This window comes from Eschscholzia californica, unplaced genomic scaffold (assembly GCF_041429995.1).
Source record: "Eschscholzia californica isolate CP2 unplaced genomic scaffold, dmEscCali1.0.p SCAF_5, whole genome shotgun sequence".
In the NCBI taxonomy this organism is placed as follows: domain Eukaryota; kingdom Viridiplantae; phylum Streptophyta; class Magnoliopsida; order Ranunculales; family Papaveraceae; genus Eschscholzia; species Eschscholzia californica.
The window spans coordinates 36,452,219-36,524,307 of record NW_028238472.1 but is presented as its reverse complement, the minus strand read 5'-3'; the positions used below and the strand labels follow the sequence as shown (position 1 = coordinate 36,524,307).

General features: G+C 37.1%; 3 protein-coding genes, 1 long non-coding RNA gene and 1 pseudogene across 5 annotated transcripts; 3 read left to right on the top strand and 2 right to left on the bottom strand.

The window, feature by feature from the left end:
* Positions 1-1,327: 1,327 nt before the first annotated feature.
* HBT (CDC27 family protein) lies at positions 1,328-15,598 on the top strand. The gene is made up of 16 exons (XM_086638911.1): positions 1,328-1,703; positions 3,428-3,500; positions 3,598-3,707; positions 3,996-4,042; positions 5,104-5,201; positions 5,980-6,272; positions 7,968-8,114; positions 9,386-9,617; positions 10,267-10,490; positions 10,568-10,633; positions 12,446-12,565; positions 13,055-13,131; positions 13,736-13,855; positions 13,959-14,178; positions 14,484-14,765; positions 15,217-15,598. Exons 1-16 carry the CDS (start codon positions 1,599-1,601, stop codon positions 15,265-15,267), a joined length of 2,265 nt encoding a protein of 754 aa, XP_086495037.1. The 5' UTR covers positions 1,328-1,598; the 3' UTR covers positions 15,268-15,598.
* Positions 15,599-27,320: 11,722 nt separating this feature from the next.
* LOC147538906 (ABC transporter B family member 21-like) lies at positions 27,321-45,578 on the bottom strand. Of its 2 annotated transcripts, XM_086643580.1 has the most exons (14): positions 44,428-45,486; positions 43,259-43,352; positions 39,341-39,635; positions 37,758-37,812; positions 37,468-37,643; positions 36,874-37,095; positions 36,550-36,788; positions 35,650-36,178; positions 35,282-35,555; positions 34,356-35,200; positions 34,002-34,268; positions 33,227-33,493; positions 32,551-32,847; positions 27,321-27,820 (listed from the first exon to the last, which is right to left on the bottom strand). In XM_086643580.1, exons 3-14 carry the CDS (start codon positions 39,605-39,607, stop codon positions 27,464-27,466), a joined length of 3,795 nt encoding a protein of 1,264 aa, XP_086499706.1. In that variant the 5' UTR covers positions 39,608-39,635; positions 43,259-43,352; positions 44,428-45,486; the 3' UTR covers positions 27,321-27,463. The 2 variants fall into 2 exon arrangements, with proteins under 2 accessions (XP_086499706.1, XP_086499705.1); XM_086643579.1 differs by lacking the exon at positions 43,259-43,352 and having other exon boundaries at positions 45,376-45,578.
* A 3,859-nt stretch (positions 45,579-49,437) lies between these two features.
* Positions 49,438-50,805, top strand: LOC147538905 (exocyst complex component EXO70B1-like; annotated as a pseudogene).
* A 1,692-nt stretch (positions 50,806-52,497) lies between these two features.
* On the top strand, positions 52,498-54,755 carry LOC147538904 (uncharacterized). Its single transcript, XR_015226146.1, has 3 exons — positions 52,498-52,775; positions 53,264-53,315; positions 54,532-54,755. It is a non-coding gene; the product is annotated as an uncharacterized LOC147538904 (long non-coding RNA).
* Positions 54,756-60,101: 5,346 nt separating this feature from the next.
* On the bottom strand, positions 60,102-69,373 carry LOC147538903 (beta-amyrin 16-alpha-hydroxylase CYP87D16-like). The gene is made up of 11 exons (XM_086643039.1): positions 69,248-69,373; positions 68,826-68,992; positions 63,407-63,541; positions 62,989-63,313; positions 62,725-62,874; positions 62,301-62,438; positions 61,273-61,365; positions 61,102-61,180; positions 60,908-61,014; positions 60,613-60,737; positions 60,102-60,225 (listed from the first exon to the last, which is right to left on the bottom strand). The coding sequence occupies exons 1-11, from the start codon at positions 69,371-69,373 to the stop codon at positions 60,102-60,104; spliced, it is 1,569 nt and encodes a 522-aa protein (XP_086499165.1).
* Positions 69,374-72,089: the final 2,716 nt, after the last annotated feature.

The window sequence follows — 72,089 nt, the reverse complement described above, 5'->3', positions numbered from 1 at the left end:
TATCCCTCTTATACATATGAAGTTACAAATTCCATACTGGGCAGCTGCCCTGTCGGGTCTTTTAATAGGTTCGCCGGTGTTATACTAAGGTAATATAAAATCAACGAACCAAATAATGAGTTTCTTCTTTTAATTTGGGGGACATAACTTTCCAAAAACTCATAAAACTTTCGGACGCTCAAGTTAGTAGGTTGTTTTTGGAGTTAAGAAATTGAATTCAAAGTCTGAGAATAGAAGTTGAACCTTGCATGATTGATTGGGGCAAAACTGATATGTTTACGAAGGTACGGTTGACCGACTGTGGTGATCGGTTGAGATAAGCTGGTGGATCCACGCTTTGTTGGTCGTCAAAAGGATAACTTTCCTTGTTTGCTATCTTTTGGATTTGTTAGATCTTCTTCAGTGGTTTGCAGATTGTATATAGAAAGTTTGTTGTTGAAATGTTTTGGTCTTTCACGTTACTTAGCTTAGTTCCGACTTCGTTTGAAGCTCATACGAGCATCGCTTGCCTAGTTGATCGTTATTTTCTCTTTTCTAGACTTCAGATCAGATCAAATTTAGGTCGGCTAAACCTTGGCTTAAATTTCGCTTTCTTGTGCCTTGAGGCAATACTGACTTAAGGATTTCTGTGGATCTCCTTTATTGCTCCAAGTCCCAGAGGAGATCCTTAACCAGGACACATATGGTTTGTTTAAGAGTAAGAGCAGGGTTAAGGCGCCTAAAAAACTCGTGCCGACTTCCTAATTCCGGGCTTAGGTGACAAAGCTCTTTTAGATTCACCTCCCTGGTGACTCGGACATGGATTGACCCGTTGATTCTTGGTCTTTGGTAGACTTGTTGACTTGTTCAAACATGATCATTATTTGGATCATCACATGATTTAGTGGTCTTTTGAAATTTCCTCAATTTTTTGAAACTTCTTTCATCCCCGGTGGTTCAAAACGAAGATGGAAATGTTTTTGCACTTAGAGTTTGAAGATAAAAACACAATGGAGTGGTATACAACATGGGTGTGGTATACAAAATAAGTGTGGTCATAAACACTCTCAAAGTTTATGCATTGTCTTCAACCATGGCCGGTGAACACTTTTGGTTGCTCAAGCGGTTGATAGGGTTGACACAACCTCCAAAACCCTAGAGGTCCTCAGGTTCGATTCCCAGAGCAGGTAAAATAAGTTTGTCGAACTTTAAGCCTCTTTCATTGTCAGTTTAAATTTTTATGATGTATCAATGTCTTGTAACAACTAACGTAGATCGTAGTCGATTTCTCAAACATGAAAAAATAACAACAAAATAGTGCATTGCCAAATGCCAATAGTTTTGAAATGGAGGCAAACTCGATTTAACCGCTCGTGGCAATCAGGGTCGTAATGGGAAAATGAACAATAATTGGACGTAATGAGATCTGAAGGAAACCCGTTGGATTTAATTCAACGCTCCTCGCCAAATTTCTAGATTGTTATCATAAAGAAAGGCCAATCTTTTCTTCGGTACCAATAGCACTGAGAGAAATTGAAACTTAAAAAAACCCCCAAATCAGGTTTCTCTCTCTATCTCACTGGTAAATTTCGAAGCTCGAGTCTCTGTGGAAAACCTCCATGGAAACCCTACTCATTGATTGCGTGCAAAATAGTCTTCGTCATTTCCTTCCTCGAAATGCAATTTTCCTGTGTGAACGTCTCTGTGCTGAGTTCCCCACTGAGGTTCGTATACGCCATTTTTCTTCTCTCATTTCTTCTTCTTGTGTTCACTGATATTGTATTTTCAAAGTTTGATTTTTCGCTAATCTTTTCCCTAATTTGTTAGAGGTGTTAGTTTCTTTTCCTCTATTCCGTGTTAATTTTTGTGGGTATTTGGTTTACCCTCTCTCTCTCTCCCTCATTTACACTCTTAGATTTCTGGACAATTGATGTGCTTTTTGTGGATGTTAGAATTAAGGTCACAACTGCTTATCGTGTTACCCTAGGGCAGTTTTTAGTAGGTTGGAAATTAGTCTTCAAGGGGTGAAATAGATTTTATTTTTTTAGATCAGTGAGCTGAATGAGTATTTGGTTGGCTCAGAGATTTTATTATTAGGATCCTTGAGCTTTTTGGTGTACAAGTAGCTCAATGAAAATCTATTTCACCCCTGTGGGGAGCTAAGGATAATTGACTCTGATCAATGCTAATTCCAGACACTAGGTGCTCTTCATTGTTTCCAGTAAATTCCCGAATGGTGTAAGAGTAAATTTCCAGTAGCGCTGCTGCATGTTGATACGGGAAATTTGTATTCGTGTTAACTGATATTAGGATAGCTTACATTAAATAAGTAGCTAAAAGCAAACGAATTGAGCCAATTTTAGTTTGTGTTTTTTTTCGAACGATTTCAATTAGTAGAGAAAGAGGATTTACCTAAAGCTTTTCGTCTTTAGGGATGGGCCAGAGAGATAAGTTGTAGTGTTAAAATGCATGCATGTCAAGAAACCATAGAATATAAGTTGGACTTGAACTTAGCCCACTTATCTCCTCTACCCCAGCAGTATAGAAGAGACTGTATGCCTTATGTAATCTTGTCAGATTCCGCCACTGTCCCTTTGAAGATAGCAATGTTCCTTATCCTTCCATGTTCCCCAAGCCAGTGCAAAAGGAATGATTTTCTAGGCCTGTTTGCCTTGCTTTGGTTGCTTAATGCTTTCAAATTGATCAAAACCCGTATGTACAGATGGAGGTAAGCAGTGTTTTAAAATTCAGCAGATGCGTACGCCTCGAGGCGTACACATTTACTTAAAAAACAAAACTTGCAAGCGTCTTTTAGGTTTATGCCTTTTAAGCTGCTAAGCATCGAGCCATATGCCTCAAGGCGGCGTTTCGCTTTTTCGGAGCATTCCGCCTTGAGGCGGGAAAATGTTTTCTTTGAAATTGGAGGTAAGCACCATGATATGTTTTCTCGACTTGTTTCTTGCTTAAACTACATCTGTTTGGTCTACTGGATCTTCTCTTGATCAATTGGTGCTCAATAGGTAATTTGCTGAGAATACCAGCCCAGAAAACAAAGCTAACTGCCTAACTCTACCTGCAATGTTGTTCCCCCTGAGCCTTCTTTTACTCCTTCATTAATCTCCCGTAGTGAACCTCTGATAGCAGCATCTCACAGACAGAGGATCCTCCTCCTTATGACTCATCCAAATTTGTCACACAGCTTTGAGAGTTGAAAATTCTCCAGGGACTCCAATTAACAAATTGCACATTCTATCTCCAAGCAACATTTTTATTTGTAATGAGGTTGTTTTAGCATGTTTTGAGCATCGGTATATGAGATGGTTTCTGATGAGTTTACCCAAATAATGGCATACTCATGTTTAATTGGTCACTGCTTCACTTTATTTGCCTCTGCTACTGTGCTTCTAGCCTTCTACTTGCCTTGTCTAACAACTACCTTTAAATGCAGTTGAATTTGCAATTATTGGCTAGCTGTTACTTGCAGAATAATCAAGCTTACTGTGCATACCATATTTTAAAAGGTACTTCTCTTCTTTGATGTTGTCCTTTTTGTGATTTGATTCATCAAGTAATTTTCGCTAATATGTCTAATTTATGTTTGGTCTATATACTGTGAAGGAACACAAATGGCTCAATCTCGCTACTTATTTGCAATATCATGCTTTCAGATGGACCTTTATAGTGAAGCTGAGGTGGCATTATGTCCCATTAATGATACTAATGCAGAGGTATCAAGCAAGTTTGCTGAGTGTTTTAACTTTAGTGACACTCTTGTTTTTACATTGAGGAGTTGAAAGACCCCTTTTTTTTCCCGAACAAATTCTATACATTATGCGTCTTATGACATATTTGTTAAGTAGTCAAAGAATTGTCTATCTCTAGGAAAACTTTGTTATTGTTGGGTTTACTATCCCAATATCAAATCAATATCTTGGGTTGCCTTGTTTTAGTTATAGATGCCTTTTTCTCATGCTAGCGGAAGCTTCTGGGTTGTTGATGTTTTTTTTCTTTTGCAGGTTCCAAATGGTGCAGCTGGTCATTACCTTCTTGGACTTATTTATAGGTTCCCCCTCCACTTTCCTATTTCCTCCAATTTGTCCTTTTGAAATGGCATGAGCATTTCCTTCTTGGACTTATTTATAAATCCTACCGTCCACCTTCCGATTTCCTCCATATTATCTATTTGAAATGGCACAAGCATTGTGCTCGAATAATTCATAAGTTGAGGTATCTTTCTACCACGGGGTTGAGGCAATTAGCGAACCTTAGACAAAGTCCAGGCAACCCTATTCCATTGGTGTAGGCAACTTTACTGGGCTAGAACCTCCCATACCTAGATTTTACTTTTAATTGGGATGCTTTAGTCGAACAACGTAATTTGGGTTTTTGTAGTTTGTTAACTGCTCCTCAGGACCACTTTTTATAGGTCCCTGAGGTATTTGTACCTTTCCCCTTTCTTAATTCAACCAAACTTTTCAGAAAAAGAGATTGGGCATAGGGTACGTTCGGAAAGGCAAATGAGGTTTGCCTCGAGGCGATATATTGGTGCAACGCATCTTAACTTAGTCCTCTCTATGCAGTCAAGGGGCTGAGGGTGTACGTAATGAGGCGGGACAATGCTTTTTTAAACGTGGCCAGAGTTTTAGTTCGAAAGTGGTGTTATAATGTTATCCAGTGGACAGTTTTACCTACTTTTGCTCACCACTCACCAATTGTTTTAATAGACAAAATACCACCACGGTATCTCTATGGTCCTAGAGTTGTAGTTGTTCTATGGTTTATATTCTGCAACCAAAGATCATGATTCATGGTAGATGTATTTGGGACTTTTTTCTTTTCTTTTCTTAGTGCAGCTCTGAATGAAGTACTTTACACCTTTGGATATGTTTTCATTTTTTCAAATCTTGTCTAGTTGTGTAGTGAACTTATTTATCATATTGTAAGAAAGTGTACAAATTTCTTTGTTACGGTGCTTTTGGTTTATTCTTAGTGATAACAATTTTACGCTTCTATAATTCGTGATAAATATGAGCATTACAGGTTATTCTCCTATTAATTGTTTTATTCGGTAGTGATGGTCTTATTTTAGAGATTCTGACTCCTCTACTTCTTTTGTTTTGTTAGGTACACTGATAGGGGGAAAAGTGCAGTAGACCATTTTAAGCAAGCCTTATCCATAGATCCTTTACTGTGGGCTGCGTATGAGGAATTATGTGTGTTAGGTAGGTATCATATATGAATGCTCATTTTTTTTCTGTATCAGTCTGCACATCTAATTACCTTGCATTTCACAAGAAAACCTACTAATACTTCCTGTGTAAAATGAATGCGCTAATCAATCTGCTGTTGTGTTTGCTTTTACTCTCAATTCAGTTGTATTCTCATATTACTGGTAATTTTCTGGTGATAATATAATCAGTCAGATAATTGGAGTTGCTTTGCGTTCTTGGTGCTATGAAGTATGAACATGAACATAATGCACTTCACCTAACTGATGTCTATGTTAGAGACAACCCGAACCTTTGGTGGTATAGCTTCTAACTACTCGTGATTCCTGAGATGGAAGGGAGTTGATCTTTTCTTCTCAAGGAATTGCAATGTTTCAGTTGTCAGATTTCTCTCTGGTTCAAGCATCATTTAGCTATTGTTACTAAATACAACTACCTTTAGAGCTCCAGTTCAGTTGAAAGTGAAGAAGAGAAAAACTTGTAAACCAGACATCGCAGTGCACACATAAACTCTTTCTTAGACATCTTAGTGCACACTGAAGAAGCTCTTTCTCTTCTTTTTTGAACTAAGTCTAAGGACAATACTTATGGTGTTTCTTCTTGCTATGGAAACTTGAGATTAAAGATCAAACTGAACTCAAGGTGTAATTACTTAATCATATCAAGTGTGCCAAGTCCTACGCATAAGTACTTATCTTGCGGAAATGTTTGGCTTTGGAACATTAACAACAAAACCATGAGAATAAACTTAATGGTCATTGTTTGTGCTCAGGTGCTGCAGAAGATGCAAATGATGTATTTGGGGATGCAGCTGTTCAATGCATTCAGCAGCAACACATCCATCAGGGGTTGCAGACCACCAATGATGATCGTGATGTGGTTTCTTGTAAGACCATGGGTTTGGAAGAGTTAACATCAAGACAATTGAGACATTCACATGGGAGCAGCCTTAGAGACATACCTAGTAACCATCATGGAACAGTTATGTCTGGGGTGGCGTCTAGTCAACTAAGTGGTCCTGCTAGTGTATCATTATACAGTACTCCTTCACCGATGCCATCACAGGTAAACTGGATTTTCCATCCGCTTGCTGCTGCCCTCCTTATATGCATTTTGAACCATGCCTAATTATAATTTATGTTCTTCAGTACGACCTTGAAAGTTTTCAATTCTTATATAAATATGTAGATTATCATATTGTCTCTTACCTTTATGATGTAATACTTTTCTCGACTATAGCCATATTATCCTAGGCTTACAGGCCCACGGGCCCACTCATGTTAGTCAGTTTCACAAGGTATTTAAGCAATGGGGTCGGGGATCAACTCAAAATTGGTAGAGATTCTCTTGTATATTCTACTTCATTCCTGCTGCTCTCTTCTCTTTCTTTCTCGAGCAAATCGGAGTAAAGAAGAAAAGAAATAAGAAAAAAGATGGGAAGAAGAAAACAGAAAAAAGATCAATAAGAAAACAAGAAGTATACTCAACCCGCCTCCAGGGACTCCCGCTTGAACCGCCTGTGAGACAACAAGGGTTTCTCTCTCCTCTCACATGTTCAGTCACGTGGAGAGAGAAATCCTTGTTCCTCTCACAGACGGTTCAAGTGAGAGTCCAGAGAGACGGGTCATTTAGACTTGTTGATAAGAAAACAGAAAAAAAGATCTATCCGTCTCTTTTGCTCTCTTTTTTTGTGGAATAGAATAAATCTAAAAGCGTATGATAGAGCGATTCACTTGCAAAGTGTTTGGGCTCGGCTTTACTCGCTGAGGAACTTGGGGATTGGCTCCAGGGTAACCCGAGTCAATTTCTGATTGACGCCACGGTTAGTGACTTCATCAGGGAAGGTGATGAGACGCGTGTGCATCAATCTAGTTTTGCTTATTTTTGGCTAAAACTTGTCCTATCATTGTCTCATCATCGTCAAAATAAAAAATTAAGAATGACAATTGAAAGCATTGTAGGATTGAAAGAGAAAAATGAAATAAATGGCTCTTCGTCTTTAGCAACTGTTCAAAAATGCACCACGGCATTCTATTTTAGCAATATCATACTTCCTTTCAATCTTGAAGTTAACGTTAATTTTGAGTCTTGAAGGAATTTCTCCATCACCCTATATACTTTTAGATGGTGTCTACTAGGTAACAACAGCGAATAAAAGCTTGAAATGGTAAGACAATAGTTATTGTAAAGGAGAGCAAGATAAGACCTGGTTACAGTTGGTTGTTCAACTTTTTTCTCTCTTTTTTGAACCAAATTAACTGCACTGAAGGTGAAAGTATGTACAATTGGGTCGATACAGAACTGTGTCAGGGGTTACTGAGTTTATAAAAGCTCCACAAAAATCTCAAAAGTTACATGTTACTAACTAGATTCTCCCAAGTGACCACACAAGCTGTAAACATTTTCTTTATAGCCCAAAAATGAATTGATAAAGTGCTCATTTATTGCTAGAATCATTTCCCTCTAGTCTTTGATGATCCTTGTGATTCTCTCCTTCCAAACGCTCCAGACAATGGCAACTAGAATCATCTTTCAAGTGTCTTCCTGATCTTCGAATTTTCGACCTATCACTCTTCTTCTCCTTTCAAACTGCAATTTTACATTTTTGGTCCTTCTCAACTTGTTGATGTTTTATCTTTCTTGGTTCTTCGATATCTATTGTGCTCGTACAGGTAAATGAACTGTTTGATGATATAATATTCTGATAGTATTTGGTCCATGCTTGCCTCAACATTATACTATCTTTTTTTTGTCATGTAGCTATCAGGTATTGCTCCACCTCCTCTATGTAGAAATGGGCAGGTGAACCAAAGCTCTATGGCTGGTGAAAGCTCTCCGAGGTCAACCGTGAACACTACTATTCAAGCTCCTAGAAGGAAGTTTGTGGATGAGGGAAAACTAAGAAAGGTTGTGAGCTTATTTCTTTCTTTCATCTTTGCAGCTTTTCAATGTGTATTAATGTGACCATTAAATTTGTAAAACGTCAAATGTCATTCACCTGTTTGAATGTGGGGTAAAGCTACAAAATTAGAAGAAAAACAGAACAATTTGAAATTAGACTTCTACTCGTACGGGTCGCAACACCTCAATGGGAAGTAGAAAGTATCATTATGAGATGCAGAAATCCTGTTTCTTAAGTGAAAGAGTTTAATTGGAAGAACTGCTTGTAGCTAACCTTCAGATAGTTAATGGGAGTCTCTCGTAATGGTATTTAGTAGGGAAGTCATATAGTTTGGCTGGTGGACTTGTTGAATCAGCGATGCATATTAAATGAAATCCTTGCCTCATTTTGTTGTTGTTTGGATGAACTTAGGATCCTAATTTAGTTATCCATCTTAGTAGAATAGCTATTTATGGCACCTATGAGGCTATGACATGGCGATTTCTGTTTGTTCAACGTTATAATGATAGTGAACAATTCCCTTTTTCATGTGTTCTCCTTCAGTCGCTTATCAGATAACACAATTATTGCAAGTTAATTCTTCCAAACTGTGGATCTTTCTTGGTTATTATCTATATTTTCCGTTTTTGGTTTAAACTTAGAATGTTTTAGTCTTTTGGCATTTACTTTGCTTCTGCAAGTGCTGCTACCTATATACCTTCCATTATTGCACTTCTCTCCTGTTGATTTGCATATTTTCTTATATTAGCTGCAGTTAGTATTTAGTGCGGAAATTACTATTCTGTTTTTATTGCATTCCAAAGTCAATCTTGCTTGACATGTCCAAATGTTACGTGAATCAGTCAATCTATTACTGTTTGCTCTTTATGAGTATATGTGTGGATGCCAAAAATAACCGCAGTAGGACGTAAACAATGGGAATTTGGTTAAATTGGGTTGCGCATCTGATGATGACTAAAGATAAGATCAGTGGAAAGTTCTTAACAAGATAACTGGAAAAGACAAAGTTTGACATAAGGGAAAGTTCTAGTTATACATACCTTCACTTAATATATTGCTAGCTGTCAATTGAATGATATATAGTGCCGATGCTGCTGAAATAGTGTTGAAATGTATGCGGCTTGACAATATGATGATTCATACCTCTGTGGTAATTGAGACATCAAGTTCGCAATGTTACTAGTAGTCCAATGTGGTCTAGTGTGTTAGAAGAGGAAAGGATCTTTTAGTATGCCACCCTCACATAAATTATTATTTCCTATATGTTTCATTTCAGGTTTCTGGTAGACTGTTTTCTGATTCAGGGCCTCGGCGAAGTACACGCCTTGCTACAGAAGTCGCAGCAACCACAAATTCAAATACCACTCAAGTAGGAGGAAATGGAACTACTCATTCTTCTTCGAAATTTCTCGGAGGGCTTTCTTCCTCATCTAGGTTGACCTCAACAGCATTGCGTTCTTCTGTAACAGTGCGGAAAGGATCTTGGACTTCTGAAAGTTTTGATGAAGGTGACAGACTTCTCTAGCGACATGTTTAGACCTTGTTTGAGATACACTATTTTCACCTTAGCACGGTCGAGTTTAATTTTAACTTGTCTGCTACATTTTAGGATGCATTATGGTGTTAGGACTTATATCATGATTAGTATATTTAGCATGTCTTACACTCAAATATGGTGTCTTAGACTCGAATACTTGTGTCTCGTGTACCTGTGTCTTACACTGGAATGCTCATTTCTCGAGCAATTGTGTCTCAAGTACTCGTATTTTACGCTTTAATACTCGTTTCTCAAGTACTAGCCTCTTACGCTAGAAAACTCGTTACTCGAACATTCGTTTCTTACGCTCGATCACTCGTTTCTTACAATTGATCACTCGTTTCTTACAATTGATCACTCGTTTCCTACACTCGTTTCTTACACTCGAACACTCTCTCCTTACACTCGAACAATGTTTTCTTACCCTCAAACTTCTTACACTCGTCGAACACTCGTTTCGGGTTTGAATTGTAAGATTCAATTGGTAATTGTACGATCCCAGGATCAGTGTTGATGCTAGTTATATTGCGAAAGTTGTTATCTGGTGACCCTTCAAATTCTTTTTGATTGATCACTTGTTTGTATATGCTTCCTCGCTTAACACTTTTAACTTTTTGTAGGAAGACGGTATGAGACTTTTGATGATGTACGTGTGGATAATACAGCAACTACGTTTCCATCACCATCGGGTGATGACAGATGTACTGAGCAGGAAAGAACAAACATTCAGAAGAATGGAGTCGCAACAAATGTTTCAAGAGGAACCAGTGGTATCCCAGAGCTATTAAGTCTCTTAAGGACTCTTGGAGAAGGCTACAAGCTTTCCTGTATGTACCGTTGCCAGGTACTACCCCGCCAATTCCGGAATATTGTACTGCTCTTGCTCATGATACAGATGGTTAACCTTTCTAAATTGGACAGGATGCCTTGGATGTATACCATAAGCTTCCGCACAAACAGTATAATACGGGATGGGTTCTTTCTCAGGTACAACTTTTTTACAAATATATTGCCTTAAAATTTTTTGTACTCACTTTGCTGTATTGGATACTTGTGCTGAACACTTCCTCACTTCAATAGATAGACTATGTGTACATCTTTTTTGAACTTGCGCAACTTTGTGTTAGGACTTCACAGTACAATCTAAGTTCAAGGTTTTTGTGTATAAATTAATAATGGTTGGTCTACAAGTAAAGAAGTCCCAAGTGAAAATGAAGGACACAATTACTACAACAAGAAATTACATCCCTTGCCGCATAATTCTTGTGGACTTTTTCGACTTGCCGTATCTTCACCTTGTATCGCTGTTTGATACTGAGGCATGTGTGGGTTTCATGTTTCACATATGTTTCATCACGTAAGCATTAAATGCGTAAATGTAAAACTACTTATTGTATTTAGATGCATCTTTATTTGCAAATCGGAAAATCACTATATCCGATAAATATGGAGCAGATATGCAAGAATGGACCAGGACAAGTAACAAGAATCCATATCGGTGAAGTCTGGAGAGGTACTCAGAATCAAATAGAGGATTATATGGAGCTAACGAAATGAATGGTGGGAAATTGTCAGATAATAAATTCTTGGAGGACATCTGGATATCCCCCATAAGCCTAAGGGACAGGTACTCAGCTGTGTATCACTTAGCAAACTCTAAAGGAAGAAAGATAGCATAGGTTATAACCAACAACAGGAGACATGGGACTTGCAGATCAGACGACACTTAAACGACTGGGAAACTCAAGTTCTAGCTGATCTACTGGGAGATTACAAGGGATGTCCCTATCAGAAGCCCAGGATACAAGAGTATGGAAGGACAAAGAAGATGATAAGTTTGGTGTGAAAAACTATTACATAGAAAGATGACAGGCAGACCAAGAAACTATAATGGAATATAATAAATCAATATGGAGAAAACCAATCCCACTGAGGGTGCGTTTCACTGTTTGGGCAGCATACATTAAAAAATTACCCACTATAGACCAGCTCAACAAGAGAGGAGAGGATTCAATATGGTCAACATGTGTGTATTACATAAGGAGTCGGAATCCGTAGACCATATTTTCGTCCTCTGTCCAGTGGTAGTTAGCATATGGACCTACTTCTCAGGGTCTCTCAGAGTTAATTGGTGTAAGGCAAAGTGGATAGCCCAAAATCTAGAGCAATAGAAGGGCTTAGGAAAAAGAAGAAACATAGACATTTGGAACTTGGTCCTGATAGCCATCGTTTGGTGATTCTGGAAAGATAGGAATGGAAAAATATTTAAGGAGGAAAACTTGAATAGCACATGGGCAGTAAAAGATGTAAAAGGGACTCTGTTTCACTGGTCAAAAAAGTTGCAAAACACTAGTACGCTCCCATATTATGATTTTGTATACAACTGAGATGCATGGATATCGTAACATAACATGTAACTGCTTAGCTCTTTCTACTGACTTTCTCTCTGTATAGATTTCTTTATCAATAAAATTTTCATTCAAAGTTTCAAAAAAGAAAAAAATCAGTATTTCAATCACACGAGAGGGACTTTACATTTTGTTCATGAAATCATGTGAACAAGAGTTTCAATTACTTTTCACGACAAGTTATATATGATATAATTGTTATAATTTTCTGTAGAGGTCACAAATCATTCTGCATTGATCTATTCTGTTTTGTTTTTATATATTACCTTGTTAGAGTTTATGGTGTTTTCAGGATAGGAAATCTTTCACGATGAGTACGGGAAAATAAAGCTACAAGTCTACAACCACACCTAAAAGTATTTTATCTAAAATCTGTACGTTTGAAATGCAGGTTGGAAAAGCTTACTTTGAGATGGTTGATTACTTGGAAGCTGCCCATGCCTTTACCCTTGCACGCCGGGTATCACCTTATAGTTTAGAGGGAATGGATATATATTCTACAGTTCTTTTTGTAAGTTCATTGGGCCTTTCAAGTTTCTTCTTTCGTTTCAAATGAGTGGCTTCTTATAATTTCTTGTAGGAGCATTGCAGAATGCTCTTAGATGTGTATTAGTGAGAGCTATTCAAATTGAGTTTCTTCAACTGATCTTTATTATCCTCATCCGTGGATCGACAAATCAGTTTTCCTTTTTTATTATTGCTTTTTGGAGAAGCATTAAATGGTTGTAGAGGTTCTCACTATGAGGCGTTTTTCAAATAACTGCTTTTGTTCTTTGTATCTCGTTTGTTTTCTGGAGAGAAGCAATTACTTGCCTTCGGACTTTGGCCCTCAAACTATTGATGTACTTAATTATGCTATACTGCACAGCCTGGTGGAAGCGGTTAACACTAATCCCTATCTGCGCTATATGCTCCTGCAAATGCTTGAACTGGAGATAGTTATCTATTATAGTGGCAGACTTTTGTTCTTGTGACTAATCACATTCTTCTTCTATGGCAGCATTTGAAGGAAGAGATGAAGTTGAGTTACTTGGCCCAGGAGCTAATCTCAACTGATCGCTTAGCTCCTCAATCTTGGTATCTCTCTCTAGATTTTTTGCAGAATATAGCTTAACCCATGTTCAAGAATGTGACTGCTTATCTACTGCCTTTTACTCAGTGATGGTTTTTCTAATATATTCGGCAGCAATGCAGTGGCTATATTCTTAGTTCTTCTGTTGCTTTTTTATTTATATTTCATGCCATTTCATTCCTATAATTGTTTATATTCCGTGCTGTCCAGTTCATTTTAGGTTAAGGACTTGTGTGATTGATTTGAGTCTTCTGAGTCCTGATGAGATGTAGCAAGTCATCTTTTATTCTGTCACCGGTTCCATTTCATTGAGTTATTTGTCTAGAGTACTAGTATACTAGTATATCTCATATCTGACCCAAAATCTGGTTTTGGGCCATTGAAGCCCCATCCATGTGAATTCAATCTGATCTTTCAGGTTTTAAAAAAAAAAAATTTAACTGATTTTTTTTACAAACAAGAATTTATATCACCTGTCATCATATCTTTCATTACAAAATTGCGATTTATTTGTTCCAACCAAAAAGGCTTAGTTCTTTGAAGTGCAATTCAACTTTTTGTTCACTTCTTTTCTATATCTGCTTGTTTCTTACGTGATTGGTCGAACAGGTGTGCTATGGGAAACTGCTATAGCTTGCAAAAAGACCATGAAACTGCTTTGAAGATTTTCCAGCGAGCTGTGCAACTAAGTTCTACATTTGCATACGCTCACACTCTCTGCGGGCATGAGTAAGAAACCTCTCTGGTTTTCTTTACAGTTCAGACATAAATCTGAGTATGACATCTAATCCTTTCTTATTTCCTTTTGCCACTATTAATTTATTTACAACAGGTATGTAGCCTTGGAGGATTACGAAAATGGGGTAAAGTGTTACCAAAGTGCACTACGAATAGATTCCAGACACTATAACTCCTGGTATGGCCTTGGTATGGTGTACCTTCGGCAGGAAAAATTTGAGTTTGCAGAGCATCACTTCCAAAGGGCTTTCCAAATCAATTCACGCTCTTCTGTTATTATGTGCTATCTTGGAACAGCTTTGCATCATCTAAGGGTTATTCCACTTTCTAACCTATTTTTTTATGCTAGAAGTTATCATCCCTTTATACTAAATGTGTTCGTCTAAATTTTTTTGCTCTTTGATCGAGCTACTGCACTGCAACCCGGAAAAGGTGTTTTTTGTTTCGTGTCAGAATTCCCCTTTTATTTTTTTCTTTCTTTCCCCTATCTTTATGTGCTTACCTTTTAACGGCCGTTCCTTTTTACATGACGTTTAATTCCTCATGTTTTGGTTCCTTATTCAAATTTTATGTTTTAGAATGGTACTAATTCATGCTCATATTACTGTTCATCTGACAGAGAAGTGAAGAAGCTTTAGAGATGATAGAGAAGGCCATTGTAGCGGACAAGAAAAATCCACTCCCTATGTATCAAAAAGCTAACATATTGGTCAGTTTAGAAAGATACAATGAAGCTTTGGAAAATTTGGAGGAGCTTAAAGAGTACGCCCCTCGTGAAAGTAGTGTGTATGCATTGATGGGTAGGATTTATAAACGACGTAATATGCACGATAAAGCCATGCTTCATTTTGGACTTGCTTTGGATTTAAAACCATCTGCAGCTGATGTTGCTACAATAAAGGTAAAAAGTTCTATAATCCGTTGATCATTTGTACGTATGTAACATGGAAACTACACGAATACAAGTATCAGATACCAGTATGAGGTGCCAGGTACGTTTACTACAAAATGGCCAATACGGGATATGGTTGTAGAAATATGTTTTAACGTCTTATTTTGGTCTTAGACACAACACACACCAACATATATGTGCATGTGTATATGTGTGTATTTCCGAACTTTTTTACTTTTAGATCGACAAGAGTTAACTACACTGGGTATATGTCTACTTTGGATTTTGATATTCTATAGTCCTACCATATGCAAATTCTCGCACCAAACCTCACTAAGTGCGAGTATCTGACCTGGGTGGAGGACAGGCAAAATACTGAATATGGGTAATCCTTGTTACATCGATTTATAGGTATCCATCATAATATTTTTTGAAATTACTGTCTTTTGATGTTTGACAGTCTGCCATTGAGAAGTTGCATGTACCAGACGAGCTCGAGGATTTCTTGTAGATTCTGCTCCATTAGAAGGTGCAGAATCTACATACGATGAGATAAAGTAAACTATGTAACATGAAACCCTAACCTAGGATGGGGTCGATGTGCTTGTGCTTTCGGTTAATCCTGAAGAAAATGGTCATGGAGATTCACTTAGACTACGCAACTGGCATTCTTCAGCAGGTGTATGTTGTAACTGTTGCAGTTTTGAGGTGTTTCTAGTAGAGGAGTTACAGGGTCAGAATTAAATATATATTTGTACGAGAGCAATAGGTTCTGTAATGCTTCTTCAAATATTTGTATCATTTAATCTGAACATTTTGTGGGTGCTCTATTTCATTAAAAATCTGTTTCAGCATGAATGAGCTGTTGCCCTTGCAGGGTACAACTTTGAGTCTATGATGATAGCTGCCGATAGCTGCATTCAGCATAACCTTAGCACTCTTTTGACTTTGATTAGTTGACATGCGTCTGTCATAGTAAGGTTAACATCTAAGAAACTAAAGATGTACACTTAGGGCGTTATTGTTTCAGAACCTTTTACTAGAATTCAAATTTTTATAAGTTCTAAACTTTGAAGTTTAGAATTTTCATAACTTATTAAAAGTTTGTGATGCAAATGATTCTAGAATACCGCAGAAATTCTCTAGGGTTTGAAGCAGTCAAGTCTATAGTCTAATTGGTCAGAGAATTAAATTCTAAATATTAATGATGTGTCTAGGTAATGTGAGAGTTGTCTAGTAGTTGTTTAGAGAAGTGGAAGGGTTGTATCTGGAATGCCATAAGTAGGGAAGCTCTCTAGTTTGTAAGTCAGTCTACATCTTTTTGAAATCTAGTAAGAGTAAAGGTACTTTCTAGCAAAGGGTTCTCAAAGTTTTCCTTGGTTTCAACTCAAAAAATCAGGATTCCGACGGTGTTTGGAATATTATCCATCCGATTCTAAGGAAGCAAGTGCTAACTTGTTTGCTTTAAGTGGTATCAGAGCTACACAGATTTGTGATTCTGCGAATCTGTGGCATGGGGTGGTAATAGCTTGGATCAAAACCAAAGAACTACAGAAGCAAATCTAACAACAAAAAAAATACTTTTAGTAGGGAGGACATAGAGGTTCTTCAAAGGCAGATTACTCAGCTTTGTGATCGCCTTGAGCAAGTTGGAATTTTTGGGCCTCCCAATGTGACTAATATGGAACAAAGAGAGCAACTTTGGCAACACATTTAAGCAAACTTATAATCAAAGAAGACAACCAGAGCAAACAAGGGTACAAACCCAACACCATATAGAAGAACCGTCAGACGAAGATGTCGAAGATCGGCCTTATGAAAGACAATCTCCTTTGAATTTTGGTACTCGACGTAATCAAGATCCACATGTGAGAGTAGAAATTCCAGACTTCACAGGAGAGGAAAAATAGAAGAAGTTTGGACTGGTTGAATGAGGTTTAAAGAATTTTCAAGTATTTGGAGCTACTAGAAAATAAGAAAGTCAAATTGGTGGCTGTTAGGTTAAAAGGGTATGCATCTTCTTGGTGCCAACATGATGCAACTGACAAAATAACATTAGAATGGAGTCGTGACAAGTCAGGGACTGGACGACCTAGAGGAAGATTTTCTATTTTTAGTAATTTTCGAATTCTATATTTTCTTAGTTTTAGTAGTTTCAGAATATTAGTTGCTTCGAAGAAGATTTCCTAGTTTTTAGCAGTTTCTCAGTTTTGATTATTTTCTTAGTTTTTAGCAATGTCTAGCTTCTAGATATTTTTGAGTTTTAGTAATCATAGACTTCTATTATTTAAGGGTTTCAAACCTATAAATAGGCCTTTTATTTTCATTGTTAAGGGAGCTTAGTTTATTGAATAAAATTTTTGTTTCATTTAATCAATAATAGAGGAACGATCTCTATACTTTTTTATCTCTTGCCTACTATGCGCTGCATCAGTTGGTATCAGAGCTTGCGTCGATCTTTAACAATGTCACTGAGAAGACAACCTGCTAGAGGTAGGGAGGATCCCATGGATATTGTTAATGAAAGAGCTGAAGCTATAAATCAACGATTAGACGGTGTTGACGAATGGCGGCAACAAATGACTCGAATGATGAAAGAATTTACGCATCGGTTAGATGCCTACATTGTTCACCAAAGGGAACTGACTTCAGCAAATCGTCACACGGTATGGGATGATGAATCTACTGAAGATGATTTTGATAATCCTTTTGCTAGGGACGTTCGGGGAAGAAGGAACCAAACCAATCACGGTTCTCGGAGATGGGAAGTGGGATTGAGGATTGATATCCCAGAATTTAGAGGGTGTGGTCAACCTGAAGAATTCTTTGATTGGCTAACTACGGTTGACGATATTCTAGAGTTTAAGGGGATACCTCAAGATAGACAGATTCCCCTTGTGGCTACTAGATTTCGTGATAGGGCTGCTGCATGGTGGCAACAACACAAGTTAATGTGGTCCAGAACAGGGAAATCAAAGGTAACTTCGTGGGAGAAGATGAAGAAATATATGCGTGCAACTTTTCTTCCACATAACTACACCAAGTTAATGTACAAAAATCACAACAAGTGAAGCAAAAAAAACAACACTTATAGTTTTCAATTCGACAAGAAGAAAATTGTGTTGCTACCGAGTAGAGAGATTTCTCCTACAACTAATAAAGGTGACACTTCAAATTTGTTATCTTGTGAGTTGTTGAACAAATTGATGTTCCTACAACTAACAAAGGTGACACTTCAAATTTGTTATCTCATGGGTTGTTCATTGAGGAGGTTGAACAAACTGATGTTGAATATATGATGATTGGTAAGGAAAGTAGTATTGTGGATGACATGATTCCATATTCTGTTTCCCCAACATTGGAAGAAATCGCGAATGTTTTCCCTACAGACCTATCTGACGGTTTACCACCGCTAAAGGATGTTCAACATCAAATAAATCAATTTCCTAGTGCGACTTTACCGAATATAGGTCATTATAGGACGAGCCTAGAGGAACACGTGGAGTATGAGGAGGGCGAGTATGTTTGAGTTGGTTTAACCAAAGACAAGTTTCTAGTGGGCGAAAATAACAACTCATCAACAAGGAAAATCGGACCACTAGAGATACTTGAAAAAATTAATTCAAATGCTTATCGTCTGAAATTTCTAAGTCATGTGCACTCCTCGGATGTTTTTAATGTCAAAGACTTATTACCATATACTGGAGATGATTCAGACGATGACGATTCAAATTCGAGGTTGAATTCTGTCCAACCCGGGTAAGATGATGCAGTTGACAAAATAACATTAGCATTTTATGCTAAGTGGGTCGTGACAAGTCAGGGATTGGATGACCTAAAGGAAGATTCTATTTGTAGTAGTTTCCGGATTCTATATTTTCTTAGTTTTAGTAGTTTCAGAATATTAGTTGCTTCAGAGAAGATTTCCTAGTTTTTAGCATTTTCCCAGTTTTGATTATTTTCTTAGTTTTTAGCAGTTTCTAGCTTCTAGATATTTTAGAGTTTTAGTAATTTTAGACTTCTATTATTTTAGGGTTTCAAACCTATAAATAGGTCTTTTATTTTCATTGTTAACAGAGCTTACTTTATTTCTTAAAGTTTTTGTTTGATTTAAGGGAGATTTGCTGTTTGGACCCCCTTTCCTATAATTGACTTGCTGTTTGGACTCCCTATTTCCAGAGTTGCATTTTGGACTCCCTTTTGACGGAATCATCCAAGAATATTCCGTCTCTAAAGTTATACTTAAAAATATTCCCACTTTACCCTTACATTATCGATATTGCATTCTGGACTCCCTACTTTATTAATTCATCTTCTTCTTTCATTTAAGAACACACACCACACAAACCCTAATACCAAAAACCACCCAATCACCAAAAATCAAGAGGATGACTAGTTATCAAGGATAATATTAATTTTGACTAATTAGAAAAAACTTCATCTTTCTCTGATATTAGTTTTTGGCTAATTAACTTCTTTTTGGGCAATGACACATGATGAATTATATTTTTTGTTTTCATCAAAATTGGATTGTTTGAACACTAAAATTCATAACTAGTGGTTGAATCCACTAAAACCCTTACCAGGCATTAAATGATACTTAAGAAATCCTTACCAGGCATTAGTAGTAATGAAGGGATTCTCCATTATTTTCATTAAACCCTTACCAGGCATCTTCAATCTAATTAAATTTTATCATCTTCCTCATTCCCTTTTCATTTTTCTCTGGTTCTTAAACAATTGGTCTCCAATTCAAATTTCCTGAAATGAAAGTTTCGATTTGTAATCAGACTCACATTCTTTTGTTGTGAAACCTGTTAATCCTCAACCTTCCTGTACTTCTGATTCAGAACTTACGAAACCCTAATCCGAAATCACTAATGCAAAACGCCCCGACAAAGAGAAACCAGAGAATTTAGAGAACCGAAGTAAGAAGAAGAACTATAATATTGTAGTTGGAGAGTCCGACAAGAAATCATCGATTAGATTGTAGAGTGAAGATTATGAAATTGTCGGATTATTGAATTACAAGAAAAAAGGTTTAATTTTAAAGAGTTTTTGTTTCAGACTAGTAGTGGTGGTGGGTAAGAACATTTTGTCTCTTTGATGGCTTAATGATCAGGGGATTGGGTTGTTTTCTAAGTTCTGATCCGGCTTTAGATTGTTAGTATTGGTGGGTTTTTTGTTGTTGATTGAATTTTTATTAATGGGGTTTCTATGTTTTGATTTGTTATGAAATTGATCTTTTTCATTAATGGGGTTTCTATGTACTTGAATGATATTGTATATTGTATGAATTTCAAAAAAGAAAATTCTAATTCAATTTTTGATAATTTTAGTGAGAGAAAGAAAGAGGAGTTCAAGAAGAGGGTAAAACAATATTTTCACCTATTATTAATTTGGAACAGTTACTTTTAACTTTTTATTTTGAAAAAGGGAGTCCAAAATGCAACTCTGGAAAAAGGGAGTCCAAACAGCAAATCTCCCTTGATTTAATCAATCATAGAGGAGCGATTTCTACATTTTTTATCTCTTGCAAACTACGCGCTGCATCACAACAATTACAAATGACAAGAATGCAGTCTGGAAAGTGGCGAGTTCAGACATGGTCAAAGATGCATCGGCTAATTCGGAGTCAGTTTCTTCCATTAAACTATGATGGTATATTGTTCCAACAATACCAATCTATTCAACAAGGAAACCTTTCGGTTCGGGAGTACACCAATGATTTCTACAAAACAAAGACTCGTGTAAACTTAGTCGAATCAGAAATATAAGTTATACATCGTTATTTGATGGGACTAAGGCTGAATATTAGAAATTTGGTCGAGTTACAACTTTGTTGGACATTGGCTAGTGCTGTTCAGTTGGCAATGAAGGTTGAATCGCAACAAACAAGACCTAATAATCGACAAAATCACATGAACATGGGGCAAGTGCAAATATGGGCTCATAATGGTCAAGGTGGTTTAACTCAAAAGATCGAAACAGGACCTCGTTTACACAAAGTTTTGGACCAACACCTTACTCCCAAGGGCGTGGACAAAATCAAGGAAGTGAAACACCAAATTTCAATCCGGGAGGTCGTGACATTACATCTCAATATGTGGGAGAAAGAATGAAGTGCTACAAGTGTGGAAAAGAGGGGCATAAGTCTGCTGAATGTCGCAAGAAGAATGCCAGTTTACTAGTGAATGAAGAAGTTGAGGACTTTGGAGCTGCTTATGAAGATGGTGGAAACATTAATGAAGAAAATTTATTAGAGTTTACTGAAGATGAAGTTGTATATGATGACAAAGATCTATGAATATGTCTTTAAATTTAATGAGTAGGTAATTTTATTTATAGGATTATAGAGGAAACCCATACTTGATCTTTCTTGAGATGTGTTATTGATTGATTGAAACCTTTAATTGAGCTTTAATGTCTATTAATTGTCTTTCCATTTAGATTTTATCTTCTTCTTTGTTCATGTTTCATAACTAGATATCTCATACTTTCGTTAAGTTGTTCGATGGAATATGCTTGTTAGATCATGAATAATAGTTAAAGACTATAGTCTTTATATGATAGTCAATTACAAATACATGATTATGAAATGAGTTTATCAAGAATTTCTTCCGAAATTTAAATAGTCCATTATATTTGATTTCTAGTTATAAGTAAAAAATATTAGCTAATTAATTGTATATTTTAGGGAGTGAATTTATGTGGTGAAATCGAAAATCTTAGATAATTTCTCTTATTACTTTCATCTTTCTTAGTCTATTATCGTTTTCGTTTTAAAATCGTTTTCAACAACAAAATCAACTTCAGGAAAAAGGGTGTTAATTTAAGATTTAAACCGAAATTACTTATCCTTGTGGTTCGATTCCAGACTTCCGGATTTACTATAACTTGATCCCATATACTTCCAGGAATAGACCCATTTTGGGCCTATCAACCATCTCGATAGCAACTCACTAAGATGCACGAGGAAAAGAATGCAACGATGAAAACCAAAATAACCTCGTCCTTTGAGATATTCGAAGCACAAAGGCCTAAGAATTTTAAGTGCCTTCACTTGGAGAACTACGACGGATCGGGCGACCTAACTGTATTCATCGGAGTTTACATCTCGCTAATGAGTCTAAGTACCACCGATAAGTCAATTTGGTGTTTGGTGTTCCCGATAGTTCTAAAGGTACCGACACAGTCCTGGTACAAACTCTTGAGGCTGGATCCATCCATTCATTCGACGAGCTCATGTCGGCCTTCTGTTCTGCTTTTCAGGGCAGTCAAATAATGGACAAATCGGCGAAGACCTGTTCAACATCGTGCAGAGGAAAGGAGAATTGTTGGCTAGCTACTAGCAGAGTATCCGAAATGAGATGCTCCAAATACCTCGCCAGAACTTCGATGTCATCCGTACAGTTCTAAAAGGGTGATGCGGCAGGACAGTATACTCCAAAAGATAGCCAAAGATGAGCCGTTGACCCTAAGGAGGTTCATCTTCAGAGTTCAATTTGTTGTAAGAATCGAGGAAAAATTTGGAAAAATGAAGAGATCACTAAGCTTTCCCTAGAGAAGGAAATGCCTAGGAGGAGGGAAAGAGAAGAGGATGTGAGTGCCAAAGAGCACGATTGATACAAAAAGAGTGAGGTCAGAATATGATTTCTACACCCCCGCTAACTAGAAAGAGAGGCGAGATCCTACAAGTATTGATGAAAGACGACAATGGTCAGTTGCCGAAGCCGAATCCCGATAAAAGGGACTTCTGACCCAGGGACATGAACGTGTGGTGTGCTTTCCACCGAGAGTACGACCATAAAACGGAGGAATGTAGGCACCTCAGAAACCGCACAGAGGAGTTAGTAGAAAATGAGATCTCGACAAATACATCAAACGAGAATACCAGACTCAAACAATAGAATATAAAGTAAAAAAGTTCTCAGGAAAACGAGGAGTCGGGTCAGGGCTCGATACGAAAACCCACTTCACTTCTGTGAAAAAATCATGAAAACAAAAGGAGTCAGAAGAAGACTCAGAATAAAAAAAATAGTCTGAACAATCACTACCATAGCTGGGGGTCCGACGACGAAAGGAGACACCAAGAATGCTCGCCGCAATTACGCGAAAGAAGCTAGGGGACCACCTCCCATATCCAGAAAGCTCGAAGCCGAGACTCCTCCAATCTTCTTCATAGATCACGACCTGTTGGGGATAATCATCCCTCACAACGATCCTCTTGTAATTACTGCAACAACAACGAACTTGAGCATATATAAGCCGAGTCACAACGATTCTGTTGGGGATAATCATCCCTCACAACGTTATGAGCAGGGATTTTTTTAACCACTCGGCTTGAGCCAATGTTACTTAAAATCACACCGCGCATACCTCGCAGGATTTGGTGAAAACAATGTACTCAGAGACTGAATAATCTCTCTTCCTCTGGAAATCAGAGAAGAGAAAGCTAATAGGGTGATCATGGTGGATTTCATCGTGGTCGAGCGGCTCACTTCTTACAACGTCATCCTAGGAAGACGTTTCATACAAGATTCATGCCTATCATTTCCATCCCACATTTAATGATGAAGTTCCCAGTCCCGCGAACTAACTTGATAGGAATTTTCAAGGGCAACCAAAGCTTAGTCCGAGATTGTTATATGATCTCGACCCAAAACTGCAAGAAATCGGAGGAAAAGCCCGGCGAGGCCGATGTATCCGATATGCAAGAGTAAAATCCCGACAACGCCAGTAAGCACAGAGAAAGGATAAGCAAGGCAGGATTGCGAAGTAAGGACACTATTTAAGTTTAATTTATTTATAGTTTAAAATGTAAAAATAAAATAAAAAGGAAGGAAGTAGCATAGTATACCTCTTAGGATACAGAGTGGTCGTTTTAGGAACTATATCCTTTAACATTATCTTAGCAAAAGTATGTCTAGGCTGTTAGATAGCGGTCCACGAGTCTTAGCAACTATATCCTTTTATTCTCAGACCTTATAAATTTTATCTTGGTATGCTTCATTGGTTTCGGAACGCATGAAAGAAATTAGATATTAAGAAGAAATTCTGGCGTTGAAAGATGGTTGCCGCTAGGTGCCAAAATAAAATTAAGCAGCACGGCAAGCCCTGAGAGATCTTGAAAATAAGACCTTTAAAAAGAAGACCCCTAATTCAAAATCCTAAATGGTTCTCCACTATATAGGCACCTAAAGACTTTAAGTCTGGAATGCTCATGCGAAAACCTGGCTAAGCCCTAAACAAACAGGCAAAAACTATGGCCTCCTTCGCAGGCAGCAACCCTGATAGCCCAAGCTACGAGGAGTCCTCTTCAAAACTCTAATTAAATGAAGGAGGAGTCATATTCGAAAATCAAATAAAATCAAGGAGGAGCCTTATGGGAAACTCAAATTAAACTAATGAGGATGCAAAATTCAAATTAAATTAAAAAAGAGTCCTATTCGAACCTCAAACTAAATTAAGGAGGAATCCTATTCGAATCTCAAATTAAATTAAGGAGGAGTCCTATTCGAACTTCAAATTAAATTAAGGAGGAAGCCTATTCTAAAATGAAATTAATTAAGGAGGAGTCCTATTCGAAACTCAAATTAAAACAAGGAGGAGTCCTATTCGAACCTCAAAATTAAATTAAGGAGGAGTCTTGTTTAAAACTTATAACATAGTAAGCCTTGAACATAGGCAATGTCTCAAACCCTGCTCGCCAGGCCCCCAAATAAACAATCAGTATACCTTGGTATCCCAAGTTACGACCAAAGCATACGAACAAAAGTAAAACCCTGCTTTGTCGGACACCCAACTAAAATTACCATGTTGGCCGAGGTGACGACCAAGGCAAACAACGAAAGGAGCTAAGCCATATGGTCAGAGGAACGGCTATCTTTAGTCGAAGCCCTGCTTCAGGGGCAAAGGGAGAAACTGAGAACCCAAGCTATGACCAAGCACAAAGATATACAACTACAAGTCGAGACTTGCTTCAGCTGGCATTACTATGAAATAGCGCAGGGAATTTGCAAGTTGACATAGAAAGAAAAGCGAACGTCTTCTGTTTTTTTGCAGGGATACTAGGAGGAAGTTCTTCTATATTTTAGTTAGTAGACGCATATAATTTACTAAGCTAAGAGAATGCATTACTATACTTATTCACTAACATTTTCTATTTAAGTATGGAATCGTGCACGGGAATAAAATAACAAGAGGAAAAGTGAAACGAACTCCACGGTTCACTCAATACTCAATATTTAAACTGCAAGGACAATCTAACAATCTTCAGTGTCCGAGAGGTTTCCTAACTCCTTGCAAGTTTTCCCGCAGATCGAGAGGAACACAAACGGGATTCGACATAACAGTCTCATCATTCAAAGCGGGATTCAACATCACGATCTCACTATTTTGACTTATACCAGAAAGACAAGCTTTGACATCAGCAAGTTGGGGTCACCTACTATTCGGCATAAGCCTTTATCAGTGTGTAAGCAAGCGACGCCTTATCGAACTAGTTGCCCACTGTAATGTACATATGGACCCACATTTACCCCTGTAAGAGCTTCCTTAACTCTCCCTTTGTCATTATCGCCCATCGGGCTAACTTGTGATATAAATACACATCGAATAATCAATCCCACCCAAGTAGCGATACGCTTAGAATATGTCATTACTTACCCACACAATTATAAGATCATCATCGTGTAGCAGAGACATATACTCACAATGATACAATTATCTCGTCTTGATGAACGTTCTAGCTCCGACAAATCTAACGCTACCTCTCAAGGTAGTTCATTTACGAAGAATAGCCAAGCTTTTAGGAGTTTCCACTTTCAGGAATTAAGTATTCTGTCGTTTAGAAACTCGGGTAAACACCCTATTTCATTTAGGCGAAAACATTAGAAGTCTCAATCACAAATCAAAACAAAATTCAAATCACACCCACCAGTGGCTTAAAAGAACAAATAAACAAACATGACATTAGTCAGTCCCCGATTCACTCCATACATCAGAATACCCAAACTCACATCTCTTTTGTATACCATTTGGGAAAAATGGACTGGTCGCTACCACATGGTTGGCCACGTGTCGAAGCGTTACACTTAACATGAATTCATGGCTAGTTCATAACAGAGAAATAAACAAGGAGACCAACTAATGTCCGGGTCAAACAATCACTGTAGGTAACATGATCAGGGAGATTTCGCCACTATGTTATCACGCATGCATCTCAAGCAATTATGCCACCGCGGGAATATCATTTTTCTGAAAACAAATTTGTCTACACAAAATAAACATCCACAACATAGAGCACACCACATGCCTTCATACCATATCACAAGTTGAGTAGAGAACGATAAAAAGAAGATAAGTAACTAGTAATAATGTAAGCACATATATATCATTTATAATGGTGAAACGGAGAATACCCATGCTCCAAGTAAAATTTATAGGATCCTATCTCTGCAGTACAGTAGTCTTACGAAATATAAAATGGGAAAAAGATCATTCGACAATTACATAAATGTCAATAGTTCTCTTGCAAAACAATAATTAAATGCATGAAACTAGACTAAGAATGTCCTATCGACAAGATAGAGTTCAATGAGACATTTTACCGAACACCTGAAGTACATAAGAACCAACTAACTCTCCATGGACTCTATTTTACATTTTAGTGTCTCTATAAGGAAACAATTTCGACCTAAAGATAAGATTGTTCGAAAATAACCATAAAACATATGGTCTTACTTCTACTTACACAACTTTCTCAAACTGTTGTTAAATGAGATTCTTGGTGGTTAAATAGAAACCTCTTCCGTTATTTAAACAAAAAAAAAATTTAACCTCCTCGATAACTAAAACAAAAATGAACTAGCTTGTTAATTTACTAGGTCTATCGGGTCATGCAATCGGTTCCGTGGATCCAATGGTTTTGGTTGGCCCTTGATCGGTAATAGAGAACCATAACAAAGATTGTAGTCAGGGGCGGAACTATATGGAGACCAGGCTGGGCAACTGCGCGGCCTGGTCTCCACATATACGAATTAAGCTACAACAATTAGCAAAACTTTGCTTAAGCTCTTGTGGTGCAGCTTTTACCATTCCAACCCGAAGACCCAAGTTCAAGTCCTTGTGTCGGTCTGCTTTAGTTTTCTTTTTAATTGTCTGGTTTTTTACTTGGGTATACTCTTAACTAAGTAATTTTTCTACTCAAGTGTCATGAAATAATTATAACACAAAGACCTTAGCTTAGTGATTAATAAAATTATATGACTTTTTTGTTCTTTAAGATGTAGAATAATTGATAAGATCTATTGATATTTTGGTATTCAATTGAGTTATCTAATAGGTCAAAAGATTACTTCTATTGTTTTTTTTAGGTTATCAAGATAAACGTAAAAATCACGATATAAAAGAGTGTTCTTAAAAAAATTGTCTTATGTTGTATTCTGTAAGGCCATACGTATTATACGTAGAAGTTTACTTTAGAGAGATTTTAAACTTGCTCTGTCTAGTATGAAATCCTGGTTCCGCCTCTGATTGTAGTTTTCTTTCCAAAGACTATAATTAAGTAGAAGAATCTCTTGTTATTTAAAAGGAAGAAATAAACTTTAAATATAGAAGAAGTAACGAGGCATTCCCGAATTGATTTTTCTAAAGATAGACAAAACAAAATCTAAAAAAATTAAGATTTCAATACATGCAAGACTTCAATTTGTGGAAACATCCATTTGAATTGCCACAAGAGACGCATATACTCCATCCTTAATACTCATCAGTGTATCATGATTTCCTTTTTCCACAATGATCCCGTTTTTAACCACAGCTATTAAATCAACATTTCTAATTGTTGTTAAACGATGAGCAACTACAATGGTGGTCCGATTCACCATGGCCTGATCCAATGCATGTTGAACCATTTGTTCTGATTCTGCATCTAACGCACTTGTTGCCTCATCTAAAAGTAATATTTTCGGTGATTTCAAAATTACACGTGCAATTGCCACTCGTTGTTTTTGTCCACCTGATAATTGGATTCCGCATTCGCCAACGGCTGTGTTGTAACCCTTCATTTTTCACCAAGTTAATAACATTAAATAAGTAAATCGAGATTCGCTTGATGATTAAACTATACTATTCTGTAGTGTCTAAAAATGAAAAAAGAATAAGGGTTTAAATCAACTAACACAAATAAGAATTTTGATCAATGGAAGTTTGCCAAAATAAATATATGCACAATGTATACTTCATCAACTCAAGGAATTTCTTCATGGGCGTAACGATTTAGTTTAATTGTTGTAATCAATATCCACCAAATTTAGGACGTCGGTTTGTAGTAAAGGGCTAGAAAGAGGAATATGAATTTTGGAATCTTATGATATTATAAATAAAATTCAAGGTACTTCAGTAAAAAAAAACACATATTTACATAAGAGGGGTATGATTCTTCTTCACACAAGTGCTACGCATGTCTCCCTCTTTGATGCACCACGTTTATATTATCCAACATACCAAGACTTGATCTAGTCTTATGAGAGGTTGTTATCAATTTAAGATAGTGAATCCTAAAGTCGGTTTTAGGGAGATGGTTAGAAGGTGGCCGAGTGTAAGAGTTTTAGTTACCTACAGATATTAACATCCTAGAGAAATCTCTGTAATCTTGTTCTTCTTTCATAAGGAAAATCATCATATCATTGTTCTACGTGGAGTAGGTGTCACCAACCGAAGCACATAAATCTCCTATCTTTGTAATCTTTTACTTCCATTATTATTTTTCTTCATTTGATAGTTCTTAGTAATAAGAAGTTGTTATCAGAACCTGGTTATAAGGTTCTGGAATGACGAAATACGACATGGAGAAGTTTGATGAAAGTAATGATTTCGACTTCTGGAAATTAAGATGCGAGTTGTGTTAGTTCAACAAGGTTGTTGAAAATGTTGAATGGAAAGTAGGAACTTCTAGGGTCATTAACATAAGAGGAAAAGGAAAATCTGATGGAAAGAGTTCGTGAACAAACTTTATCGTATTTGAGTAATGAGGTTTTGCGAGAAATGGCGACTGAAATGATACCTGATGGACTATGTAGTAAGTTGGAGGCAAGGTGCATGGGGCAGTCCCTCACTAACCGTTTGTATTTAACAAAGCAATTATTTAGTTTAAAAATGCAACTAAGGGTTCCTTAAAAGATCATATCAATGAAATTAACCGAAAATCCTTAGAATTTGAAAAATATTGATGTCAAATGTGAAGATGGAGATAAAAAAGTATCATTGTTTACGTCTCTACCACCATCATATGAAAGTTCTAATGTTAAAGCAGCATTGCACTCCAAGGAGTTGAGACGTAGATCAACGGAAGGTAGCACATGGGGTGATAGGTTGGTTGTAAGTGGAAAATTAGAACAACTAGGTGATGCAAAAGGCCGGTCCAGGTATAGATGAAACCTAGAAAGTACAAGTGTTATAAGTGTAAGAAAGAGGTCAGTCGAAGAGGGATTGTCTAGAGCTCGAAATCAGGGGCAAAAACAAGGAAAAAACTGTAATTAAATAATATGATGGTGATGATGCTACTGTTCTTTAAACCATTAAAGATTACGAAGGATTTGTCACTTATTAATGGACTTAAGGTTCTCATGGGAAATGATGCTCCTTGTGAGGTGGTGGAAATAAGTGCAATTCAAATTAAGATGTATGAGGGTAACGTGAGGATTATAATAAATGCCAAACATGTTCTAGAATAGAAGAAAAATTTAATATCTTTGGATACACTGTATGATATGGTTACCAGATCACCGGCGAAAATGGTGCATTCTTCGAATTTCAAAGGGCATGATGTCGATTTGTCTTTATGTGATACATGATAATACAGATACTGGATCCGTTGTAGTATCATCATCAGAGGAGTAACTGAAAACTACCAAACTATGACATCTGCGGTGAGGGCATATGAGCGGGATAGGGTTAGATAAATTGAGGAAGAAATGATTGCTCTCTGGATAAAAAGTTGGGGAAAGTAAAATTTTGTGAGCGTTGTGTTTGGAAACAATGTCTAGCCAAATTCAGTACGACTATTCATAATAGTAAAGGTACATTGGATCACATTTGTTCGGATCTTTGGGTCCCTCTGAAGTGAGCTCACATGGTGGAGGTAGAGACATGTTAACTTGAATGATGATTTAAAGAGCAAAGATGAGACGTTTCCCAAGTTCAAGCAGTGGAAGAGTTTGATTGAGAAATAGACTGGGAAATAAATCAAACGTTTAGCTATGACATGGAATTTTGGTGGGATGACTTCAATAAGTTCTTGCAGAACGAAGGGATAGTCGCACATCATACAGTAAAGAAAAACACCACAGTAAAATGGTTTTGCAGAACATACGAACATAAACATTATTGGAGAAACTCGTTGTATGCTTTCAAAAATGCAGGGTGGCCTAGACGTCTTTGGGTTGAAACGTTTAACACGACATTTTACTTGTTTATTTCTACGTGTACATCTATCGAGTGGAAAACTCTAAATGAGGTATGGTCTGGCTTTTCTGCAAAGTATGAGAACTTGAAAAAATTTGTACCAGCTTTTGCACATGTGAATGAAGGTAAACTAGAAACATAAGTTAATAAATCCATATTTCTTGGATATTGGCCTAGAGTGAAGGGATGCCGATTATGGAACATTCAGAAGGAAAATAAAAAAAGTTTCTTGTTAGTAGATATGTTACTTTGGATGTGTTATCTATGGTTATTACAAAGAAGAAAAAAATGAAAATAGACACTAAACTTGGTGTTGGTAACTAGGTGTAGCAAGAAGATCATGCAAAGCAGGTGGAATTTGAGATCGACAGTATAAAAAAGGTCAATTCTTGGTCATATTAGAAGGCTGAGGAAAATGTAGAAGAAGAGGTTGATTATAATTTTGCAAGAGTTAAGGGAAGGAGTCAGATAAGGCCACCTCAATGGTATGGACATGGTGATATGGTTTCATTTGCACTTAGTGTGAGGGAAGCACTGATGGGGGTGAACCATGCGCCTATGAAGAAAATATGAAGAGTAATAAGTCAAGGCAAAGGTCTTTTGCCGTGAGATTAATATCTCTACATAAGAACTTGGCTTGGGAACTAGTTGCGAAGACTAACTGACATAAGATTGTTTAAAGCAAAAGAGTTTCCAAGAATAAGGGGAAAATCCTTGGAGCTGAAGATGAACGATTCAAAGCACGTATGGTGTCAAGGAGTTTTACACAGAGAGAAGGAATTGACTTTAATGAGGTATTTTCTTGGATTATTTAACAATATTCTATTAGACTGTTACTTGATATGGTTGCTTTAAATGATTTAGAACTGTAACAATTAACTGGTATTAAACTGCTTTCTTACATGGTGAGGTGGGAGAAAAAAATATATATGCATCAATGGAAGGGCTTCAAATTAAAGGAAAGAAAGATCATATTTACTTGTTGAAGAAATCCTTATATGGGTTGAAACAGTTTCCTAGATAGTGGTATAAATGTTTGGGATACTTAGTGTTAAGGTCAAAGAAAAGTACTGCCATTAGCATTTCGAGTCAAAGAAACTAGATGTTGGTTTAGTTTGGTTTGGTTTGGTTTGTGATAGCAGATACATAGATAAAAGAAACATATCATTGACATACTATACATCCACCTTTTGTGGAAGTGTCATGAGTTGGAGAACAATACAACAGTCCGTAGTTGCATTGCTTATAATTAAGGCAAAATACATGGCAGCAATAGAGGCAGTGCAGAAGGCAAAATGGTCAAAGGGTTTGGTTATTTATTAAGATTTAAAGCAAGAGGTGACAAATGTGTACTGTGATAGCCAAAGTGTAATTCCTCTGACCAAAAATTAAGTGTATCACGAGAGGACTAAACACATTGATGCCACATATCATTTTATCAAGGATGTGATGGAAGAAGAAGAAAATTGCCACAAAAGAAAATCCAGCTGATATGTTAACCAAGACAGTTACACTTTCAAATTTAAGCATTGTTTTAACTTGATTGGAATCTACAGATGATGAAGCTCTGGGCAAGTGCGATGATGACGAGAGGAGTTAATTTTGGGTGAAGAGTTGTGGAATATTCAAGTCAAGGTGGAGAATTGTAAAAAGTGGCTTCAATATGCCGGTTAGCGACTCGAAAAATCGTTTGAAGGCAATGGTTTTCCCTGTAAACCATCTTGGCCCTACCAGTTTACTTATGTTTGCCCTAAATTTGTATGGGGTTCTTATCAATGTAAATAGTGAATCCTAAAGTCGCTTTTAGGAGAGGTTTAAGCGGCAGCTGAGTGCTAGGGTTTTAGTTAGCTAAAAATACCAAAACCCTTGAGAAATCTTGTAATCTTGTTCTTCATGGTGAAAATTATCGCGTTCTTGTTCGCCGTAGGTAGGTCTCACCAACCGAGCTACTTAAATCTCGTGTTTGTGTGATTGTTTACTTTCACTATTGTTTTTCTAGGTTCGTTTGTTCTTAGTCATAGCAGTTTTCCTAATAGTTCGCCAAATATTCATGAAGCTAAATAGGTACTACCTCCTTGATGTTTGAAAGTCGTTAGTGTTCTAGGTGTTGTTTGTTTATTTTCTTTTACTCATTCTTTAAATCCGACACGTCTTAAACAAATGAATCTAGAATTAGTCTGAGTCAGACATGATAAGGTAGACAAAAATCAAACATTTTGAAATCTGAGTAGCTTGAATTCAAACCCCGACACAGATTTCAAATGTAACTTAGAAAAGAAAACACACACTAAGATTTTAGTAAAACATCAGCGTTATAAGTTCTAACCTGTTGTAAGCCACTTACGAACGTATGGGCATTTGCTTGCTCAGATGCTGCTATGATATCCATCTCTGTCGCCTCACCAGCTTCCTTTCCATAAGCAATGTTGGCTCGAATAGTGTCATTGAATAATATAGGTTCTTGGCTTACCAGACCCATTTGCTGCCTCAGCCATCTCAATTGAAATTTTTGGATTTCTATACCATCTAAAGTAATTTGGCCCGAATCATGATCATAAAATCGCTGCAATAACGATATAACAGTTGATTTACCGCTCCCACTCTCTCCAACTAGAGCTATTGTCTGATACATGAAGATGTTACAATTTAGAACATGGTACAATTATTGAAAAACAATCAGAAAACTTTTATAACGTCCGTCAGATGAATCAGAAAGATTGTTATAACATACTTTAAAATAAAACAGTTTATTAATAATCTACCCGGTAAGCAAGTGGTAGAGTATCAGGTAACATTGGTCGTATTAGTTAGAAGTTGTAAGAATTATTAAATAAAAACTCGGTTCTTTTGAAGGTTTGACTGAATCCTGATGGTTAAGACATGAACGCCTCATAAAGAGAACAGTCTAGATTCAGTCAAACTTCGAAAGGAATCTTGCCACATCATTTCGGCAAAATTTTTGTCAAATTCTTTTGTGAACCTAGCATCTCCGATGAAAATACCTTGCCAAAATTAATGGATAAGCAGAAGTCATGAAATATCTGAACATCAGGCCTTATTGGGTACTTAAAACTGACATGTCGAAACTCAATTTCACCCGTAACATCTTTTAGTGTAAGTCCTGACTTATCCTCATTAGAGTCTTCTTTTACTTTTTGATCAAGAATCTTGAATATAGACACAACTGAAGCCTTAGCTGGACCATAATCTGGTCCCAATGAGATTGAATGAGAAACTCCCATTGCAGTTACAGTCAAAACAAGAAAAACCTGCAGAATAACAAAAATGTGATGTATATGACGAAGAACAAACTACCAAAAAAAGCAGTAAAGTAAACAATCACAGGGAACACAAAAGATTTACGTGGTTCGGTTTGTTAGACCTACTCCACGGGGAACAAAGGCTTTATGACTTCCACTATGAACGAAAAACAAGTTACAAAGATATCTCTATGGTTTCAGTTTATAGACCCTCTCTGTCTAATCACGATAATACATGGATATCCACTAGAGTAGGCATAAGCAAAATGGGTCGGACCCAAAATTTCGTGTCGGTTCCCCTGAAAGCAGTTTTGCGAATTCCAAACTGGTTGCATATCAACATATTTCGTTCGGGATGCCTGAAATATTTATATGTCCACCTTCAAGAAATTTAAAGTGTTACGCACTTTTACGATTGTATTACCGTCTATTATATGGAGGAACACCTCATCATCCATCTCCTATGCTCAAAGAAATATTATCAGGAATAAATTAAAAGAGCTGTAGAAAGACTTACACGAAAAAACATTGGAATTGTTAACTTGCCATCATGAATTAGTCTTGCTCCAGCATAAAAAATAGTTGCATAGACCGAAAACACAATGAAAAACGAGGCACCAAAACTGATTCCCCTAATCAGACCTTGCTTTATACCTATATTTGTTTGGGCTCTGCACTTGTTTTCGTATAGTTTCATCACCTTTCGTTCAGCACTAAACGAAACAACTGTTCTTATATTCCCAATAGCATTACTAACAACTCTACTCGCTTCTCCATACATCATCTGCAATCATGAAATAATAGATGATTAAGTACAAAAAAATTGAAATTTATTTTTGAGTTTTCTTTTGATTGTATATATAAATCAAACCTTAGCATCTGCACCGAATCCCGTCAAGAACTTCATTTCAGCCCATGCATTTACTCCTAGCAATGGTAGCAAAAAAAGGGTAATGAGAGCAAGCTGCCAATTTGCTTCGAAAGCAATGCCTATACCAACAATAAGTGTTGTCACATTCTGTACAAGTAGCGAAAGTGCATCCCCAATTAGACCAGGAACAATTGCTGCATCTGTAGAAAGTCTCGCACTAATAACACCGCTTGAGTGTTCAGGTTCATCAAACCAACCAATCTCCATATGCACTACCTTCTCGAAACACCTTGCACGGATTCGTTTTATTAACTTACATCCGGCTATAGAAAAAAATAATGTTTTCGCTGAGATTGCTATAAACGATATAACGCTAAGGGTAACAAACATTAGCGCCCAAAACCTTGAGTCGTTCTGAAGTAGACTTGGAGGTTCGTAGAATATTTTAAAGACACTAGAAAACATAACTGCAAAAGCTGGGAATAAGGTTCCATTAATTGCTGCAAATATAGTACCAAAAAGCAAAATGGGGAGCTCCGGCTTGTTGAGATAGGCAAGACGAAGAAAAGGAATTTCATGGTTTTGTTTAGGTTGAACAAGATCTCTGTCCTGTGGATCTACTTTTTCTGGCCCAAGTCTTGTAGGGAAATCAAATTTCGTCGTGGAAGAGGGGATGTCATGCGTTGGTTGTCCGTGACTTACGGATCGTTGAAGACCGAAGTGTCTGTCCTGTTCAACCTTACTTTCTTGCTTCACGTTGTCATTGCTTGATTTTATATTTTCTTGCAAGTGTATAAGCTGGCTATACTCTCCATCAGGATCTTCAAGGAGCTCCAAATGTGAACCTGAAAAGTAAGTCATTGGAAAAAGGGACAACTAATTAACTGGGCGACAGTGAACAAGTATCAATTTGTCAAATCTCATACCTTTTTCAACCACCTTTCCTTGATGAACAACAACGATCATATCTGCTTTTCTAATTGTGCTCAAGCGATGGGCGACAATGAGAGTCGTTCTATTAACCATTACCCCATCCAGTGCTTCTTGAACTAATTTTTCAGACTCCGAATCAAGTGCACTTGTAGCTTCATCTAGGAGAAGAATTCTAGGATCTTTCAGGATTGCTCTAGCTATGGCAATTCTTTGTTTCTGTCCCCCGGAAAGCTGGGTCCCACGCTCCCCGACCAATGTGTCTAACCCCTTGATGCATTTGAAAAAGAGTCACAATTCTAAGCATAAATAACCATGTCTAGAATTCAGTTCAAACATATTTGAAACTAGCAAAGATAAGTACCAGAGGCAGTTCATCGATGAATTTTGCTGCATTCGCTAGCTCAGTTGCAACCCTAATTTCCTCAAGAGTTGCATCATCCTTTCCGTATCCAATATTATCTTTAATGCTTGAGTCAAATAAAACAGGTTCTTGGCTTACAAGCCCAATTCTCTTTCTTATCCACAATAACTGGAACTCCTTCAGATTTATACCATCAATTAGAATTTCACCGGCTTGTGGATCGTAAAATCTTTCTATCAGACTAATTACAGTTGACTTTCCGCTTCCACTTTGACCAACTAAAGCTAAAGTCATACCACTAAGCATCCTTAGAGAGAACCCATTAAGTATTTTCTCATCTGATCTAGTAGGATAACTGAAGTAAACATCTTTTAACTCGACATCTCCTCTAATATCATCAAACGTTTTCCCACTAGATGTGTCATATGAATCAATATGTGGCTTCCTATTTATTGTCTCAAAAATCTTCAAGGTTGCGGCTTTTCCAGCAGCAAATGCACCCAAGCATGAAAATGCTTGTCCGAGAGCCCTGAGCAATTAACATTCGAAAAACTTAAATAACTTTCCGTTACTTCATTCAAAACTAGAGTGCTTATATTAACTTCAACAAAAAAGGGATTCACTAAATGACACATAATGTGCAAAACTATGGTCACAATGGAACTTCCAGATGCTATTTGTCATAGTTCTACATTGCTAGAAGAGTTTCCGAAGTCTGTGCTATAAATGCAAGCTCATTCTTGGTATGTTTTGAAACGTTTAGTTGGGCTTTCTGAGAACTCAAGCCAATTTGCCCAGGACAAAAACCTGTTCCCGTAAGACTTGTGTCTTAAATGCCAATATCAACAGAACATAAAAGCGACGTTGAGTTGTCACATAGAAGCAAGGTAAACTACTTACATGGCACCCATCAACAAGGCAATAATAACATTAATAACATCACCAGCATTATAGCCTTTATCAATAATCATTCTTGCACCAAACCATGTGCCCAAGGCGTAAGTAAGATAAGTCATCGATAATGGGAAAGAATGGCCGAATGCACAAACTAAGCCTTCTTGAATACCAGACTTATAAGCACTTGTTAAGTACTTATCATATTTATCAATAGCTTGTTTTTCTCCTGTAAATGATGCAACCTATATGAGAATGTTGTTAGTTCTAAAATGATGTAAAAAAAAAACAAACAAGAACACATTTTCCAAGCAAGGGATTAGCACATACCGTTCTTATTAGGCTAATCGTTTGTTCTGCAACGTTTCCTGCTTGGGAATAAGCTGCTTGTCTACGAGATGATATCTTTCCTAAAATAATGAGGAAAACCGCGGCCGAAATTGCAATGGGAGGAATAGAAGTTAACATGACAAGCGACAGAAGCCACCCTTTGGTGAACGCAACTATAAAACCTCCTAGAAATGTAGTAGTGAATTGAATAAACTTGCCAACCTACACACAAGATCAATATTATTCTGGTAGTCAATCATTAAGCTTGAAAAGTATAATCATTGTTCAACATTGCTTGGGCCTATAATCTACATAGACCTTTCCTTGTCTAGGGGACCCTAGGCGAGTCTCTTAGTTCGCATCAAAACTAATGTTTCAAACAACATCTTTAGCTTTGAATCGAAGCTTAAATATCTTCCGGCACAGGTGGTCACTAGAACTTATGTGTTTTTTTTTTGGTGAAAATTAGATAAGTGTTGGACAATCCTTTCCTTTCAAGCCAGTTTATAGAGAGCTAGGCCAGGTTTCTCTAACAACAAGTACATCTAGAGTAAATATTTTATGGTTTTTCATTTCGTAGTATAAAGTGCATACCTTATCGCTTATGGCATCTTGGATAAGAGATATGTCTCTTGATATCCTCTCAATAACTTCCCCTGTTTTCGTTTCTTGATCAAAGAAAGCAATATCTTGCCTTAATATAGCTTCTAAGTACAGACTTCTTATTCGGGCAGCCTGTCTCTCCCCCGTAACCGTCCAGCAAGCCACCTCTAATAGAATCAAATAACGATTTTCTTAGCATATATAAAGAATTACAACATTTTTGTGCACATTGAGGATGCCTATTGAATTGTTTAATATTATAGAGAACTATATCCACTTACCGAAGAATGACGCCAAACCAGCCCCGACACCCAAAGAAACAAATTCCAACGCTACCTGGAGATCTCGAGAAGATTAATTCGCCAAAACGAACTTAAAGTTGGGACTTCACTTGGTATTAGTGGGTTGTATTTTGTACATACAATGACGAACAGGGATGCAAATTTAAATGTTTGTTAGCCGATGTCTTATATAATGGAGTGAGTTGGGATTTTAAACTGAGGCATAATTTGAATGAAAAAAGAAAGTTGATGATATTTGTGCGTTATTTGTCATGCTAGAGAAAGTGTCTTGAATATGGATCGATATCCAACCCAGTTTGCGACCTGCGAGCACGACTCATCTTCTGGGCTGAGATTTGCGAAGAGAGAAATACGAGCTGAGATTTGCGACCAAAGATTTGGGCATAATATCTTGATTAGTTGATCGTTGGACCTGAGATTTCTGCCAAAACAACTTAGAGGGAATTTTCCCGCAAATTTTCAAATTGGGGACGGGTATTTGTTCGGTTCTCGGGTTTAGAAAAATCTGACCCTAATAACACATTTTTGTACGGGTTGTTTCAAATTAACTGGGTATTAAACTGTCCAGATATATAGGTTTTTGGAGCCAGATACCTAATAAACTATCCCAAATGTGCATTTATTGGGGACACATGCAAAAATCATGTGTCCCTAATAAACATATTTTTTTGTAGTGAAACATCAAGTGAAACCATTCTTCAAACCATTACAAATAGTTTTGAAACGGTTGCAATCAGTTCGCAAATCATTACAATCCTGCAACAAATAAAGTGTAAATAGTTTGCAATTCATTGCACCCTTGCTGCAAACACTTTGTAAACAACTACAAATGTTTCACAAACACCTACAAACTCTTTGCAAATACCTGCAAACTCTACACAAAAGAATTGCAAATATTACGCAACCCACTGGAAACTATCGCAAACTGTTTGCATAAAAACTCTAGAAAAATTTGCAAACCATTGCAAATACTATGCATATTACTGCAAAGAGTTCGCAAACTATTCCAAACTGTTTCGAAAGAATTCAAGAAAAAATTAATGGCTGAATTAAACTCAAGAGATAAAAAAAGGTAATCACGAAATTATTTGACTATCATAATTAGAGTAGTTAAATCAAACCAATAAACATAAGTGGAGTAGAGATTCAAAACATTAACTTAACATGCATGGATGTTCAATAAAGAAAAAAACCTAGCATGCATGGAAGTAGGCTATTATAAACAAAAGAAAGGAAAATTACTAACAAAGGGTTTCGTATTCAATTAAGCTACTATACTTTAGTTCTCTAACGTACTTATAATTAGTGATATAATTAGACCAAAATTAAAAACTAGGGAACATCTTAGAGAATAGGCCCCTTTGTAGGTGGAGCCAAGTTGCGGAAAATTCTGCCTAAGTGCCTATTATGGTATGTGTGATAGCATAAGCGGCAGCCAACTAGCCAAGACATAAAACCAATAGAGTGTTATTGGAAATTTCCTCGAAACAAAACAAACTAAGCCCTGGTTAAATAGATTAAACAATATAATTAAAATCATAAAATAAAGAATACTTGATTACCTTAGACACCTTATTAAGCATATCTTTGGTGTCTTTAGCATCTGCAAAAGAATTAACAAGACTTCCACCAATTATGGTCATAAGGGGAATTGCCATTCCACTTGCTATGGCTGTAGTCGTACCCAACACCATCAAAAGTATATCTGTAGTGTCTGCAAAGGAAAATATCTTGGGAAATGGAAATATATATTTAGTTTCTTCTTCTTGTTCTCCTCTGCTTTTTTCTCGATTATGTTGGTCATCTCCATCTCTCGATATCTTATCCATATTTACGATGCACACTTAGCTCAATTTTCTACAATCATAGTGAGAAACAAATTTGAAACCAGTTATTGCAACAGACACTTGTATACTGTTAAAAAATTTAATCTTTCTAAACATAGGCGGATTTGCGTGTTTTAGGATTACTTCTAATGGAAAAGTAGAATCTCAATATTTATAAGTTTTCGTTTTAAATTACAGGAAATTGAGCCGAAGAACCCCAAGTTTATAAAATTTTAAGTGGAGAAGTCAAGTTATATATTTATTTTTGAAAAAAAAACCTAAAATTTATATTTTTTTTGGTTAAAAACCCAAATATTTGTATTTTGTTTGGTTAAAAACTTAATAATTTTTGCAAAGTGATGCATGGTGTTGCAAAGCTGTTGCAAGGTGTTGCAAAGTGTTGCAAGCTGTCGCAGAGTGTTGCAAAGTTGTCGCAAGGTGTTACAAAGCTGTTGCAAAGTGTTGCAAATTTGTTGTAAATTTAAAAAGTACTTAGAGAGTTGAAGACTAAAAAACATTAACTAATCATTTTTCACCAAAAAAAAAATTTACAGAGAATTTTGACCAAGTTTCCTATTTACATGAAATCCCAACTTTTGTTTCTCCATAAAGAGATATACACATGATAACTCAACCAAAATTAACTTCACAAATTTTAGATTATTTATTACCTTTATCTTTTTTTGTTAGATGTTAAACAAATCTTATCTTTCACCTAAAAAAATAAGTACTCCCTCCGTCTCAAAATGAAAGTCCATTATTCCTTTTTGGTTGTTTCAAAATGAAAGTCCCATACCATGTATAGCCTATAATATTCAATATATTGGCAAATATACCCCTCCTTAATTCTATCAATATCAAGTGCATTTATTAGGAAAGATAATACATGCACTACTTTTGTTAAATAAAATTCACTAGATTGAATTACAATAAATGCTAGCATTCTTATTTAATAAGGACAATATGGGAACACACAAAACGAAAATAAATCAGGTGAGTTTCGATAATGGACTTTCATTTTGAGACGGAGGGAGTAAGATTTAAGAAGCAATCTTTGAGAAATATGCATGCGAGATACATATACAAAGAAAGTCTAATGTAATCTACAAATATGAGTGAGTTGTGTCCTAGTGTTTTATTCATTCAGTTACATATGACCAGTAAAACCTATTATGGTGATCATTGAAAGATTTATGGTTAATTCTGTTCTAGCCCCCAATTTGTGACCAAATCACCGTTTTGGTACCCGTAAGTGTCTGGCAGTTCGATTTGACCCCCAAAGACTTAATTTTTGGCAGAAATATCCCTGGAGCCTAAAATAGAATTATTCTCAAAAAAACTTAAAATCATGAAATTCACATCACCTCTTTCTTTCTCCTCCACCTCACCCTATCTGTCCTCCAACACATCTCCACCTCACTTGTTCTTCTCCAGCGAAAGGTCGCCGACCGGAATAAAAAATTTTGGCAGGCCACCATTAACCAATTTTTTTCCTTCCTTTCTCTCTCTTCTTCTTCTTCCTCCCACTCTCTTCTTATTTCTTTCTCTCTCTTTTTCTTCTTTTTTCTTCTCTTCATTTTATCTCTCCTTTCTCTCTCTAAAACCTCCGGCGAAGGTGTTCCCTTCTCTTCGGGTATGTTGAATAGATCTTCAACTCCGGCGAAGGAACCCCTCTGCCGGAGTTTTAGAGAGACAAAAGAGAAATTGTAGGGAGAGAAGAAGAAGAGATACAAAGGAAGAATTTTTTATTTTTTTTAGGTTAAAAGGTGGTCAGCCAGAATTTTTTATTCCGACCGACGACATTTCGCCGAAGAAGAACAGGAAAGGAGGAGATGTGTTGGAGGAGAGATAGGATGAGGTGGAGGAGAAAGAAATAGGTGATGTGGCTTTTATGGTTTTAAGTTTTTTTGAGAAATAATTCCATTTTGGCCCCCAGAGATATTTCTGTCAAAAACTTAGTCTTTGGGGGTCAATCGAACTGCTGGACACTTATGGGGCCAAAACGATGAGTTGGTTACAAATTAGGGGCCAAAACGGAATTAACCCAAAAATTTATTATTGGTTTCTCCGTAGATGTTAGTCGAGATCTATGAGGATCTTCGACTGAACCACGTTAAACTATTGTGTCACTATTTCAATATATTTCTCTGACTATCACCCAATCGTAAAATTTAAAACACAATGTAATTTAAATACTTCTTAAAATAATCTTTTTTTTCGTTACGTTGGTAGAACATTATCTACCTATTATATACAATCTATTATATTAAAACAGGTCGGTCGGTTATCCAGGGGATAAGTCTGGCCGTCCATTTTATTTTAGAGATGTGGTTGGAACCTGATCAAACGGACGATAATTCATGGATAAAACCTTTTAAACACATTTTTGTAATTACATAATTTTTTTTGGGTAATTAAGTAAAAGTACCCCACCTTTAGAATAGAGAGAAAAAAGGGGAGGTTGTGCCCTTAAATCTCTCCACTAATCCTCACGGTTACTCTTCAAGAGAGGTAAATCGGTTTTGAAACTCCCTATATTTATGTCAAAATTTATTCAAAAGATTCTCACACTCAAAAATTGCTCACAAAGAAACAATTTTTTCAAAAAGAACTTTTCACCATTAAAGATTCTCTCACCTCTTTCTTCTATACTTAAATAAAATTCAATAATTTAATTTGGATTGTTTCTGTTGGGTTGAAGAAGATAAGAAATATTCGATCTAATGGCGTTAGCCAAGAGGGATATGCCCGGTTCGTAGAACGCGACGGAAACCTAGTTATTTTATATTTGGAGTCATTTTCCTTGTTCTTAAGTTTTTAAAGTTTATACCTATTATAAATTATGTAAACTTCCAAAAATAATGGCAGTTTTATAAGTTTTTTTTTTTGTATGGTGAGCAGACTTTTTTAAGGGAAGCCAGAAACCCAAGTGCCTCTGAACCCCGGACCTCGAGGAAAGACAATAAAGGCCGCTCTAATTTGGAGAAATAAGAAAATTATCCGGGGTATCAAGACTTCATAAAAAACTAGTCAATTTTAGTTGACCAATATATTTTCTAATTGTTATGGAAAATAAAATTTTGTTCACCATTTCTTCTCCATACCGGTAAAGGTCGTCGGTAAACTGTCATTGTCGGCGACCTTAATCTTTTTCTTCAAATATTTCTCTCTCATCTCTCTTTTCCCCTCACCGTGTCTCTCTCTATCACTCTTTCTCCCTCCCAACACCTCTCTCTCTCACAGCATATATCTTACTCTCTCTGTGTCTCCCTCTCTCTCCATCACTTTTTCTCTCTCTCACTGGGCCTCACTCTCTCTCTAATTAAAACTAATTAAAACCCTAACTGGATTAAATAAGGAAGTGGAACATGTTAAGGTGCTTCTGGTTCCGTGAATTGTTCTACTACAACACAATGTTCTTTCAAGGTTTATTTTTTACACTTCGTCATATTCAACTGAAGATTAAACAAAAAACAAAGTATCTTGAAAAGAGGACAAATTAGGGTTTTTCACTGCTACCCGTGTTACCGTGTATAGTCTGAATTTTTGAGCCATGTAAAAATAGAGAAACTACCGATTTACATGTATGACGAAGAAAAGACCAAAACTAAAATTGGTTAGTGAAAATTGGTACTGTAAATTGATGAAATTTACAGTATTGAAGTACAACCAGTAATGGGGATTGAGGAATTCCGCATTGTTATCGCAACATTTCTATGTGGAAGTGTCGGTGACGAAAAGTTTGTTGCTATAGGAGAGAGAGATAGGCTATGTGAGAAAGAGATAGACATTAACAAACAAGAGGAGGAAGAAAAGAAGAAGATAAAAATGGTGGTGGTGGTGGTGGTCGGACTTGAAGAAGAGGAACCAGAAATATTTTATTTCCACTTGAAATTTGTTTCCCCAAATAATCTTCTAAATTTCACATCTTCCTTTTAAAAAATTGGGTTATTTCCCTATAGCCCCCAACTTTGTGACCGGTTTCCTGCCTAGCCCCCAACTTTGTCAAAAATACCCAGATGGCCCGCTTTTTCAGATTCCGTTATAACACCGTTAACTAGTCATCACCTCTCTCTCATCTAACTCATCGCCTCTCTCTGTCACCTCATCATCTTCATCGGCGAAGGACGCCGGCCGGCGACCTTCAAACATTAAAAAAAAATATTTTGAACTCTCCTCTTTCTCTAAAAATTTTTTTAAAAAAAAAGTTCCTCTCTCTAGATCTGGTGAACCAGATCTGGGGAACCAGATCTAGGTCTGCGGACAGGCCATTAAAGGTCTGTTAGCTGACCTCATGAAGGTCTGCGAACAGATCTAGAGAGAGACATTTTTTTTTTGAAAAAAAATTTAGAGAAAGAGAGAGAGGAGAGTTTAAATATATCTTTTTTTTTAATGTTTGAATGTCGCCGGCCGGAAAATTGGTCGACCGGCGACCTTCGCCGGTGAAGATGATGAGGTGGCAAGAAGATGAGGTGGTAGAGAGAGGCGATGAGTTGGATGAGAGAGAGGTGATGACTAGTTAACGGTGTTATAACGGAATCTGAAAAAGGGGCTCATTTGGGTATTTTTGACAAAGTATGGGGCTAGGCAGGAAACCGGTCACAAAGTTGGGGGCTATTAGGAAAATAACCCAAAAAATTTCACCCTGGATAATATTCATATTTCCCCAAATCAGCAGTCGACAATAAATTAAGAGGATCTTTTAATAGGGTAAAGGAAGTCCAGTTTTATACGTAGGCTAGGTTAAAGGAAGAGAGAGGAAGAACGAAGAAGGAAAAAAAAAGGAAGAAGAAGAGAGATATAAGAATTAAAGGAAGACTCACCCCTAGCCACTATAGCGACCTCACCCCCAACTCTAGCTGAGAAGCACCCTCCATCCGCTTCTGCTTTTCCGTGTGCCCAAAAGTCTGCCTGCGCAGTTTATGAGCCCCTTTCCACAAGTAGGAAATGACAAGAGGTCCTTGATTGAAAATTATTGTGTTTTTTAGTTTGTAGGTTGCCAAAAGAAGCCTTCAGACGGGGACCTTCGTCGGAGAAGATGGTGAAGTGGCGAGAGGGAGAGATGAAGTGGATGAGGAGAGAGGTAATGAAATATAGGAGAGAATAGATGTGGAAATATAAAAATGTTTTTAAGTTTTTTGGGAATTAATTCTATTTCGACCCCTAACAGTATTTCGGAAAAGAGTTTGAAAACTTTTTGGCCCTTGGAGGCCAAAACGAATTGCTGGACGCTTATAACGCTAAAACGGTGAGTTGGACACCAATTGGGCACTAAAACAGAATTAACCCTTAAATATATACTCGGACTAGAAGTAGTACAAGTGCTAAAAAACGATAACTTCACTTGGAAATAACTATTCATGCATTCAACTGAATTGCGCATGTAGAAAAGTAGTAAACAAGTGGATGTCCAAAAATTCTTTGGTGTTAAACCGTTATCATATTGTTTGAGTTTGGCAGAAGTTCATTCTTACATTTACGCCTGAATCAGTCGGACACATAATAAAGAGAATATAACCGTAGCAACTTCCTAAAGGTCATTCATTTATAAAAATAATAATTTCTATCGTAGGGAGATGAATAAGCCTGGTTATGTAATTTTTTTTTGTAAGTTTTTTGAGAAATTCTCTAGAAATCTCACTAAGTACTAATGTACTATGTAAATGGTTTATATCAACCATTATAATTCAAGAATAATAAATGCTCCATCAAACAACTCAGGAAAGGAAAAGAAGAAAAAAACAAAGAAAAGAGGAAAAGAAAATCATTACCTTTTAATGTCCGAGGGGGCAAAACCAAGAAAAAGCAGTGTTGTAGACAAAAGGGCAACAAGAAAAGAGTTTTTCCGAACAAGATAGAAGACGAAGAAGATACTACAGTATAGTGGATTCATAACATGCATTGTGATATATGTAAGTTTAAAAAGAAGGTTATTAGTTCTAATAGACGACTTTTAGCTGGACAAATTCTAATTAAATAATCTCAACCTAGTTTTTTATTTGAACTAATAAAAAGTTTGATTGTTTACCGGGCTGATACCACGATTTATTGGCTCGTTACCATATAAATAATAATAAATGGAATTGTCGTGCATGCATTATAACTGAAATCACGTTATAGGGTTGTTTTCCAAATACGCATATAATAATAAATGGAATCTTATCGCGAACGATATGTTCGTATTTCCTACTTGCACTGAAGAAAAACATAGAAAACCTATTGAACAACTCATCAATGTATTTCTTAGTTTTTAGGCAAAAGATCAAGGTGGTGGATTCTATGGGGAATAAAGAAAATTCTCTGGGGAATAAAGACCTAGTTAATCGGAGATTGACTTCAGGAGCATATTTCTTCTTTAGCCCAAAAACTTATATGATTGTTATTTACCCCATAATCTTCATCTCTTATCAACTTCATACTAAAACTGCAACAAGTAAGATTTCCCAAAAAATTCATAACAAAGTAAATCAACCCACCAACAGTAAATACCAAATTCTAACAAACAGAGACAAATTATAGATTGATACCATTGAAGAAATAAAAAAAATTCACAAACCTCTTTTCCAAGCTTTGAAACCCTGTCAATTAGGGCATCACAGTCCTTCTCCAAAGAAGCTACATCCAATAAACCAGCTTCTCTAAAATCAGTCCAAACTTCCATATCACCATCACCATCTTTACTTCCTCCATTTTTCGCCCAAAAATTTGTAGGTGATGGAGTACTTGCAGAACAAGTATTTTCCCCCCTTTATAAGACTACTATCATATCTATTTCTAGGGTTTTGAACGGTTGACCCACCACCATTCATGCGAGGAGTTAGTGATTAACTTCCTGTTTTCTTCGTCATGAAATTTTTTTCTGTTGCTGAAATTTCACTCTACAGTTATCAGATTTCACCTTCATAAGATAAATGTGAAACAGAAAGCATCCCCTATTCATGGAATTTGAAAACATATTTCCTTAGAAACCCTTGATCTGGAAGAAGGAGAGAGAGAAAGAGACAGCGAAAGACAGTGGGAGAGAGAGAAACAGTAGAGAGAGAAGAAGAAAGAATGAGGAGATGAAGATTAGGAGGTTTAGAGCAATCGTGTGAATTTTTGGATTGAAAAAAGAATATGTCTTCTAAGTCCGTTTTGTTTGACTAAGTCTTTATGCCCCGGAGAGTTTTCTTTATTCCCCAAAGTCGCGACCAAGATCAATTATCAGAAATCTTCAATAATGTCTGAAAAAGGATACCACATCTCCAACAGAAAGCCATCATCAACTCATTAGGGGTACAACGTATGGAAAGTGATGATAAATATTTTGGGTAATTTTACGTTAAAATCTCTTCACCAAATCGCATCGTTTGATTTTCTTGAGTCTAAATTTCTATTAAATTGGCGGGATGGAAACAAAGGTCTCAAGTAGGAATATGGATCGCATTCAGACTGTTCTGCCCTCACTTCAATTCTACCGGAAGGAGTTAAATCTAAACTCGAAAAATTGGAAAGAAACTTTTGATGCGGGCATGACTCTGATGAACATAAACTACATTTCATTAATTGGGGGACCATTTGTTGGCCTAGATTAGAAGGAGGTCAGGGATTTAGGAATCTAGAGTTGGTAAATTTATCAGCAGTCGTTGACATGGAGTTTCCTCACCAAACTCAAATTAACATGGGCAGAACTTCTTCCAGCCAAACATCTAGGAAATTCTAATTTTTGGAATGCTAATCATGTCCCAAGTATTTCTTGTACTTGGCAAGCGATGTTAGCAACAAGAGTAATTTTTCAACATTCTTGTTTTTGGTCTCTGGGAAATGGTGCTTCAATTCGCCTCTTTGAAGACTCTTGCATTGCAGGTTTACACACATTCTTAGACAAACCAGAAGGTTGGCAGGGTCTTTCACCGGGTACTAAATCGTGGGACGTTGATTTAGTTCGGGGTTTATTTAATCGAAGCATTGCTTCAAAAAATTTAAGTCTATTTATACCTCAGGAAAATATTGTCTAATTTGGACACCAACAAAGAATACAATAGTTTATTGACCCTGAATCAACCACCCTACCAAGCACCAAATTTTCATTAGAAATCATTTTGGGCGAACAATACATTATATTCTAAGTTGAGAAATTTTATATGGAAGATTATTCTGTTTGGCAATAAAAACTAATATTAATCTCTTATGTCTGTTCTGTAACACATTTGAAGAATCGACATCTCATCTTTTACTCAATTGCAACCGGGTTCAACACTTATACCAACAAATTGGAGTTACTATATATAGAAACTGATGTATCATCGGATCGTATCTCCCATCTATCCACTAGGATCGAATATCCCGATTTCTACTTAAAGGTTAATAAAACTTCCTTACTTTTGTGGAGAATATGGAAAGAGAGAAACAACATAATTTTTTAATTACAACAGACTCTTCTTTTACGATCACGATTTTGACAAGTACAAGTGCGAAACCACTGTGGAAAGTTATAAGAATAGCTAATGAAATCAGGTCCTTATGGTGCCATTTTGAAGTGTGCTCAATAATACATGTGTATCGCGAGATAAATCAGGCGGCACATTTCTTCTCACAATTGAAACCTAGTATGGGTTATCTGGAGTTACTACCGAGGTCGATACGGACAGAGTTGACAAAGATTTTGCAGGAAGACAAGAGAGGCGTACCTAGAATCCGGCGTTAGTAGTATTTAGATTTTGCTATTTCTTTCATGTTAACATTGTTTGCTTGATTAGTTTATTCTTTATTGTCATTTTTTGACTCCTTTGTAATGGGTCGGGCCGCATAACCCGTTGAATATTTCAAATTAAATATAATTTTTTACTCTGACTACTTTCAACACCACTATTATATTAAGTCGTTACTACTCAGATTTTTTCTTCCTACCATTTGCAAATCCCACGTCGCCACCATCAAACAACCGACTAATACATCATGAATGGATCCCACCCCAGTCGAAACAATATGATGCAGGGGCACCCGGCGTGGATACTTTGGCCATGGCCATACAGGTCCCATAGGCCGTCCGGCCATGAGGAATAGATTTAGGAAGTCCCAATTTTAGTATGATTCATAAAGAATCTAGGTTTAAGAAATTATATTGTTTTAGTATTTCCAATAATTGGAAAGGTCCAGATTTGAGTCTATCTATTTAGGAAGTTGCAGTCTTTTAATTATTTAGGAAAGTCTGATTCGAGTCTATCTAGGAAAGTATGTTATCCTATAAAAGGAGGTCCAGTCTGTCTTTTAATTTCATGTTGAAGAGAAACCCCAATCAAGTTTATTAAAGTATTCAGTTATTTAGAGTTATTCAGCCTTTATTTACCGTTCTTTATTGTTCTTCACTTACTTTTATCTTTACCTTTTAATTCCGCTGCGTTCTACATCAAGTGGTATTCAGAGCCATAATTTTTTTTTCCCTCTTCTTCACTTTTATCACCATGGTTAATACTACTATCACCGCTACACCAACTAGGGAGAAAACACCAACCTTTTCATCCGAATGGGACAACATTAAAGAAGGGCTATCTGCAGGTAAAAAGTTGGAAGAAGGTTTCAATGAGTACAAAAAAGAAACAACAGAAAAATTCGATAAAATCGATCAACGATTCGATAAACTCAACGACTCCATCAACTTCATCTCCAAACAACTCGAAGGTATTCGTTCGAACTCTACCATACCCCAACCAGCAACCATAGACACGTTTTCCAGCCAGAACCGTTCTTTCCCACCACATCACCTAGGTGTTATATCACCAAACCCTACCAAAACCTTCCACCAATCTACCTTACCCCACCACAGTTCAGTTGAGTATATTATAAACCTTCCTATGAGTAATCAACAACCCTCACAGTACTTCACAACACCATACCCACACCATACGAGCAACATTCCCTACCAAACCCGTCTCCCTGAATCAACCAACACAACCCTTACCCCACCTCAACACCAACATGACGTTCAGCATACCCCACCGAATTATCGAACCCCTAACAATTCGGCTACCTACACCCTACCTCTAGAAACCCAAAGTCTCCTACAACCCCGAGCTATCGACTTTTCCTTACCCCACCACAATAGTAAACTCGAGAATTACTATTTCACACGATATCGAGAACCAGAAAACATCTCAAACAATTCGGCTACACCGGTTTTACAGATAGCTATGTCTAGATTGGAAAACGAATTTCGTCATATTTTGATTAGAAATACTGTTCCTCTTGATGCTAATAAACTTAAAGGATCAATTAGAAGAGGTTCGATTTCATTAACTTCAAGTGATGGAGAAATTGAAGATCTTGATGGATTTGTTGAAGATGGTCATGAGAGTTTTTCTGAAGAGAGAGAAAAATCAAGTGATTTGAATGAAGATCAATTTGTTGATTCGATTCAACCAGATGCTTTATCTGATCTTAAAGAAATAGCAGAAAGGATGATCAAATCTGGTTATGAAAAAGAGTGTTGTCAAGTTTGCTCTAGTGTTCGTCGTGATGTTCTAAATGAATGTTTATTAACCCTAGGGCTTGAGAAATTAAGTATTGATGAAGTTCAGAAAATTGACTGGCAACCTCTAGATGATAAAACTAAAAAGTGGATTCAAGGTAACAAAATTGTAATTAGGGTTCTTTTAGCTGGTGAGAAACGAATTTGTGATCAAATTTTTGAAGGTTCAGACCTAATTAGAGAAATTTGTTTTCTTGAAACAACAAAAGGATGTTTGAATCAATTACTAACTTTTGCTGAAGCAATTGCTATAGCAAAATGATCATCGGAAAAGGTATTTCGAATTCTAACTATGTATGATATCCTAGCTGAAGTTATCCCAAATCTTGAAGAACTATTTTCAGATGAATCAGGTAAAATTGTTTATACTGAAGCTCAAGAAACACTTGACAGATTGGGGAAAGCAGCTAAAGGAACTTTCATGGAGTTTGAAAATGCAGTTCAGAACGAAACTTCGAAGACAACTCTTGGTGGTGAGATTCATCCCTTAACTCGTTACGTTATGAATTATATTAAACAGCTAGTGGATTATAGTGAAACACTCAATTTACTCTTAGAAACCGATAAAAACGAACTACAACTAGGAGATGATGATACCGATACCCATAACTTGAATTTAGGTAACCTCTCCCCAATGGGTAGTCGATTACAGATTTTGATTTCATCTTATTTACCGTTCTTTATTTATCGTTAAAGCTGAAAGTATGATATCCTACTTGAATTATCTGTTCAACATGAGAATTTAGGAAGTCCAGTTTGGGAACCACGAACGATAAAATACGAACTAGATGTGAAATAACTGAATACCAGGTGGATCGTGGTTCTTTTCAGTATTTCCATTATTCAGGAAAGTCCAGTTTGGGTCTAACTAGGAAAGTATGATATCCTATAAAAGGAGGTCTAGTCTGTCTTTTATTTCCATGATGTAGAATGCAGCGGAATTTAAGAATAAAATAAACTAATACGAAGAACGATAAAATAACGATTAAATAACTCTAAATAACTGTAAACTCGATTAAACTTGAATTTACATGTTGAACAGAATCACGAACGTGTTATCCTTTTATACGATTTTCTAAAAGTATTTAGAGTTATTCAGCCTTTATTTACCGTTCTTTATTGTTCTTCACTTACTTTTATCTTTACCTTTTAATTCCGCTGCGTTCTACATCACAATATAAGATCAATGTCGACGGATCGGTTTTACAACAAGGATCAACATGTGCGGCGATAGTCAGAATTTAGAATGGTGATATAATAAGAGGTTGTTCGAAACAACTTGGAGAATTCAGTGATAGTTGTTGAGGTTTGGGCATTTTACATGGGAGTCGAATTGGAACTACGAATGGGTATTCAAAACTGTATCGTCGAAGACGATTGCAAACAGATAGTTGACGCGATTAATGGAACGGGCGACACAATTCCTTGGGTAGCTTGATCGTTTATACTTGACATTCGTCATCGTATTCATGAATTTGATTCGATACATTTTCTGTTTTGTTATCGACAATGTAATACCATGGCTCGTGACTTGGCAAACAATGAATTCATGAATCATACAACTGAATTTGGGATTGATTTAACATCCCAATGTGTATTGCTAACTGGCATTGAACTTTATAAACGAAGTAAATCTTCTTATTTCAAAAAAAAATGGAAACATGTTTTGGGCTTGTGTTCGACATATAAACAATAATAAATGGAATCGTGTTATGAGCTCCTCTCCAAATATGCATAATAATGACTGGAATCATGATTTGGAGTTAGAACTTCCGTAAAGAAGGGATTAGTGCGGGAACGCGGGATTCGTTCACACCACATTAGCTCACCCAAGTATAATTGGAAATATTACTTTTTACATACAAGAATTCGTCACTGTTTATTACCTATTTACTATGTAGAATAAGAACTTGTTCTATTGTCCAACATGGAAGTCACTACAAAAAAAAAGTTTATTGCCAACGGCCCTTACCGACGGACAAATGTGAAGGTGTCGCAATACAATATTCGCCGACGGTTTTAGTAAGAGTCGTCGGTAATAGTGGACTTCCGCCGACGGTTTTTACTAACTGACGTCGGCATAGGTCGTTCTGGGAAAAGTCCGTCTTTTATAGCTTTCCGACGCACTGCGTTTTCGTCGGCATAGATTAGCTTCTCGATGGATTTTAATGCTCCGTTGGCAATAGTTTGGCGGGATATTTATTTTTTCGTGGACTATATTGGCGCTCAAAATAAAAAAAATTCCGCCAAAATTTGGCTCAACGGTATGCTATTACCCGTCGGTGGTAATTTGGCGCACATATTTTTTTCTTCCCGCGAAATCTTATCCCGACGGTATTTTCGTCCGCGTCGATAGGGGTTGACCCTGGCCGACGGTTTTGTTTTATTTCGTCGGTAGAAGTCCCTCATAAAAATTTCCAATATTTCGTGGCCGACGACCTTTGTTCTTCTCGTCGGTAGTATCCCTTAAAAAGAAAAAGAAAAAGAAAAAAAACGCCTCTTCTTCTATGTTCGATTTTTTCTGCTCTTTCTCTCTTGGAGTCTTGGTTGAGGAGAAAACCCTAGACAACGGTTGTTCCTCTATTTTTTTTTCTCTCTTTCTCTCTCTCTCTCTCTCTTTCTCTCTGTTGGAGAAAAGCCCTAATCGACTACATCAACTAATCAGTAAGTTCTTTCTCCCTCTATTTAACTCTCTCTCTCCCTCTCTCTTTGTAAAGAGGAAAAAGCCCTAATCGACTACTTCTTCTCCAAATTAGTAATTAGGTGTATTGGAATCGTTATTACTAGGTCTGAAGGCAGTACATCTAGAAGCCCTAGATGACTTCAGCTTGAACGAAATAAGTCGTGAGTTGCCTCTTTAACTCTTTGTCTCTCTCTTTAACTAGGCGATACCTCTTGATGATAATTGTTGCTACCCTAGATGATTTAACTTCCAATTTATCACTGTTCTATGAGTGAATTTTGTGGTGCCAAATTAGTTGCAATTTGACAGTAGCTTGTTTTATTTCATTGTATAATCTATGTTCAATACTTATCTTGATTTAGAACAATCATTAGTTAGGGTTTTCATTTTGTTATGGTTAACTTTTGGGGTTATCATCTATCTGTAATTAACATTCATTTTGTGTTGGTTTTTGGGTACTGTTTGTCAGATTGGAGTTGTGGGATTCTTGCATACCAGGCTTCTCCTTCACTTCTTCTCTGGTAAGGGTTTCCCTATGTTCAGTACTTATTTTGATGATTTCTTTGTATTTTTGTTTGGATAGGGGCAATATACGCGCACAACTTCTTCTCAGATTTAGCTTGGATGTGATTACTTTTGTTTAAGGTAAATACTTTATGCATCTTACAATTATTTTTCATTTGTTTGAGTTTTTCTACATCAGATTGATATAAGTACGATGAAATACCGGACTGTTTATTGCTACACGTGTGTTTGGTGTCGAATTTTGTAACGCATGACTTTGCTTCCCTGGTGAACTGGACTATAATGAGAGCATTAATAGAGACATTGATTATTGTTACCTAGCTATGCATTTATTAGGTTGGAATAGGTTTAATTTGAATATCACTGTTGCGACAAGAGTTTCAATAGAATATAAAGTATACTTTTATTTTCTTTACTTTTATTCTTCTTTAGGAAACTCGATAAACGCCGACTCAAACACTAACAAGACCGGACCTATAGGCTACCAACTGTGACAAATTTTCAGTAAACCCCAATAATTTTCGTGATTGGTTTGTTCACTCGCCAGATGAAGTTCGTCTCTTGTGATGAACATTTGTTTCTTCAATAATGCTTGTTATAAGCTGGCAATCTTTACACTTGCTAAATAATATAATATCATTTGAAGTTTCAACCAGAATTCGGAACATGTTTGATAAATTTGAAGCGACCTAGTAGCCAATACTGGCCTATGTTGCATACTGTTGAATTTTAGTATTGTATTCGGAAAAGTTTCCTTTAGGGTTTGTTCAGTATAACAACTGACTGTATTTTTCAGCATCTTGAGTAATGTTTTGCACGGGTTATCTGTGCCTGTTGTTTAAAGACTTCGATGTCACTTTTCAAAGCTTTGTGACCTTTTGCCACTGTCCATCTATCGCGGCTTAGCCTTTAAAAGTGACTTTGTTGGTGTAAGGAGATCAATGAAGATCAAAGAAGAGAGTTGAAATGAAAATTTTATAGATTAGAAAAGGGTTATTTGAGAAAGTTGTTAGATTCCCAACTAACTTTTCTCAACAGTCTCCTATTCTAACTGCACCCTCTCGTTGTCTATAGGCACTGCATATGAACTCTTTTTAATTAAGTGACTTCATATGTTCATTTGCTGCCTCGGTTACTTGCAAATGTATTTTGAGATATAAAGTTTCAAGCTTTGAGTTTGAATATCGTTTGCTTGGTTGTTTCTTTGTGTAGGTCTTTTGGTGTTTCAGAGGTGATAAGATACTTGTTGAAGATCTGATTTTTATAAGTTCATTGTTCCTAAACGAGTTTTGTAATTTTGAATCTTCAAACCTTTCATGGTTTTCTTTTCGTTAGACAATGGCTATTATGAAAAATATGACTTGTTCTTCAATGTGTATTAGACGTTTTGATAGTTATGCAGGTTAATATTCATTATGCTGCTGCATTTTATGGATTATCGGGTGTAGCAGCGGGTACAAATAATAGATTTCAAAAAAAAAATAACTATTGCCGACGGAGTGAAAACCGTCGATAAAATCAACACCTGCCGACGATTTTTTGTAACACAAACCGTCGGCATAGGTTAAGAAACTCGCGGGAAATGGTGTTCCCGCGAAATTATCTTTCTCACTGCCGACGGTGTTTTATTTACACAAACCGTCGGCAGAAGGTATGCCGACGCTTGGGTTTCGTCGGGAAGTTCGTCGCGGATAGTTTTAGTGACGCCTGCCAACCATTTTATTGTCGTCGGCAGTGAGTTATGCCGACGAAATGTATATTATCCCGATGCTTTTTTACCGTCGGCAATATTCGCGATTTTTGTAGTGAGTAGTATTGTCATTTTCTCATATAATACATTCAAGATGACAATAACACGTAATGGGTCAATGAAACTGCACACTATAAAGGATAAGAAAACTGACCAAATTAACAGGGGAGTCTCTTTGCTCAGACACATGGTGACCCTGGTGTCGCAAGGACTTGCGGTTACGTGCGTTTCATTTTTCTCGCAGGTTAAGTCCAAGAACGTTATATGTGAGTATAAAACAAGTATGATTAACGGTCTGACTTCCGCTCAATAGTCTGACTCCTTCGACTTCCTAACCCACAATTTTAGCCTCACATCGTCATATGTATGCTTATTCATGCTCGGCGGAATACAAAACAGATTCCACAAATATCTGATCGGCTTTATAGCAATTTAATTCATGGAAATTAAGTTTAACAAATGAAATTCATGGAAATTAATTTCAACCCAATAACAACAAAAACAAACCATGTTATCAAGATGAATGACTGTAAATTTGAGAATTTGAAAAGCAACAGTGAACTATTCTAAGAGCAAGTCCAACCATAGCCTGTCTCAGGCCCTAAAACCCACTTTTTCACCCAAATTTTGCAGCCTCAGCTCAGCCCCTAAAATTTAGCTCCAACCTCAGCCTCTCCTAGGGACCGAAATATGTGCATGTGAGAAGCGCGTGTGTGGCTTTTTTGGGTGCGAAGAACTTGTGTATGTACGAAACACTTGTTCTAACTATTTTCGAAATAGTCTGAAAAAAAATATTTTCGAAATAATATATTTTTTCTAAGGTTAAAAAATTATTCGGGAACCGACACGTCGGATTTTAAAAAATGAATGGTTTTTCGTTAGATTTAAAAAAAAATTAATGTGTAAGTTTTTGTTAAATTTAAAAAAAAAAAGTTAATCAAAATAACTGTTTTTTTAATTTTATTTTGTTTTAAAAAAAAATTGGACCGTTGGATGTGATCCAATGATCAAATCTTGCCGTTGGATCACATCCAACGGCTAGATGTGATCCCCAACATGACCGTTGGGAGCTCGCTCTATTGGGGAGTTCAGTCGGCCCTTAATTAAAGGTCGGTTGTAGTTGGACCGGGAATTTAGGGCCCCTCCAGCCCCTAGTTGGACTTGCTATAAGCTTATCAATACAAACATATCTCTTGAAAGATTCAAATTTAATATTTCGTGCCTTCAAGAAGATTTTAGTTTTTTCTTCTTCTTGTTTTGGTTTCGGCAGATCTTTATTATCATTAATCTACTAGATGAAAAATCGGTTTTTATAATTTTTTATTTATATATTCGTTGGTCCTATAAGTTCTTTATCTTGAAGTGGGATATCCCAAAGAATAAAAAACATCGATCATGTAGTAAAATAAATTACTACAACTTCAAAGACCTGAAGTACTGATGTCAAAATTTGTCTTCCTAGAATCAGTTAAGATTACAAAGTTGAATCCCGCTTTGTTCCTCACGATCTGGGGGGGGGGGGGGGGACCTGGAAAGAACTCGAAAACCTCTCCAATGATCAAGCCAGTCAGATTGTCCTTGCAGTTAAAATATTGAGTGTTGACTAAACGCTAGTTTATGGAGTTGTAACTTACTCGTAGATTTAGAGAGTTTGTTCACTCGTGCCTTCTCTGGCATGAGGGAACAAACTTAAATATACCAAACAATCTCCGACATCGACACTTACCGGTGGCAAATTAAATATATGAAACAATCAACCCGAGTGAGATATTCACCATTCAATTGTGTTATAGAATCTTTTAAAAAGAAGATAACCATGAATAAAGGGGATTCTAGAAATATGAGTTCTACATGCATATGAACTCCCCAAACTATTTCCAAACAAGGAGAAGTAATGAAGTATACATACATTCTCCAATCCATTATTTGATTTTTGAACACGGAATGAATAGTTTGCTGCCCAAAAGTTTGAAATCTGGGCTAGTCAGACAAGTCGGATTCGAGACCTTTCACAACCGTATGGATTAAATGATCCGTTTATGCATGAATAGTCATAGACTGACCAGTCCATTGGGGCTTTTGAATTGCCTGACTGACTAGTCCCTTGGGGCATAATTCTGATGCTTCCTGTTCTTCCCTTTTGACAGATTCCAGACCTAATATTTCTCAAATTAATTTTGGAAATCCTCTCAAGGAAGATGAGTACCATGTTGAAGAGAATTTACGTTGAAATGCTGAGTACCCAATTAGTGTTGAAGTTGGTGACTATTTTTTTTTATAGAAGATGTATTCCAAGCTCGAGACTACATAATCGAATAGGCAAAAAATTGGAAAGGCATTACGTTTTAGTTTTGATCGACAAGTCAGTTAATATGAAAGCTAGAGAGAAACCCGGCTAGAAATATGTTGCGAAAGAAGAAGGGTGTTTCGCTCACATGACAAGAAGGATTTTCTTCCGAAACATCAACCACCCAAAAAAGCACGAGCAACAAAAAGTCAATGTTCAGTCAAGCTTAAAGGAATATCGAGGGATGGTGACACCTAGAAAGTGACACCTAGAAAGTGACACCTAGAAAGTGACACCTAGAAAGTGACAGTTGTGTCTGGAATCCACAACACTAAGTTAGCAGAAAATCTTCTTGGTCATGCATATGCGAACAGATTGGAACCCGGTGAAAAAACTGTTGTTCAACAACTAATGCAAAACGGTACAAAACCATCTCTTATTCTCTCACAACTTTGTAAATATTTAAGGACAACACCTCAACATTGAAAACCATTTATAATGCTCGGTTGAAGATAAGTAGGGAAAGCCAAAAAGTAAAAAGTCCAATGCAACAAATGATTAAGTTGTTGGTGGAACACAATCACGTTTACCATTATTCAAGAAACGAAGAAACTGATAAATTAACAAATCAATTTTGGGCACATGCTAACTCCATTGCACTATTGAAGTGCTTCCGTACCGTGTTGATGCCCGACTGTATGTATAAAACCAACTGATTTGACAAGCCATCTCTCGAGATTGTCGAGGTAACTTCTACATTGAAATCCACTTCGGCACTTATTATCATGGATGGTGACGCAACAAACCAGTATGCGTGGGAACTCAATCGTCTGAGGACGTTGTTCCCTCCAACTCAATGCCAAATGTGTTTCTAATCAATAACTTGCACTAACTAGCCCCATTGGTGAAGTCTTGCCACATGGCGCAAGATTACTGTGTACTTTCGAGATACACAAGTATGTGGTGATACATGTCAAAGCCAATTTAATTTAAAACAAGAGGAGTTCAAATGCTTTATGACAATGTTTCAAAAAATCACGTATGCAGAGACCCAAATTGACTATAGTGAGACGATAAAATTTTTTGTAATGATATGGTCACACACTAATCATGCACATGTTATTTATGTAGTGAAACCTGGCTGAGATTATTGAAATAACGATTTGTAATGACATGGATTAATAGATACACGTGGGAAATGTTACATCAAATTGTATGGAAGGTTTTCATTTCTAAATTGAAGAAAACTTGAGGGTCGATTTAGACCTTTTTATTGAGCACGTGATTTTGTAGTGATCTTTATAGTGGATTGGATGAAAATCATTTTAAAAAAAGTGACTAGGATCTTTTATCCCATTAATTTCTACAAGCGTAGGGGGTTTAGTAGTAGGCTTTGGGCAACACGAGAGACTACCTCAAAAGGATGAATAAGACAACAACTAGTAGCTTAGTTGGTAATGCTTCTATTCCAAAATTCCAAAAATCTCTGACTCAATTTTTGCGAAAGTAAAATCGATGGTTTATTGAACTTAGAATAATAGTGTTATTTATTAATAATGGTTATAATAATGGCCTATAGGATAATTTGTATCGGCTTTTAAAGGTGTGATAAAAAATCAAAATAGTTAATGACACCTGATGTATTGAAAGCTAATAAACTTAGCCATATCATTAAAAAAAAAAAGAGAAAAAGGATGAATATACAGTTATTATTTTTTTTTGTTCTTGTTATTAACCTAGAGCACCCCCAATGTAGCAATGCCAATATATTGTGAAATGATAATCTCTGTGTTGCTAAAATGTTTTTAGGAATAGTAAATATCTCTTAAGGTTCGTTTGATACACGAGAAAATATATGGTAAGAAAACGACTTTTGTTTCCCATTAGAAAGAAAAGGGATTTCTTAGCTCAAAGTCAAATTTCAAGTGCTTGATAAGAAAGCGAAAAAAGAAGGTGAGAGAAAGAGTGCCTTTAGACAAATATTTATTAATTATGTTTTATTTATTAATTGGGCCTTTAACAAATGTATAAATGTTAGACATTTAAGGAGTACCTTTAGCATTTAGGGGGTGCCTTTAGAAAAATGTTGATTAATTGGGCCTTTAACCAATATATAAATGTTAGACATTTAAGGGGTGCCTTTAGAATTTAAGGGGTGCCTTTAAAATTTCAGCTTATTTATTATTTCGGTTTTATTTATTAATTGGACAGGGATGAACAGAGAAAGTTACGGTAGGAGTGAAAAAAAAGAGAGAAAGTTACGGGAGGAGAGAGTTACAGGAGGAGGAATTGAGTGAGAAATCAACTTTCCCATTTAAAAGGTGGGAAAAAAATTAGACCACTTGCACACTTTTTTTTCTTAGGAAATCGATTTTCTTACTCAAAGTGGCCAACCAAACAATAGAAAACTGATTTCCTTGAAAAAACAATTTTCTTACTCACATTTTCACACGTATCAAACGGACCCTTAATTCTATAAGTCAGAAATTGCAAAAGAAATCAGATTTGAAAAATACTGATGTCTTATTTTATCTGAAAATAAGACTTGCTTGCAATAAAATATAGCACGTCTTTCAACAAAAAATAAAATAAAATATAGCACGTGACACAAAATAACATGATTGTTGCTGCCAGTAGCTAGCTAACCATCTAATCAGCTTAGCCTCACTAGCTGACTCTTATTTCCCAAACCAAAGCAAATTGAGGTACTCTTACATTGAAGCAGCAGGACAATATCCTTCTAACCTATACAGTTGGTAATTGACTCTTTACATTTTCTTGGATCTTCTTGGATATCTTGACATGGAGGCCATCTCCCAATGATAAAGCTGGTGTTCTTGATAGCTTTGCTCCCTTTATTTTTGTCCAGCTGAATTGAAAAAAAAAAAATCAAACATTCATGAAATCAATTTGCTTATCTTATCAAATTTTGAACAAAAACCAACTAAACAAAACCGTTGGCGATAGTTACTCTTGATGGAAGAGCTATTTCCGAGGAAACCATAAAATTCGCAAAAACCATCGAAAGAGATATTTCAGACGATGCTTTGAATTTTCAGAAACCGACGCGGGTTCATCTATGCTGACGGCTATATCAATCGCCATTGGGAGTGATCAACTGCCTCCGACGGTTTTCTCAATAACGGTCGGATTTTTTGTATTTCCAATGGTTTTACATTAGCCGTCTGGAATGGTCTTCCGCAATAAACCTTTTCTTGTAATGATTGCCTGACTTCAATTAGTTAGTATACAATACCTGAACTTAGTGACAAGGACATGTAAAAATGTAGACATCATGACTTTGCTAAACTCAGCTCCAGCACAATTCCTCAATCCTCCTCCAAATGGTATAAAACTCTTTGCAGTATTTGGTCCCAAATCCTGTTTTTTCATAATTATTGTATGGAAATCCAATCATGAGTAAATAGAAAAATATTTATTTTATAACATTTCTTTTTTCGACTTCAGTAATTATGGGTTTCTGTATAACCCACGAAAAAAAAAGAAAGATAATTCTTAAAAAACTCGTAATAAGAAACTTTTAAACCCACCTTCCATCTGCTTGGGTTGAACTCGAGGGGATTAGGAAACTTTTCAGGATTCATTTGCATTGCAGAAGGAACAACCATGAGTGTCCATCCTTGTGGAATTACATATCCTTGTGTATACGAAATTCAAATAATTATGTGATCCGTCTAGCCATGAAATAGTATGTTATTAAGTTAAAAAGAATTTGCTTCCATACCGTTGTAATCGATATCTTTGATAACCTTCCTCAGTATACCAGGAGCAACACTTGACATCCTAAGTGTTTCATTAATTACCTGAATAGTTCAATAATAATTAGACAAAAAAATAATGAATAATTAGCCATTTGGCTACGTGCTTGCATAATTTTCTAGCTTGTGTGACCCACCATAGACGTATAAGTCATCGTCTTATGCTCTTTCCATGAAAGCGGAGAATCCACATTTTCGGTTCGTTCTCTAAGAACCGCCTCATGCTCATCCTGTAAAGAATCAATAACATGTGCTTTTAGGCGAATATATTAATGAGTTCTTTTGCAATTAAATAGATAAATACCCTCATTAGTTAGAGGGTATGACATTTTATTATTTTGTGAAAGGACATAGTCTAACATTGACGTCTTAAAATACTGACTAACGCTTAATATTTAAAGAAATCAGTAACAACCATGTTAGAGGTGATTGTTTGATAAACCTAATGTTATTTATAAACTACCCTAACACAAAATCATTATTCTATATTTGGGTTAATAAAATATATAAAACTAATAAAAATTAAAACCAAAAACTTGACTTGAAAAATCATTAGTCCAAAATTAAAACCTAAATCTAACAACTAAATAACAAAACAAAATAATGAATAGGAGTAAAAATTAGTTAACAATTGAAAATAGATAGATATAAAAGTTCAAAATAAAAACTTTAAGAACTCAAAAGTTAGAGCAAATAGAACTAAATTTTAGTTTCAAAATCTTAAACTCCTAATTTTTTGATTCAATTTAATATACTTTTCATAAAAGTTAAAATTTTAATTTCTTAAATTTTCCCAAAGTATCTTTTTCTTTCTGGTGGTAATTCGGACAGGAGCGGGCACTACTCGACCTCCTTCTCTCTTCGCGCCCCATGAATTGGGGCGGGTACGCAGAATGGGCATAATTCGTGTTGGGTTTGAATAATAAAGATTAGACCCAGTCTGAGAACCCTCTTGCTGCAATTTGTGGGCTTTGGACTGAGAAGTCCAAAGTAAGAACAAAAAGACTGGGCTGAGGCACCCATAACTAATCTAGACTGAAACTGAATTATATACCGTTAGAGTCTTGACCACAGAAGGGTGGTCAGTGAGTAAAATCATTGCAACTGTGAGAGATGAAGAAATGGCCTCAAAAGAAGCAAGAAGAAGCCCAAACAGAAGAAAAACAACAAAGTCCTCAGTCAAGAAATCTTCTTTCTCCATGTTCTCTATGATTTGGTCAAGGAAATCTCCTTGTGGCTTCCTCTTTGAAGCCAGCCTCTCTCTCAAAACTTCTCTCATCATTTTTGTTACCAGTTTCTGACCCTGTGATATCAAAAAGCCCAAGAATCAGAAATCATCAAATTAATTTGATACTCTTGTATCTATTTTCATGAAGATTAAAATGCTGGAAACAAGAAAAACCAGGCAGACTCTAGGCATAAATTCCATGTGGATTTCTGTGATTCGTGCTCTCGATGATTCTGATCCACTATCAGCAAATCACGACAAGCCGCATAGTACTTCTGCCCAGAGTCTGCTTTTCTTATTCTCTAGCATTACTCTATTTTCATTGATTACAAAATAAAAAGACAATTAAACAGATACCTACCTTCATGCATCGGTGGTAAGTGGTTCCTGGAACATTAAGCGGAACCGACATAACACATTGTACAAAGTTGCTTAATTTCTTAGCCAAATTCACAGAAGACTTGCTGGGGTCGTAGCTAAATAGCTTTTTAGCTGTCAAATCGAATAGCATCTGTGTAAAAATAAGCAAGATGATTAAGATCCTACCCAGCGGAACTCGCATATTATACGTGAATCTGAAATGGGGAATTTTCATTGTGTTCAAATAAAATGTATCAGTACATACACTTGATATGGATTCTTTTAGCTCGACAGAGGGTTGAGTAGACCAAGATTTTAGATTTTCGTAAGACATGGTTTCTAATTCAGGCAGCATCTTGTTTTTGAGGACTTCAGGACCGAAATGGTCAAGAACGGCGCTTTTGATGTACTTGTGAACGTTAGCAATAGCAGTGACATCAAAAGCACCACCGACAATTGAAGAAAGTGAGTCCATGTACCACAACTCTACTAACTTCCCTTCCTGTTGGAATATAAAATAGTTGAGTTCCGGGTCTGCTGAAACCACGATCGGTCTTCCGGCCAAGCTGGTTCGAAACACCTTCCCGTATCTAACAAATTACAAACAATAAGCAATTTTAGGTTGCAGGTCAAATAGATAACACACATAAGCCCTTGACAGAAATGTTTTTTGAGTATTGTACCTGGATATTCGCCTCTTAATGAAACCAGGCATATCGAGTGATTTCGTAGGGATAAAGAACTGAATGCTCTCGCCAACAAAGGGTAACCCCATGGAGCCTGGCGGGAGTTTTCCTTTGCATTTTGGGTTGCTCCATCTGTAGACGAAATGACTAAATCCAATGATACACCAAGTAATGAAAAACAAAGCAACTGAGTACCAACTGTACATGTTGTCCATGATCATCATTTATTTCTAGGGTGGTATAGGATCTCGAAAAATTAGAGAGCAAACAATTGTAAGTTGTAACAGAGCTTGAAGGGGTGAAATAGCAAAAACTTGTAGAAGAGCTTGATGCTTGACAAACCAAAAGAGTTGTCATCTATTTATAAATAAACAATTAGATGAGGTTTCTCCTCAATTGCCAAATGAGCAAGTTGTAAGTAAATTATTTCACGTGCTAAATTCATTTTTTTTTATGACCAACTACCCATTTCACACTCTATTTTTTAAATTCTTATTTAGTCCAGCCATTAACCATTAACGGTGTAATTGGACGGAGTAATCCAAATATGATTTCTACCAAAGTGAGATTCGGAAGAAATGAAGATTGTTTAGTCTGTTTGGTAACAAAAAGTCTAGGAACTATGAATCTTAAAGATTCCTAGTTCATAATGGATTGGACCCAAACGCCTTGCCCACTCCCACATATTGGGTGTGAGTTTGGCTATCAAAGTCCGTAATCTTACGCCACCAACATGTTTGCCTTGTATGTTGATTTTGGGTTAATGTTCTGAATATGACGCCACCATGTTTCACAGTTATCATGTCAAAATGATGTTTTACCCTTATAATGTCAAAATGACATTTTTACCTTTCTATATTAGCAAACTGACATCTTTATATCTTTATATTAAAATTACAGTTTACCCTTATGTTAGTAAAATTTATATATGTAACCTTCCGTATTAACAAAATGTCATTTTGGCATCTTGAAATGGTAAGGATGTAATTTTAAAAATACAAGGGGACATGTCTTTTGACAACATAAGGCTAAAAGTGACATCTTGTTTTTTTTTGTTGAGATGAAAGTGACATCTTGTGAATAATTAGATATAAGTTTTTATAATTAATGATTATTTAGATCAATATTTTAGTAGTTTTTACTCATCTCAAAGAGCTGATGTTTTCTTTGATTATTAGGTAAAGAATTTTTTGATCAAATGTCTGAAAAGAGGGGGTAATTAGTCGTATACCCACTCGTAAACCAATAAAAGTTATAAGCCAACATAAAATATGAAATGAAAAATGAGTCCAATAGTTTATTTTTTGGTGGGTGTGGAACCATTTATTTTCTTCCAATAATGCCTCTTCTATAAATATATTTTAACTCATTAATAACCAAAGGTTTCTTAAGGTTGAGTTATTTTTTTTTTGAACATGGACTACGATTTATGTTAGTCATTATATGACATTGATACATCATTAAGATCTAATTACCACGATAACTGCCTAAGTTAAAATAAGAATGAAATAGGCCTAAATCCTAACAACATAATAAAGAGGCCTAAGGCCCGAACTTACTATTTATACCTTTAATAACTGAAATTCAGTAACCATGGATTCCACCTCCTCTGGGAATCGAATCTGGGACCTTCAGAGTTTTGGATTTTATGTCAACACTTCCAACCACTTGGGCAAACAAGTGTTGACTAGGTTTGAGTTAATTAACATACTATTTCCAAAATTTATATTTTCAAAAAGATTATTGCCAAAATCTTTTGTTGCTTAAACATCCCATATTCCCTTATAGGCAAAAATGAAAATTGATTTGCCTCTCTATCTTCTAAAAACCTCATGCAACTATGATTTTAGGGTTTGCTTTGTTTCTCCATCTATATCTAAAATCCACATAAATATATTCTTCATTAAGGTTTTCCATCTTAAGATCTTTCAAGTTTTAATGATTTGTGCTGATGTCAAAAACTGGTTTTTCCGTTATATCAACATGAAAAAAAGGGATTTGATATCTGGCAGCGTCCGTTAAAGTTAAATATTCTGTTAGATTGACTGTGGTTTTGGGTTCCTGCTCATGCTCTTTGCTCCAGCTCTAGTTCCTTGCTCCTGCTCCTGGATTCCTGGGGGAAAAATCTGCAAAGGGTTCGAAAGCCGCTCCGACGCTCAAGACAGTTGATGATGCATAAAAATGTCTAGACGTTGACTAACTTCTGAAGAGTCAATATCAGACCTGAAGTCCATCGGGTCAACCCGGCTTAAGGTAACAAGGTCAGTTGAACCCTTGATGATCCGTCACGTACTCCCTTAAATGGAAGGTCGGCTAGAGGAAACCAGCCCTGTAACGACCTTGACGCGAACGGATTAGCCCTGGGGTTTCTATAGGAATGGGTGAAGGAGTTGAAGGAGATGTCCTTCGGCCAAGGTGACAATGCGAACAATTTGTCGGATAAGACAATTGATGTAGAAGATCATCAAGTCTGATTGATTTAGGGATCATAGAGTTTAAGCTAGAGACCAACTACGATCGTCGAATTACGAAGTAATTCGCGACTAACTTCGATTGGATCCTACAACGGGTTACACATAAGAGTGACAATTTGATCAAGGATATGACTAGTGAGAATGAGATACAATCATGGGAGTGTCCCATAAACATATCTCATAGGCCTAAAGAGAAATTAGGCAAAGATAGTACAAAAAGCCCTAAAACGGGTTTTGGGCCTAAACCGATTCGGACACTTTTAGGGCTCGGATTGGGCTGATTTTTGGAGGGACGTTTCCTTATGTTATGAACATTATATCTGCCAATTTTGGCTGGATTTGGACGTCCCCTCCTTTGGGAATTGAGAAAATATCACTAGTTGCTATTTTCGATAATTTCCCTAAATCTTATTCTAAATGTTGTTTTAGGAAACCTTTGAGGAGGTGTATTCTCATTAGGGTTCTATATAAACACTCTTAGGACAGAGAATAAGGTGTGGAATTTCTCTCTAAGCTTTCTTACTCTACCACATCAAGTAGAGAGGAGAAAGTGAGCTAATTCTCATTACTATCTATCTAGTCAAAGAAGAAAGGTGTTCTTCCTTCCAACCACCATTGGTGTGCTAGCTAACAACAAGGTGGGAGATCAAGTTGATTGCTCGTGTCCTAAGTAGAGGAGCTACGTTTGAAGCTCTTGGTCTTCTCAAAAGCAATTGGAAAGGTTCGAGGGAAAAACTAGCGAATAAGGTAATCGATTATCTAGTTTTGCTTAGTATTATTATAGGCTTATGCATGCATGTGATCCTGTGAATACTAATGTAGACATTAGATGTCTTATTTTCGCCATTTACATTAGTATAAGGGTGTAAAACCCAACAATGAGGAGGGTCCACGTAGGTTTGGTCGATGCCTTACGCCCAGAACTGGGAAGGCAAAGCGCACCAGCAATCTACCAACTTAATCGCAGAATCTCCACAGAGATTTCAGTCGGCTACAGATCTCTAAGTGTTTAAGCAAGTTTGGACTTCACGCGTCCAATAGAGGAAACTTCTCCCCAAAGATCAATGTCATTGGCAGGATATCTACAAAAGATCCTTGAACTTAGGAACTTTCATCTATCCTGGATGCGAGATAAACACAAAGGGGAAACTTCCCTCCACGGCAATCATCGCTGCCTTCTAAGCCTATAAAAGACCCCCAAATCGTCCTTCAAAGGACACGATCTGAAAACCCTAGAAGATCACAAGAAACTCTGAGTTCTCACAACTCGCCCCCAAAAGGATCGATCAACATTAATTCTCTTACTGCAAAGAACACCCTGACTGTCTTGAGCGTCAGAACAGTTTTCAAACCCTTTGCAAGTTTTCCCCCCTTTGGGAACAGACGAACATGAGAAGTAGGTAGGAGCAAGAAGCAGGAGCAAGGAGCAAGGAGCATGCGCATGAGCAAGGAGCAAGGAGCAAGGAGCAAGGAGCGAGAAGCAGAAGAAAAGAAACAGAGAACCAGATCTGGAGGCAGAAACAATCGATAGGATCTAACCTGACTTAACAGAACATTCAACTTAACGGTGGTTGTCGTGCATCAACTCCCTGTTTCATGCTGATATAACAGAAGCCCATTTTTTGACATCAGCATTTCTCGCTAGAAGGAGGGGATCTCTCCAGCAAAATCATCAGTTCGATAACCCGAACTCTTTTCATTACTTTGTTTAGCCCTAACCGTTTCTTCAAACCCTCAGGTAAGACATGTCCTCAGAGGAGCACACTCCACGCGGATCCCAGAACCAGATACCCGACGCAGTTGAGCTCATGGCCACAATTGAACGACTTAAGGCCGACTGGGTACGAGGGAACGAAGAGGTAAAGCGATTACAAGAAAGCCTCTGTAAGGCCGAAACAATCAAGAAAAGCGCAACATCGGAGGAGAGAAAGTCAGCGATCAGGATGCACGCTCGAAGACTTTCTCACCAGGTAATGCATTCTCAACCGGAGCTCTAGAATTACAGCCTGGCGATCAGATGCACTTACAGAGCATCTTAGACGAATATGGAACACTGGGCCAGAACCGCCCATGCGTCCTTTAAAACGAGGGGATCGGCGAAGGATGTATCGACGGTCTGACGGTCTGCGAGGTGCTCATACACCAAGTAGGAGAGTTGACCCGAGAGAGGAAGAAAAATAAGTAGTGGGGAAGAGCAGTGATACACCAGCCCCCTCTAAGTCAGGAGATATTGGAGTCGGAAAAACCAAAGAACTTCAAATGCTCGGCACTCGACCATTATCACGGTTTGGAGGATCCAGGAGTATTCATCAATAGTTATACTTCAGTGATGAACCTTTATACTACCAACCAGAACGTGTGGTGTGTGGTTTTCGCCACCATACTGAAAGGGCCAGCTCAGGCATGGTATCAAGCACTGGGGCCAGGCTCAATCAAATCCTTCGAGCAGCTTGCCCAAGTCTTCTGCGACGCCTTCCGAGGAAGCACCACAATCAAGAGAGAAACCGACGAACTATTTAATATAGCCCAAAGAAGAAACGAATCCCTCGCCACCTACTAGCAGAGGGTTTGGAACCTCATGGTACAGATTCCCGAACTGGAACCAAAAGTCGTGTTCGCCGCCCTGAAAAGGAGTCTCTGACAGGATTACATCATAAAAGAGATCTCCAGCCGACGGCCAGGCACGCCCGCGGAACTGATAGAAAAGGTCCAACAATGTATAAGAAAGGAGGAAGATTATCGGAGGATGAAGGAAGTATCCAACATCCCATACGAAGGAGAGTCATTCAGGAAGAAAGAACGAGAGGAAGCAAAACCCCCCAGGGAACGAGACCGGAGCAGGAGATCAAGACCCGATTTCATCACATACACCCCACTAACAAAGGGTAAAGAGGAAATTTAGCAGATACTTAAGTCAAAAGGAAAGGTAGAGCTGCCCAAACCTAATGGCGACAGAGAGGAGTTCAGCACCAAAGACATGACCGCATAGTGCGCTTTTCATCGAGGATATGGTCACACCACTGACAGTTGCCGACACCTTAGGAACCTCATATAAGAAATGGTAAGGAAGGGCGAGGTAGACAAGTATATCCGAAAGAGCACCAAATACCTGAATATAATAACAAAAGGTTAGCAATCAAATGAGGGATTGGATCAGGATTGGACACCGACACACATTTCACGAGCTCCAACAAGACGGGCAAAGGACCAGAAGAGAATGCCGGAGTAATCGACAACCTCAATACCATCGCCGGGGGGCCAACCCTTAGCGGAAACACCAAGGGAGAACAACGTTGATTCGCCAATGAGGCAAAAAATGCCAGCCCTGTTCAACAGGCCCAGCGAGGAGACACCCGCCCATTACCTTCACTGACGATGACCTGGTAGGGGTAATCATTCCATACGCAGACCCGATGGTAATAACAGCAGTGGTGGCAAATTGGAATGTCGGACGCATTCTAGTTAACACAAGAAGTTCAACCGAAGTCATGAGCCGTACATGCTTTCGAAAGATCGGGGTAAGTCCTCAATACCTTAAATCATACAACTCTTGGTTGACAGGTTTCGGCGACAATCAAGTAGAAACCGACAGAACGACATCGTTACCTATACTAATAGGAGACGGGGAGGTAAAAAAAAGGCTATGATGCTAAACTTCGCCATAGTCGAATAAATGCATGCCTACAACATCATACTAGGGAGGAACTTCCTAAGGGAATCCGGAGCCATAATCTCCATGAACCACCTAATGATAAAATTCCCTGTCCCGGGAACGAACCTAGTAGGGACGGTTAGAGGGAATCAAGAAGTAGCTCGGGAATGCTATCTGATCTCGGCCCGGAATTGTGGAGAGGAGACGACCAACCTGGAGACCGTCGGAGGAGATAAGGTTTTCTACGGAGATCCCACAACAGACATGCCAGAATAAAAGCAGCTCAGGTTGGTTGTACGGCTACTACATCATCCTATTTTTTTTCTAAAATAAAGTCGTTAGGCGGGATAACAACACTACAAGCAAGAGTTTTCTTTCAATAGATAGTATTTTTTGAAAAAAAATATACATATAATATATACTACTCGATGAAGGAGAAGTCCTAACAAAACTAGTTGTGCTCAAGCCGAAGAAAACAAGTAGCTCTGGTAGCCCAAGCCACGACCACAGGCCTCAAGGAGAAGTCCTAACGAAACTAGTTGGGCTCAAGCCGACGAAAACAAGTAGCTCTGGTAGGCCAAACCACAACCAGAGGCCTCAAGGAGAAGTCCTAACGAAACTAGTTGAGCTCAAGCCAACGAAAACAACTCTAGTAGCCCAAGCCACAATTAGAGGCCCAAAGGAGAAGTCCTAACGAAACTAGTTGAGCTCAAGCCAATGAAAACAAGTTGCTCTGGTAGCCCAAGCCACGACCAGAGGCCCCAAGGAGAAGTCCTAACGAAACTAGTTGAGCTCAAGCCAACGAAAACAACTCTGGTAGCCGAAGCCACGACCAGAGGCCTCAAAGAGAAGTCCTAACAAAACTAGTTGAGCTCAAGCCAACGAATACAACTTTTGTAGCAAACGCGACGGCTAGGGGCCCTGGGAGAAGTCCTAGCAAAGCTAGTCGGCGAACAAAAACTAGTGGAAAATAGAAGACCAACAAACTTACACGCGAAAAAGTAAAGAAACGACAGAAAAGCGAAAAGGTGATTTATTAATTCTTGAAATAGGCCTATGACAGAAAAAATTGCAACCAAAGTACATCAATAAGAGTATGACCATTCGGATCTATTACAGAAGAAATCGCTAAAATAAAAGAAAAAGAAGTTGAGGGCAAGAAAGTAGGGGTGGGAATCGGTCCGGACCGGTCGGTATCGGACTCTAACTTCATCGAACCGGTCGACTCGGACATAAACTGTTGGTGACCACCTATTTATTCGGGCGGACTCGGACGGTCACTCTCAAGAATTCTTTGTCCATTGACCGTCCAAGACCGTTTATTTTACCGGGCCCAGTCGGACACCGGACGGTCTCGGTCCGGATTTTCCAATAAAATTTACTCCCTCCGTCTCAAATTAAGAGACCCAGACCTAAATTCCTACAAATTTTTCACATATTGTTTCTTCCACTTATACCCTCATTTGATGCTCAGATTAGTGAGATTCATCTTTTTGGTTAAATTCAAATTAAATTTCTTTACCAAAAATAAGTGGAAGAAATTTAGATTTTATTTAATGATCAAATTATTTTCGGTAACAATCAAATTGTTTATGCCTTTGTATGGTATTTTTGCTTCCAAATTGGATGTTATTTTTTCTTCCAAATTAGATTGTTACCGAAAATAAATGCTTGAGGAGAAATGTATAATATAGAGATAAAGGACAATGTTGGAAATTTCATGGATTTTATATGATAAAAAAAGAAGTGGGTCTTTTATTTTGAGACAAATCAAAAGGGAAAGTGGGTCTCTTAATTTGAGACGGAGGGAGTACTTAAATTCAGAACTTTATTTTTATTACCACAAACAAAATTACTTACAAATAAAGATGTTTAACCAAGAAATCAAAAATAAATATAAAAAGGAAAAAAACACAGTTGATCATCATTTGACAAGATATAATTAAGCCATGTACTAATGTTTGGTCTTCTAGACTGTATGACTATAGCCAACGACCATCATATATTCATATGTCTATAAAATTCAACGGTCAACTTCTAAAAATGAAGACAGTTTAGTCGGTCAACCTATTCGGCCACTCGTACCGGTCGGTTATTTAGACAGTCTATATTGGTCGGTCGGTTAGCGGTCGGTCCTTCGACATAGAATTTTGACCGTGACCGTCCGCCAATTCTTTCGGGCCGGTCGGACACTGACTGTTATGACCATCGGGTGTCCATGGACACTTTTTATCTCGGTCGAACGGGTCGGATAGCGGTCTTCCGGATCTTTTTCCCACCCCTACAAGAAAGCGTCAAGAGGACCAAGAAACACACAACAGTCGGCACGAGGAAGAGATTAGGGTAAGCTGGACAGAGCTCGACACTGGTCTAGCCATCCCCCCTATACAACAAACCCACGAACGGCCTTCAAATCGCCCCTATCTCGCAGATCGAGACAAGAACTTCAAAGAATCGCCTGAGAAAGGGACAATTCAGCAAAAAGGATCCTCTACCGACTGGTATGCCATGACTGACACCTGACCATACCGCCATTTTTGGGGTCAGACCCAAA

Bases quoted from the DNA above. Each gene is read 5' to 3' on its own strand.
- HBT (XM_086638911.1), top strand. From the start codon at position 1,599: ATGGAAACCCTACTCATTGATTGCGTGCAAAATAGTCTTCGTCATTTC. The intron at 4,043-5,103 runs GTTCCCCCTCCA...TTGTTTTGTTAG, and splicing joins CTTCTTGGACTTATTTATAG to GTACACTGATAGGGGGAAAA. The intron at 10,634-12,445 runs GTACAACTTTTT...TTTGAAATGCAG, and splicing joins CGGGATGGGTTCTTTCTCAG to GTTGGAAAAGCTTACTTTGA.
- LOC147538906 (XM_086643579.1), bottom strand. From the start codon at position 39,607: ATGGATAAGATATCGAGAGATGGAGATGACCAACATAATCGAGAAAAA. The intron at 36,789-36,873 runs GTATGTGCTAAT...ATTCTCATATAG, and splicing joins CGATTAGCCTAATAAGAACG to GTTGCATCATTTACAGGAGA. The intron at 27,821-32,550 runs GTTAGAACTTAT...TGAAAAATGAAG, and splicing joins TCGTAAGTGGCTTACAACAG to GGTTACAACACAGCCGTTGG.
- LOC147538903 (XM_086643039.1), bottom strand. From the start codon at position 69,373: ATGACTTCGGTTGAACTTCTTGTGTTAACTAGAATGCGTCCGACATTC. The intron at 63,542-68,825 runs GTTTGGGCAGCT...TTTCGTCTACAG, and splicing joins CTCCTCTCTGTCGCCATTAG to ATGGAGCAACCCAAAATGCA. The intron at 63,314-63,406 runs GTACAATACTCA...GTAATTTGTTAG, and splicing joins ATTAAGAGGCGAATATCCAG to ATACGGGAAGGTGTTTCGAA.